The sequence below is a fragment of the Nicotiana attenuata genome, chromosome 1, assembly GCF_001879085.1.
Source record: "Nicotiana attenuata strain UT chromosome 1, NIATTr2, whole genome shotgun sequence".
Lineage (NCBI taxonomy): Eukaryota > Viridiplantae > Streptophyta > Magnoliopsida > Solanales > Solanaceae > Nicotiana > Nicotiana attenuata.
This window is the reverse complement of record NC_031989.1, coordinates 71,105,192-71,177,280: the sequence shown is the minus strand read 5'-3', so window position 1 is coordinate 71,177,280 and position 72,089 is coordinate 71,105,192.

Genomic DNA, 72,089 nt, shown 5'->3' with positions numbered 1-72,089 from the left:
GCATATATGTCATCCGAAGACCATACTGCTTGTTCATGTCTCCAATTATGTCATTAGGAGTGTATATTGTTTTTGGGTCTTTATACTTGTCTATCAGAAGACTGCCGATGAGTTTTGCAGTAGCTTGACGTTGTGCGTAAGATCTGTCTTTCAGGGGGCATGAGTGCACTTTGCTGAAATTTTTGACCTTGAAAACGTTTGCTTTTTTTAGGCTCGAAGACTTAAAATACCAATCACAGTTGTTGTTGATGCATACTAGGCAGTACCTACGACAAGGATATAAACTTTTCCATCAATAAGCAGAGCGACATGAAATACAATGATATATAGTGATACACACCGCCATCAACAATAGTAGATGAAAAAATACAACGACTGTACAGTACTAGACGGTGACAACCACAACTTAAAAGTGTACAGCCACATACTTACAAGCAAAAACTTATTTTCTGCATAATTATGCTTCTAACATCAACTACGATATACATTGAGATACATAATTATACAATAAATATTTTGATACCTGCTTTCACTTGATCTATGCACCTTAAACTGAAATTTTTCCTTTACTGCCAAGTGCCTCATGACTTTGATTATCGTTGCCTTGTCTTTATAAATTTGACCTTCTTCTACATCTATGTGTTGAGGGTTAGTTATTATTATATTTTCATCAGATTTTGTATCATTCCAGTCTTCTCCATCCCCAAACTCGATCATCTTAATTGTATCGCCATTGTATCTCTCCTCTACAACTGAGCTTTGTGCACATTCTGAGGAAATCACAGCAGAATTGAAATTATAGCAGATCATGTCCATATCCTTTTCACTCGATGTTATACAAAGGGGATACATTGTAAATTCTGAGCTTTTTTTCAGCTCAAGATATACACATACACCCATACTATTGTGTATCACTATTCGCAGAGAACCGTTTTGGACAGTGTATTTGATTTCAATATCATTCAATGAAGTATCTATCATAAGTTGTTTCGAAATCACGTCTACAAAATCTTCAAAACTTATATTTGGAGTAACTATTACAGGATCTACATTATAATCTACAAAGCTGTTGTCAATATTCCATCGGCCACCATACTGAATAAAAATTGGTAAATTTGCCATTGAAGTAGCTGAAATTAGGTCAAAACTCACTAATTCCTTGATTGATTTTGATTGCAGTTCGTAGTTCCTTCTACACAGAAATTGCAAAAGTTGTATCTACCCAGAAATTGCGAAGGTATATAGTGAAATTAATCGATTTTGAGTGAAATTTGGAGCTCCTTTTGAGAATTTTTTGAGAGAGAATGCCGTGATTTACAGAGGTAGAGAATGTCGTGATTTGTTAAATTGATACGCTTGAAAAAACAGGGAAGGAAGGAAGATCTTTAACGTGATTCTCGAACAGAAGAATCCTTCCTTACGCGTATCTCTAATTTTGGGCTACTTTTGGTAAGTGTCAAATTTTGAGCTAGAGGTTGGTAAGTTTGTATTTAAATTGGCTATTTCTGTACTTTTCCCAATTCTTTTTCTATGGACAACAGAGTACTATTGGATACTTACAATTAGAATACTATTAATAAACCTTAGCCACTGCATGTTGTAGTGATTGCCTGCTAGTCGAGCCGCTGATCAAACAATAGCTAATAAAGATATTGGTTTGGCGGGGAGAGTAAGGCCTCATTTATTGGATGTTTTAATCATAATCATTCAAATCTCAGACATTAAGTGCGTTTGTTTTTAAAATTTGAATCTTAATTATTCTGATCTTAATCATTAAGTGTGTTTGTTTTTTTTTAATTCAAAGATCTATAATAGAGACTTAATTTCATTAAGATGCTATCATCCATATTCATATTAACTGTCACCATCACCTACCATTATGAACTACCACCATGCTACCACCACATATTCAACCACCACCATACTCAACCACCAGCACCAGTACACCACCACCATCCTCAATCATAGCCGCCACAATTATCGACTATCACCGCCCACCATCCCCACCACTCCCACCACCATCATTCTCAACCACAATCAACACTCATCCATCTCAACTAGCACAACTAACCACCCTATCACTATCAACAACCACAGCCCGCAATGCCTATCATTATAACCTACCACGCATTCCTCAATCACAACTACAACCACCACCCGCCATTATTAACTATCACCTTCCACCACCGCCATCCTCAATCATAATCGCCATCACTACCAATCACCACTAGCTACTACCCTTAACCACTACCATCAATCAAAAGTACCACCAACCACCGCTCTAGTCGGCATTCACCCGTTAGCCATCACCACTAACAATTATCATATTTTAAAAAGCTATATACTTTATTGATAGAATATTAGATTAATTAGTATTTCATTTGAATATTATGTTTATTAATTTTTTAATAAAGATAAATTTTATACATTCAGATGTTAACAATCAAACAATCTTAATCTTTTAATATTCAGATCTTAATACGCATCTTAATATTCAGCTGTGTGTTCAGATTCAGATGTCTTAATTTTAATACACATCTTGATATTCAGATATGTATCTAGATTCAGACGTCTTAATCTTAAAAATAAATAAATGAGGCAATCATCTCCTGCATTATATAGCTATTGAGTATGGAGGCCAGACGAAACAAATTAAGCCCCAAAATTAATATATGTCGAAGGTGGAAAAAGACTCTAGCTTTACTTCATATATCTAGCTTGTTACAGACCAAAACAACAATTTAGACTTCTTTGTTTTTGCTTCTATTTTGTTAATACCCTATGACAGGCATCGGTTTATTGGAAGTACTGACATTTTTATCAGAAAATGATATAACTTTAAATTGTGTGTGCCTCTTAAGAAGTTCGGTTGGTGGCCTTGCAACTCAAGGTGCGTGATTATGGTCACCTGGCGTGACTCCGGCACCACGACCATCTTTGGTATATGCATAGTTCAAACAGAAAACAATGCGTTCAATTGAACCCATAATTCAATTTCTTTTGTTGGCTGCCTGCTAGGACGGATAGCATCTTGTAAGTTACGCTATAGTGAGGCAAGAAAAATAACAAGAGTTTAGTGCGCGTATATTATGCTACACGGTATTATATGGCAAATATTGTATTATATTATGCCATATAATATATTAGAAACCTTTGGCTTTATACAATAGCCATGACAGGGAACTGTACATCCAGCATATCGCTGACCTTATGTTTTAATATATATTTTATTATTATCAGAAATTATCACATTGACACAGTGGCAGAAGGGTAAGAACGATGTTTCACATTCTTTATCCTAAAAGGAGAAGAAGCATTGATAGTATTAAGGTATAAATTATTAATGAGAGGAGCATTTTAGATAACTAACAAGTACACGTGTGTGAGGCACGTGAGTGTTAGTTATATTTGGTAAATACTATTAGATGATATAACCGTGTAATTAGAAATAAAAATCCTCTTCTTCTTCTTCCTCTTGATTATATGATTCTTATAAATTCTTCTCATTCGATCTATGACAATGCATAAGATCTAGATTCTACCATAGTATTAGAGGGGGTAATTGAGAATTGTGACAAAATTCTGCAACATTTGAACAACAGACATTGTTGGAGCTCGAGTTCGATCAGCCATGTGGGAAACAATGAACCTTCAAATTGATCACAATCATCCTCTATTCTTAGCTGCTACAGACATGCCTGGAGTTGCACTGCATGACATTAATCTCACCAGACCTGAGAGTTATGGTTTATAGATTATATCGATACGCATGACACTTCTGGTGAAGAACAAGCTAGGGTTTATAGAAGGAACCTGCTTGAAAAGCTCTTACAAAGGAGAATTGACGAATCAATGGGAAAGGTGTAATGCAGTTGTTCTCTCATGGAGACGACGCACAGTTTCAATAGAATTATAACCTAGAATCATCTATGCTTCAAATGCAAAGACACTATGGAATAGATTCAAAGAGAGGTTTGACAAATCTAACCTCACACGATTCTATCTCCTATGGATACAAATTGGATCGTTAAAGCAAGGTACTGATTCTGTGACATCATACTATACAAAATTGAAAGGTCTTTGTGACGAAATTGATATGTTAGCACCAGCACTTGGTTGTAAATATGAGGATACTAGGCCTTTCATTGAGAAATTTATGAATTTACGACTTGTTGCAATTCTTTGTTGGTCTTAATGAGAGTTATAGTCAAGTAAGGAGTCAAATACTACTTAAGACTCTAGTATTGATAGTAAATCAAACTTATCATTGTTCATTCATGAGAAAAGTCAACGGGAGCTAGGTTTACTTGAAGTAAACAAAGATCCCTTGACTATGATGGCAGGATAGAATCAATGATATAAAGCTAAGAAAGTTGGGATAATCTGTAAACATTATGGATACAAAGGACACCTGAAAGAAAATTATTACAAAACTATAGGCTATCCTCTTGATTTCAAAAGCAAGAAGAAACAACAGAGACAAGGAAGCAAAACATATGCTAACATGATCTCAGGAGAGGCCACAAGTTCTTCTCACAAAACAACCACAAGGACACTTCTTCCTTCAGGAACATTATAAGCAGCTATTGAATCTCCTAAATAAAACACCTGCAGGTGATGTTCATACACTGCAGGATTTGATTGTAACCGGAGTATCCATCAAGAAAGCAATAAAAAGCACGTCCAGCCAACCTATCAAGCATTTGGTCAAGAAATGGAAGCGGGAAATGATCTTTCCCAGTGACTTTGTTGAGCTTCCAATAATCCATGCACACTCTCCACTCGACGACGTTCTTGTTGGGATAAATTCATTCTTGTCATTTTACCACAGTCATGCCCCATTTCTTTGGGACACATTACACCGGAGAAGTCCACGAGCTATCGGAAATGGGGTACACAACCCCGGCCTCCAACCACTTGATTATCTCTTTCTTCTCCACCTCTTGTATTGCTTCATTTAGCCTCCTTTGATGTTCAACGGAGGGTTTGGCACCCTCCTCCAAAATAATATTGTGTGTACAAAAGGCGGGTCTTATGCCCCGGATATCCACCAAAATCCAACCGATTGCTATTTTCCTCCTTTGTAGCACCTCCAATATGGACTCTACCTGCATGTTAGTTAAGCAAGAAGAAAGGATAACTGGTAAAGTAGAAGAAAGGCCAAGGAATTCATACTTGAGATGTGGAGACAATGGCTTTAACTCCAAAGTGGGAGGCTCCTCGATTGAGGGCTTTGTTGGAGGAGTCTTCTAGTTTTCAAGATCTAAAGATAGCTTGAGGGGCTGATAAGTGTACGACCCACGCCTTGCAATGCATTCACACACTCCATATAGCCTTCTTTCTCCTCAACATCATCAAGATTGAGCAAAACAGCTTCCAAACTATCCTCAACATTCATTGTGGCACTAGCATCATCAATAATCATGTCGGTGACCAAATGCACGAACGAACACACTTCATTACTATTCGGTTGCCTCATAGATTTGCACACATGGAAGACCACCTTTTCGTCACCCACCCAAAAAGTGAGCTCACCGGCTTCCACATCAACAAGAGCCTTCCCCGTAGCAAGGAAAGGTCTACCCAAAATAATAGGCACCTCATAGTCCACTTCACAGTCAAGAATCACAAAGTTCGCCAGGAGGATAAACTTGTCAAATCGAACCAACATATCATCAATAATACCCAAAGGCCTCTTCATTATTTGATCCGCCATTTGCAACCTCATGGATGTGGGTCTTGGTTGCCCAATTCCCAAAGTTTTAAACACCAAATAAGGCATCAAGTTGATACTCGCCCCAAGATCACATAATGCTTTGGCAAAGTCGGCACTCCCAATAGTGCAAGGGATTGTGAAAGCGCCCAGATCTTCCAATTTCGGAACCATTGAGCACTCACTTGATGAGTTATCTTGATGGTCTCACAATTCATTGATCTTTTCTTTGTTACCAAGTCTTTCATGAACTTGGCATATCCCGGCATTTGTTCTAAGGCATCAACCAACGGCACATTAATAGACAAACATTTCATCATATCAATAAACTATTTGAATTGGTTTTCACTATTTTGCTTTGGACCTTTGAGGCTATGGAGGAGGAGGACTTGGCATTGGTGCCTTAGCCTTTGGCACTACCGGTTCCGGCATGTCAATCATGTGTTCCCTAGACGGGTTCGCTTCTTCTTGTGTCTCCTCCACACTCTCATCAATATCAATTCTCACTTCTTCATTAGCTTGAACCACATTGCTTGGAGTTTCATCTTCTTGAACCAAAACATCATCATCTACAATTCTTCTTTGATTTGAAGTGGTTGCATCTCCACCTTTTCCACTTCTAGTAGTCATGGACATAGCATGTCCGGTATTATTCCCACCATTCGAGTTCACCACCGTATCACTAGGTAGTGCGCCTTTAGGACGAGTGTTCAAAGCTTGTAAGATTTGGCCTAATTGAACCTCCAAATTGCGAATAGAAGTGTTGTAAAAGGCTAATTGAGCATCGGAGTCGACATTCTTCTCCATCATCTGTTTAAACACATTCTTAATTCTACCCATTTTATTATTAGAGAGATCGGACCTTAAGAAGGATAGGGAGGTGGATTGCTTGGTGGTTGGAACATCGGGGGCTTTTGAAAACCCAGCCCCCGATTGTTGTTGTTGTTCTTCCACCCACCTTGGTTATTGGCTCCCCAATTGCTTTGATTATTGCCACCCCAATTGCCTTGATGATTACCTCCCCAATTGCCTTGGTTACCTTGATTATTCCAATTGCTTTGATTATTATTTCCACCACTCCAATTGCTTTGGTGGCCTTGGTTCTTCCAATTTCCTTGCTACCGCCAATGTTGTTGATTTTGTCCCTGAGCATTGTTTCTTTGGCCTTGATAATTGTTGACATATTGAACTTCTTCTTCTTGCTCATTGAATGAATCACCTTGATCATAACCACTATCATCTTGCATGAATTGTTCCGGACGGTTTTTCATTTATTAACCTTGTTACCGTCTCTTGTTCATCATCATCTACACCTTCCATCACATTCACTTGTTTCAGCCCTTGAACTTGTTGAAACTGAGCTTTGGCCAATTGGTTCATTGTAGTGTTCAACTCTGCAATAGCTTGCCCATGATCCTGTAGTTCCTTGTGTAGGTGAATAACATTAGGGTCACCTTGCGGAACATTGGCTCTACTTTGCCACATCAATGAGGTATCCGCCATCTCATCAAGAATTTCACAAGCTTCGGCATAAGGAGTGTTCATGAAGTTCCCCCCGACGAGTTGGTTAACCACACATTGATTTGTTGTGTTGATCCCCCTGTAGAAGGTTTGTTAGATCATGGCCTCGGTTATATCATTGTTCGGGCACTCTTTAACCATGGTACGATACCTTTCCTAAATCTCATGCAATGGCTCATTGGGTTCTTGCTTGAATGCAAGAATCTCATCCGGAAGTGTCATCATATGTCCCAGAGAGAAGAATTTGGCAATGAATTTTTCTGCCAACTCATCCTAAGTGTGGATGGAATGATTGGGCAATCTCTCTAACCAGTCCAATGCCTTTCCCCGTAGAGAAAAGGGAAATAGCCTCAACCGCAGCGCATCCTCGGAGACACTTGTTTGCTTGATCCCCCAACAAGTATCGACGAACCCCTTGAGATGCTTATAGGCGTTTTGACTCGGAGCTCCAGTGAAAAATCCCCGTTGCTCAAGTAGTGTAGGCATCGCATTGGTGATTTGGAAGTTGCTCGTCCTAATGCAAGGCAGGACTATAGCACTTGCATAACCCTTGTTCGGTAGTTGTCGATGAGCTGCTACTCTTGGTAGAGGTGGGGGATGGACGGGAACATTATGTTGAGGCGGGCGGCCTCGTCTATTTTCTTGAGGTTCAAGAGGAACCTCATCCATTTGGTCATCATCCACATCCTCCCCCATTGGCAAATTCCAAATGGGCTCGTTGTTGAGAGCCATTTTCGTACCTAAAAGCAATTCATAAACAAAATTAGTGACTCGGAAGGAAAATAAGACAAAGCACGCAAAAACCTAGATATATAGCTAAATCCGTTTAACTCCCCAGCAACAGCGCCAAAAATTGATATTGCCCAAACTAACACCACAAATATAGGTAGTGAGGCGGTCGAAGCAATAATAAAACCCAATACAAGTCGGTGTCGAATCTCAGGGAGTTAGAATTGGGATTAGGTATATATTTAGTGCAATTGTATAATGTGCCTCAAATTACACTTCCACATTCTTGTTTGTTGTTTTTACTTCTACTTTAAGCTATTGATTGCAAATATGAAACTAGGAGACAATATTTTTGGTTTTGGTTGTTTTTCAAATGATAAAAGATCTAGGGTTATGACTTCCACCTAGGTGGTTATCTGACGGGTTGTAAACTCTAGGGCAAGTTTGAATAGTCGAGGTTGTAATATAGCAATCACATGCAATTACCCACTCTATTCCTCTTGGTAGTTTGAGTGATTTTGCCCAATTTGGCTTTTTCAAGTCCAAATGGGTATCGCACAAAACAGGTGATATATGCTCAAGTCGGGTCTTACTATTTCTAGATTTGACGCTTTAATTGGGGCTATCAATTTCTTGAATTTGCCCCAATTTCTTGTTAGCCAAGTGTTCCTAGACTTAATCTCTCTTTCTCAAGTGGAGACTAAGTCAAATAGGCATGAATCAATGTTTGCAACCATTAATTCTTGAATTCAAGCACGAACTTGGCTAAATATCACTAACCAATCACAAACAAGCCCTAAATCAGACACCCATTAAATACCCACACTAGGGTTGAGACACAACCTTAGCTAGAAATTTAGCTACTCATGAAAAATGAAAAAATACAAGAAGAAATTAAGATAGAATGCATAATAATTGATTAGAGAAAAAAAATCAAATGTTTAGAAGTGAATATATTAAAAAATTAATCAACATATTAAAGAAAACGGCTCATTTGCTCTCCCCAAAACTCAACATAGCCTAAAAATGACAAAAAGTTCTATTTATACTAAGTTGGAAATATCTGACAAAAATGCCCCTGCGGAGGTTGTGCAGACCGCGTATTTCTGAGTGCGGCCGCACTCTTGCTTCTGCGGCCACACAATTATAGTGCGGTCTGAACTCCTTGAACTTGAGCTCTGGCTTTGCGGGACTTCTGCGGACCGCACAATTTTGAGTGCGGCCGCGCTCTTGATTATGCGGCCGCACAAAAGTGGATGCGGCCCGCATTTCTTCTTGTTTCAAAAGTCCCTTCTCTCTGATTCTTGTCTTCTGCGGACCGCATAATTTTGAGTGCGGCTGCACAATTATGGTGTGGTCCACATGCCTTAAGCCTTCCTAAAACCTCAGCTATCTGAATCTCCTTGTCTGAGGCCGCACAGTAATTGTGTGGTCCGCACTGTAGGCCTTTTTGCCGTGTTTTGGTTCTTGTTCACTTTTGACTCCTTTATGAGTTGATTTTGACTTCTTTGGCTCATTTCCCAATATCCTGGTACAAAAGCACATTTCATTAGTTCTCGGGAGTACCTTTAAGCATTTTTGAGCTTAAACGCAAGTAAAAGAGAGCAAATAAGCTGTTAAAAACCCTACTTATCATGGATCCTGAGATCTTACGAAGAAATTGTTCATTTCTTCTTCTTCTAGTGGTGGCCTCACCTTGGCGGCCTCTGATATCCAACATCTCAAACTTAGGAGGTTCGTAACACTCCGGCAATTCCACATTTGGCTGGATACATAAGTCTTCATAGTTCAAACATTCAACGCCCTTCCTGCCTTCAACACTCTACACTCTCCCTGTCAATTTCTTTAGTTCCTCCACCATGTTTCAGATGAGCAGGTCCTTATCGGTTGGTTCAGGTATGCATAGCTTTGCTGCGGGGTATGGGGTAAGGTTTCCATATATATCGAGTTACCTTGGTATATTCCTGGGACCTAGGTATATGGGTGATCATTGATCGAGGTTTGGGGGGATCGGGGGTAAGTTGTGGTGCATTTTAAGGGGTGTGATAAGTGGTGGTTTGCGGATACTGGGTTGGTTAATGATGGTATTATTGAGGGGTTTGCACTGCTGGGGGGTTAATGTTTTGAGGGGGTGCGGGATTGTGATATTCGTTGTGGGATGATTTTGTGGAGCCATGGGTGGTGGAATTAGGGTTTGGGTGTTTTACGATGGTGTTTGATTCTAAGTGGTGGTGTTCTGATGGTTAACAACGGGAAAATTTAGAGTAAGGGAGAGGTTTGCGAGATTTTGGACCTGCTCAAGCTCACCTTGTAGCTCAGAGATTTTCTGTTCCAACTGCAGGACCAACTCGTTCTGTCCTGGCGTACTTCATCCATCTAGGATTTCAGTATTTTATGCTATGATAGCATTGTCTTTTTGATTACCACTTAGATCATCCATCTTCCCTTTGCTTTTGCCTTTGCTTTTCGGGTCGCTAAGAGGTGGAGGCCCTCTGGATCTAGTGCGGCATTCTGATGATGCCAGAATGCATGAACCAACCATTAGGAATGGGAGTAATCAAAAGAAAGAAAACAAAAGGTAACCGAGTCGGTAAGACAAAGTAAAAGAGTGTTTGCAATATCTAAGTAGGTATCACATAAGGTCATGCAATAATTTGCATCCTAATTTGGGGACCTCATTGTGCCTGAGGTAGGCCTAAGTTACATACAGACTTAGAGAAAATTCATGCCAACGATGCCTCATTTTATTAATGTGAAAATAAGCCAAATCAATCTTTCACTATGTCGAAATAATAACTATAAAGTCACTAAGAACATTAAGCCTTATTACATCAAAATCTAACGAAATCCAATCTGGAAAGCAGTAAAGAACATTATCTCCTAGTCTACTTGGTCCCAGAAGGACCTTCTCCATGCTTGGCTCTTTTGACTCCATCAATCACATTTCCTAGATCGCGCATGTCGAGTAGCAAGTAACCATTGCCAGCTTCCCTCCTTTATCATAGTCTATGCCTTGCCAATCCCAAAGCCTCTTTCTCATCTTTCCTCTAGCTCCATCAATCCTTTCTCTAGATGTTTTAAACTCTCTGTAGATTTATTTGCAATCTCCTTCCATTCCCTGATCGCCTCCATATCCACCTTATATTGTTCCAGATGCTTAGCTTCAGATTCGAACACCCTGTTATGTAGCCTCTTGTACATCACATGTGCCTCAGCCACCTCATCTATGATCCTATCTTTCAGATTGACCCCCGGTTTGACGTCCCCAGCTATGTTGTCTTCCATCCATGAGAGATAGCAGTACATGTGACTGGCATGATACCTTTCTGGTTCAATGGTCTCTCCCTCCACGATGATTTTTTGATTCGACATGTGTTGGGCTTCAAATTCTTAACGGAACAACATCTCCTTTGAAATCTGCTTTATACTGGACCATGTTGGAAACCCGTGGTATGACTTATTTCCTCCCAGCTTGCCTCATTACCCTTATAGGAGCGTAAGGGTAGATGCTTCGCAGCGCGATCGGTACCAAGTGAGTGGTTCTATTGGACCTGATAATGAACTCACTACTAGTAAACCACTTAAACATCCAATGTACTTGCTTGTCTGTCAGATTAATGAAGAAACGCACCTAGCCTAAAACATTTTCAGGCTTTGCAAACCTGGCGATAATTTCCCCTCTGAAAGTGTTCTAGCAGCCAAACTTGTAGTAAGAGATTACAACCCTCGAAGTGTCAGAACCCATGCTTGCATCGATTCAAAGCATGGTACATCTCGACTAATATCATAGAGATGATAGTGTATTTCTACTCCCTGATACCTTCCATTAAGGTCTTGGCGACCATGGCTAAGCGATTGTGAATTATTCCCCCTTGCATTGGAAAGATCAACAAACCCAAGAAACAGACTACGAAGACATAGACCCGGTGGTGTACCCATCCCAAAGAGGTAATGGCTAACTCCTCATGATGTAAGTGATATGATTTGCTATGCCCATACCGCTCATAGAGAAATTCAAAGGGGAAGTATGATTCTTAGCATATTTTGATGGTATAAATCTGTTTTTGGTTAGATTTGAAGCACCCGGAGGCAGAGTCGAGAGGCAAAGGCATCGTGGGCTAGAGTTTGGATCGGATTGAGGTAATTAATGATTGTATATGCTGTCCTGAGGGTATGAAACCCCGGATTTCACATCGTTGTGCTACTTTAAGGTGACACACACACTAGATGACAAGCGTGGGGTCATGCAACATTGGGGATCGTGACTTAGTCCGTCCCGTATGACTGTTAAGTCGCGTATTTGATTGAAAAATGTTTGATATCATTGTGTTTTGGAAAGTATTATCGTGTTTTGGTCTGAATGCCATATTTGGGCCACGTGCCAACTGTTTTGGACCCTTAGGGGATTTTTACTACTGTTCCTCACTGTTTTGACTTCATATTTGTACTCAGTCATGCTATATTCTACTATTTTCATAACTCAGCCATATTTACTCCGTTTTGATATTTTAAATGATATTTTGGGCCGAGCATCATGTTTTACTATTGCCCGAGTGGCTTGAGAGATTTCTGACTGAGTGAGACCGAGGGCCTGTGTTGTGAAGATATTATGGGATCGGGCTGTGCACCGCAGCAGTGTTGTACTGATTCATGATTATGAGGCCGAGGGCCTGATTTGTTTCGCCATGAGGTGGCTTGTTATGAGGCCGAGGGCCAGTTTGGTTATGCCACGAGATGGCTTGTTATAGCGTTGGGCTGTAGGAGCCCCTCCGGAGTCTGCACACCCCAAGTGAGCGCGGGTACCTAGTGTGAGTGATGTGATGTAGCCCGAGGGGCTGTTGTTGTTTCATATTATTGCCCGAGGAGCTGTCCTTGATCCATGTTTCGCCCGAGGGGCAGTTCTTGATTCATGTTATGCCCGAGGGGCTGATTACGAGTGATTATGAGGTAGCCCGAGCGGCTGGTTCTATTGATATTTTGCCTGAGGGGCGGTGTATGGTACATGTGTTGCCCGAGGGGCTGTTTACGTTTCTATAATTTGTACTCACTGTTTAATCACTCGTTTGAAACTATTCAAAGTTGTTTTAAAAGGTTTTACTGAAACTGAGCTTGATTTACGAATTAAATGATTTTTGTACTGTTTTGGAAATGTATTGCATTTGCTATAGCATTATGATGTGGTTTACGCGTTTTCTTATTGCTTAGCTTTCACTTACTTTTATTACTTACTGAGTTGGCGTACTCACATTACTCCCTGCACCTTGTGTGCAGATTCAGGTATTTCTGAACCCGGTAGAGGGTGTTGATTGCTCAGTGGCAGAGCCATCGGAGTTAGCAAGGTAGCTGCCCGACGTTCGTAGCCCTGCTCTTCTCCCTCTTGTCTTCCTTAGATTGTTTTTAGTATATTTTCAGACTCTTCGTTGTATTCAGACCTTAGTAGATACTTGTGACTTGTGACACCCCGATGTTGGACTTGTGTATTTATTCTGCACTATTCATTTAGACTTACATTATGAGATATTTGATTAATTAAAGGCTTAAAAATGACTTTTATTGAATAATGGTTAATTTGGGAATTGTGTCGGCTGGCCTAGTTTCACGATAGGCCATCACGACCGGGTCGGTTTTAGAGTCGTGACAAGTTGGTATCAGAGCCTAGGTTACATAGGTCTCACGAGTCATGAGCAAGTTTAGTAGAGTCTCGCGGATCGGTACGGAGACGTCTGTACTTATCCTCGGGAGGCTGCAGAACCTTTAGGAAAAACTTCACATTCTTGAATTCTTATCTTGTGTCCTTTATTCAGCTTGAAATGTAACTCTTTGAATTCCTTCCACACATTCATATGCGCGCATGAGCGCTTGGTATCGGTTGTGCGTCGACGGCTTGTGATTCCCTGATCGAGTGACGAGATGTGATCTTTGTGTGTTGATGTTGGGCCAGTCTGGAGGACTTGAGGCCGGGCCTTGCCTGTAGCTTGAGCCCTGAGCTGTTGATTGTGCGAGCGCGTGTTCTGGATTTATATGTTCGATAGTGTCCCTATTAAGGGAAGTGGTGACTGGATAGTTACGTGATGAGTGTGATGTGACTGCGAGATGTGTTCATATGAATTGAATGAGACGAGAAGGGTCTGCTTGGGGGTAGCAAAAACTATCTGGTGCTTGATTTCCATCTTGATTTGATGTATAGCCCCAAGTTGTGGCTGTGTTGAAGATTAAGTGACTGCGTAATATTTATGACGGTGGAAGGATATAAAGAGATGTCAGTTTGAGGTGAAGCAGGTGGGTTATCTCCTGCGGAGTGTTATGAAGTTTGTGTGATCCTTATGTTGTTTGTTGGAAGATCTCTTTTACCAGTGAAATATATGTGTTACAATTTGAATTTAGGTCGCTTAAGAGAGTGGGCTTGACTGTTATGAGGGTGAATGCAAGATTTGCAGAAGATTTGAACTACTAGATGGTCTGTGTTGCACGAGCTTAAGAAGGATTGAGTTTAATCTCACTATGTTATTATGGCAGTAATAGAGTATATGCATTATGAGTTATTGTGTGTTTTGATCTATGGCTTTGAGCCAAGTGGGGGGAGTCTGCTATTGATTAGTTGATTGCACGGTTATGTGCTATGTTGGTTCTAGTTTGAGGCGTACTGGTGAATCAGTTATCGCTTATGGAGGTTGAGACTGAGGATGGCTCGAGTAAAGGAAATTTCAATAAAGGTTATGTTATCCTTTATGGGTGTATGAGAATCACGAAATGAGTTGAGTTGTTATTGGTAAAGGATGTACGGTGCATAGAACAGGAAGTTGCTTGGTTGTGTTAAGGTGAGGTTACATTCTGCAATGTCGAAATGCTAATGGAGCACATGTCGTCCGGTCAGTTTGATCGGTCTAATTGCGGTTTGAGTAGAGTGCATGACTCTCGAGACTGGTTCTAGTGGGTTCAAGATTTTATATGTAATAATTGGAGATTTTCAGGTTGTATATTTGGCTAAAAACTGAGGTTTGCATAGGAGGGTGTCAAGACTCGTGGTATTTCTATATCGTTATGGATTCTACACATCAGTATCAGGAAGGTGAAAGTAATGGCTTTAGATTTGCAGGAAGTCTCTTCAGGGAAATTATTTTGAATGTGGTGCTTTTGGGGATATTTGAGAGAGTAGTCAGCGGCTTATGAACCGTAGGACGGTGTGGCTTTATGCTTGGGACTCGTGTGGCGAGTCTGGGTCGAGGAATATGGTGTTATAGCGAGAAGAAGTATCAAGTTGAAGGTAAATCAGAAGAAACTTGCATAGATGGGATAGCTTGGTAGTAGGCCGGATTGGCATGGTAAGGATATGATTAGTTGTTTGGGTGCTTACAAGGACTCAGTCCTAATGGTTTAGTTTTGTGCAAATGGAATTCGGAGAGTTCTTGATGGTTTCTACCACGGTTTGAGATGTATATTTTCTACGAGCATGAGGAGCATGGGATGTATAGTGATTTTCTTCTAGATGGGATCAATGGAAAGTTCTTGGATAGTTGAGTACGTAGTTGCTTGTGGCTCGGAATGGATATGAAGTTCTCATGTTTATCCTAGGATGGTATGGTATATGCGGTATGTTGTGTAGGATTGAGATTTGCATGTGTAAGGTCATGGTTTAGTTTTGAAAGGAAGGCCACAAATTCTTAGGTAGCATGGACAGTTTCAGATGACTAGATAAATGAGATCACTGATTGGTGTGGCTTGATGAGGGTATACATTTTAGAAAGGGCGATGTGTTTGAGTTGAGGATACTTCATTAGTATTGCGGCACTTTCTTATTGGATCGACTGCTGATATTCGAGTTTGGTTGGTGGCACAGAAGAATTATAGGAGTACCTATCATGGGATGATTGGGTATTAGAGGTGTGTTGTATATTCGGATGGTGGAGTTGGGATCGGATATGGTGATTCGCGTGCTGTATGGATTTGGAGATTGGGAGTTCTCATAAACAGGGTAGGTCGTTGTTGTGGACCGCGTATATCGGTCTTGTGTGGTAACTATTGGAGGTTTGGAGACCCGAGTGGATCCTTGTTACTTAGTATGCTCTATTTGTGTGATATATTGGGTATGGAAAGGTTGTCTCCGTGTCGTGTTATTCTGGGTTGTTGCGCTAGGACGGCACGTTGGCTATGCCGGGAATGCCACAGATTGAGTAGCGAGGTTCGACGGATTATGTTCCCAGTAGGGTGGTTTGATTTTTGAAGACCCAGCGGATGGCTGGGAAGGGTTGTCTTTCTTATTTGGCCTTCGTGATGGATGTCAGTGCAGAGACTCCTACCATTGATTTAGTTCCGTTGGTGAGGGATTTTTTGGATGTGTTTCCTGTTGCCGGGCATGTCGCCGGACAGGGTTGTTGATTTCGGTATTGATTTGGTGCCGGGCACCGTATCGTATGGCACCGGCGGAGTTAAAGGAGTTGAAGTAGCAGCTTCAGGAACTCCTTGATAAGGGGTTCTTTGGTAGGCCAATATGGATGTGTGTTCTACATCGAGTCGGCTTGGTTCACTCCGAGTTGTATTGTTGAGGGATGTGCTGATTCGATTGTTATTGAGCTTATTAGTGATCTGGGGATATCTATGAGTTACCTTTCCGTGTTGCGAGGCGTTAGGATTTGTTGGTTATAGGCACATGTGGTGCGGTTTTATTGGGGTCTCTTAGTGGAATTCGAGCGGGTAGAGTATTGGGTATTGCTCGGCGGATGGCGTATCGGTTGTGTCCTTCGGGTTTGTGTAATGTTATGTCAATTGCTTCGTCGTGGTTATGATGATTTGCTTTGGTTCTAGACATCAAATTGCGCGTGGTTGTCGATTTTGAGCATAGTGACTTGAGGTGTTTCATGTGGGCCAGTGTTTGGATAGGGTCGCGCATTGCAGCGAAGTTATGTGGAGGTATGATCCTTCGGGTTAGATTCGTGTGTTCTATTTCTACGATGTGTGACGGGTTCTCAGCATTGTGTGTGGTGGTACTAGTGAGCTTGCGGTACAGCTCTCTCATTTGAGTCATTTTTCATGATTTGAGTACGTTCGGATTGTTGCTTATTGGTGCGCGGATTGCACGAGTTGTGACTTTAGATTGTATTGATGTGTCATGTCACCAAAGTAGTTGTGTTGGATTAGATGAGATCGTTGGGATCTAGAATGAATACAAACGGATTCGGTTTCAGCGTGTTGGAAGGATAATATCGATGTTCGGCTCAGAAATTTGCTATGGTCCTTGCCAAAGGAGAAGTAAGGAGAAGTGGCTTCACAAATGGTTGATCTGAGGAATGGTTATGACTTTCTACGTGTTTCATTTGTCATTGGCAGTATACGGAAGTGTTGGGATGAGGCTTTATTTGATAAGAGGTTTATTATCGATATTCGTTGTTCTAAACAACTGCTGTGATTAGAAGTTATCGCTACAAGAGTTTGAGCTATGTGGTATACCATGTAATTGCATCTGAGGCAAGTATGGTCTGTTACAGCTTGTTCAGGCTTATTCAGAGTATAGATGTGAGATTCTGATCTTGTAGACGATTTCAGAAGTGGAAATGTGGTTCTAACGTTTATGGGCTAGGTTGGATTGTGAAATTTCAGTTACATTGTATTATCGACCTATATGAGATAGGGTGACGTGGGATCACCCCCGGGTATGTACATGGTAAGGTTACACAACGATTTGATGGTCTTCGGAACAACTTTGGGCACGTTCGAGGACGTACGTATGTTTAAGTGGGGGAGGATGTAACGACCCGACCGGTCGTTTTGAGCTTTTGCACTTTGCTCGCTAGTTCTAGGGCATGACTAGCCCCGTGTTATGTATATGACTTTTGTAAATCGTCGGTTTTGGTTTTCACGGTAATCCGAATGGATTTGGAAGAACAGTTCTCAGTTTGAAGCTTATAATTTGAAAGGTTTGACCAAGTTTTGACTTTTTATTATTTGATCTCGGATTTGGATTTTTATGATTTGGTTAGCTCCGTTAGGTAATTTTAGACTTAGCAACGTGATCGGAATGTGTTTTGGAGGTCCGGGGTTGATTTAGATTTGAATTGGCGAAATTGGAATTTTGGCGTTTTTCGATTGGTAGTGGAAATTTTGATATCGGGGTCGGAATGGAATTCCAGAAATTGGAGTAGGTCTGTTGTGTCATTTGGGATGTGTGTGCAAAATTTCAGGTCATTCAGTCGAGTTTTGATAGACTTTTTGATCGAATTCGGAATTCGGAAGTTTTTGGAATTCTCAGGCTTGAATCCGTTGATGATTTGATGTTTTGATGTTTTTTTGAGCGTTCCAAAGATTGGAACAAGTTTGAATGATGTTATGGGATATGTTGTCATGTTTGGTTGAGGTCCCAAGGGCCTCGGGTGAGTTTCGGGTGGTTAAACGGATCAAATTCTTGTTTTGAGAGTTGCGGATTTTCCTTCAGTTCTGTTGCAGAAGTTTCTTCTTTGTGATCGCATGAGGAGGCTCGCGATCGCGTAGGGCATTTGTAGAGGCAGTCCAGGTTGTTTTTCGCGTTCGCGTAATTAGAGCTGCGATCGGGAGGATTGTTGAGGTAAAGCATCGCGAACGCGTGGGTTAAGTCGCGTTCGCGTAAGGTTGAGTGGACTAGAGTTTGACCGCGTGTTTGTTCATCGCAAACGCGGTCCCTAGTTCGCGATCGTGTAGCAGTAGGGCTGAGCGACGCGTTCGCGTAGGGTAATTTCTGGGTCAGCAAAGTTTGTTCTACGCGATCGCGATTAAGGAAAATTTATCTGGGCAGAATAATTAAAAGTGGTTTTCGCGATTTTTGGTCTATTTCCTCCATTGTTGAGCGATTTTGGAGCTTTTTGAGAAGGATTGAAGAGGTAATCAAAGGGAAACACATGGAGGTAAGATTTTTAAACTAAATACTCGATCCTATGTTGATTCTTACTTGTTTAAACATGAAATTAGTGGGATTTAAAGCCAAAAATTGGGGAATTAGGGCTTGAAATTTGGAGAGTGTAAATTGGGGATTTGAAGGGCCATTTGAGGTCTGATTTTGATGTTCTTGGTATGTATGGACTCGTGGGAGGATAAGGATTCTATTCATGTAATTTTTATCGGATTCCAAGACGTGGGCCCAGGGGTCGGGTTTGACCAATTTCGGAATTTTTTATGTAAATTGGTTATTTTCGAGTGGGCTTTGTTCCCTTAGCATATTTTGATGGTATAAATCTGTTTTTGGTTAGATTTGGAGCATTCGAAGGCCGAGTCGAGAGGGAAATGCATCGCGAGCTAGAGTTTGGACCGGATTGAGGTAAGTAATGATTGTAAATGTTGTCCTGAGGGTATGAAACCCCAGATTTCACATCGTTGTGCTACTTTGAGGTGATGCACACGCTAGATGACGAGCGTGGGGTCGTGCACCATTGGGGATCGTGTCTTAGTCCATCCCGTATGACTGTTAAGTTGCGTATTTGATTGAAAACTGTTTGATGTCATTGTGTTTTGCAAAGTATTATCGTGTTTTGGGCTGAATGCCATAATTGGCCCTCGTGCCAACTGTTTTGGACCCTTAGGGGATTTTTACTACTATTCCTCACTGTTTTGACTCATATTTGTACTCAGTCATGCTGTATTTTACGGTTTTCCTAACTCAGCCATATTTACTCCTTTTTGATATTTTAAATGATATTTTGGGTTGAGAATCATGTTTTACTGTTGCCTGAGTGGCTTGAGAGATTTCTGACTGAGTGTGGCCGAGGGCCTGTATTGTGAGGATATTATGGGATCGGGTTGCGCGCCGCAGCAGTGTTGTACTGATTCATGATTATGAGGCCGAGGGCCTGATTTGTTACGCCACGAGGTGACTTGTTATGAGGCCGAGGGCCAGTTTAATTATGCCACGAGATGGCTTGTTATTGCGCTTGGGCTGTAGGAGACCCTCCGGAGTCCGCACACCCCCAGTGAGCTCGGGTACCCAGTGTGAGTGATGTGATGTAGCCCGAGGGGCTGTTGTTGTTTCATATTGTTTCCCGAGGGGATGTCCTTGATCCATGTTTTTTACGATGGGCAGTTCTTGATTCATGTTATGCCCGAGGGGCTGATTACGAGTGATTGTGAGGTAGCCCGAGGGGCTGGTTATATTGATATTTTGCCTGAGGGGCGGTGTATGATGTGTTGCCCGAGGGGCTGTTTACGTTTCTATCATTTTTACTCACTGTTTTATCACTCGTTTGAAACTATTGAAAGTTGTTTTAAAAGGTTTTATTGAAACTGAGCTTGATTTACGAAGTAAATGATTTCTATACTGTTTTGGAAATGTACTGCATTTGTTGTAGCGTTATGACATGGTTTACGTGTTTTCTTACCGCTCAACTTTCATTTACTTTTATTACTTACTGAGTTGGCGTACTCACATTACTCCTTGCACCCTGTGTGCAAATTCAGGCATTTCTGAACCCGTTAGCGGGTATTGATTGCTTAGCGGCAGAGTCATCGGAGTTAGCAAGGTAGCTGCCCGACGTTCGCAGCCCTGCTCTTCTCCGTCTTGTCTTCCTTAGATTGTTTTTAGTATATTTTCAGACTCTTCGTTGTATTCAGACCTTGGTAGATGCTCGTGACTTGTGACACCCCATTGTCGGGCTTGTGTATTTATTCTGCACTGTTCATGTAGACTTACATTATGAGATATTTAATTAATTAAAGGCTTAAAAATGACTTTTATTGAATAATGGTTAATTCGGGAATTATGTCGGCTAGCTTAGTTTCACGATAGGCGCCATCACGACCGGGTCAGCTTTAGGGTCGTGACACTAGCATCTTTAAAAAACTGTGTGGCATGAAATTTTCTAGTACCAGTAGACACGGACTATCCCACGGTAACTTGGCGAAGCCCCTTATTTATTCCAGAAGAGGATTCATTTCTATATTGCCAAATTAGAAAACAACTCTCTTCTAATCCCAGAACATGGTGGTTGTCTCAATTAATTCCCTGTTGGGTTGAATATTCAGCAAAGATGGCAAGTTACCTAGTACTCTCCTCACGTGATTTCTTTCACATGGTGCAAGGTGGTTCCACCAGTCAATTAGCAGAGGCGGGATATTCTGGACCATACCAAACCTGGGGATTTTGTGCTTCATTTTCTACAAACAAATAAAAGTTAGCCCTTTCCCTCTCCAAATTCGACTCTTTATGCAGTAATGATCAACATATTGGCCATATTTTCTCTAAGCAATGCACATAATATGATGGTGTCCTTTGGGATTATGGAAATCCCTTTGGACTACTAACAAGTTTTACCTAAGCGGGTTGATACGTCAATGACATTTCAATCCATACTAGGTTTAGCATGACGTATGTACATTTCAAATCACAGTGTGGTTTCTAGAAGGGTCTAGACCGGTACTCCCAAGTGGACAACTTCAGATGGAAAGGCACGAGACCATCGACTGCACCACTGATCGACTAGTATGTTGCTAATAAGCCTTTCCGGTTTAAAATGGTGTTTTTAGGAAAGCTCGGACACTCATCAGGTGCCTCTATGTTGATAATAATCACAAGTGAGGTATGATGTTGAAAGCATGCTTTATGCAAAAATAGTAACACATTGCTAGATATTTGCATAATGAAAGTACACAAAAACAGTAAGTAATATGGTGAAGATGAACAGGAGAAAGAAAAGAAAAAAAAAGGAAAGAAAAAAGAGAGAAGTTAGTTTAACTCATGAGAATGTGCGAGAACGTAATTAAAAAAAGCAATTAGGGAGATAGGGATGGGAGATACATGATATAGCAGACTTAAACAACATAAAGGAAATAGGGAGGGGACATACATGTCATAGCAGTTTAAGCAAATAAGGGAAATAGGAAGGGGATGTACATGATATATCAATTTTAAGAAAATAAAGGAAATAGGGAAGGGATGTACATGTGATCCAATAATCCATTAATCCACAAAATCGAAACTTCATTATGGTAAGAGCCTAAGTATATCCCCAGCTGAGTCGCCATGTTGTAGGGCCCTTTTTTCTCTCGAAAGCGGGTTTCTACATGTGACAATTATTTTAAATAGGTATTAAAATAGAAGAGTTGCCACCTGACATTTTGAGGTGTGTTAGGGCACCTATTTGCAAATAACTCTAATTTGACTAGTCTATGTCAACAAAGACCGGGTAAGGGCTCAAATTACCTCGAAGAAAAGGTGTTAGGCACTCTTCGAGGTCCACAACTGTGGGTCCCGGCCGAAATTCATGCTATGTATATTATTGGATTGTCTTATGGGTATCATGTAAGTGAAGGAAGACACGGAATTTAAAAGTTCAACTATGATGTATACAAGTGTAAAGAAATCGCACATGTGAAGGAATTAAATTATAAAATACAAGTCTTAAGAGGTTACATGATACAACCTAATTATTCTATGTTCAAATAAACAAAGAGCGAACAATAAACATATAAAGGAGGGGGTCCTAAGTTTTTTAGCCAAAAGGATCACCTCGTGCAACATAAATAATACTTTGTAACTCCCTTAGGGTAGGGGTTGCTCATATTATTCACCGAGCACATACTATCATCTCCTGCTACCCAATTACTATTTTAAAGTTGTTTACCTAAAGCGCTCTAATTCAATTCTAAAATGTGTCCTATGCGTGCACTACCAGTCCCATGCCTATGATCCAGGAGGCTTTAGACCTACTATTTGAATGGTTCTATACATTACTTAGGGTGCTAAAAATGATAAAACTAGGCGCACATTCAAAACATGTAGGACTACACACAAAGATAATAAACGGCTCAAGTTAGCCTCCACACATAAGCAACAAATGCAAGCAGGCAGATTTTGCACTTGGCAGTAGACAATTTTAGAACTAAGACATGTTAGAGTCGTTAAGTCCTATAGACATGGCTTCTATATGATTCTAATTTCAAGCATCCTACAGGCAGGGCTGCTGTTTCAGACTATCGAATTTGCAAATTACAGGTATTATAAAACCTATAGAAATGATCTCGAAGTTGTTTGCGCAATGGGGCAATAAAACGGTTTGAAAATTCAGAATTATCAGCATTTGATTTTATAGGCATGCTGGGAAGGTTCTCTAATAGTTGGTATTTGAACTCAATTTTATCATACTTATTCCTATAGGATTGTTATCTAGGTGGAAGTGTAATAAAACAACAGAAGTAATCAATTAAAGACCTATAGACATGGTATCTAGATGAGCAAAGACATGTATTAGTGTTATCCTATAGGCATGTCGTCTAATAGCGCATAGAAGTAGACATGGAAGCAGGTAAAGCATTTACTCAAACAAACATGCTTTTTGGATAGTGTACGGGTATTAGACAAGTTAAGTGAAGTGAGTGACTTTCTATAGGCATGATTTCTATTAGTGTATAGAATTAAAGCATATCAAACAATTAGCAGACGAAGAAAATAAATCCTATGGACAGGTTTTCTACCCATTTAGGCGGAAATTAAAGTATACCCGCTTCCCCATTTCAGTAAATCCCAATTGTTTGTTTACAAATTCTTACTGGCCAAGATAATGAGTACAAGTACAAATTTTACACAAGGAACAACTGCGGGCCCAAGAACATGCCCAAATGAAAATAACCCAGTATTGCCTGGGCCTTCAACAGGCTCTCTTTCACACGAATAGCAGGCCCCAGATCCAAATGCATCTCAAACAGGAGAGTATGTCCATTTGCACAGCCCAAGGACATACATGAACTCATACCAAGCCCAACAATTTCAGATTGACCAGTTAACCAAATAAGTTAATGGACCACACATGGAAATCAACTAAACAGCCTAGAAGCAATACCTCATAGACACAAGGTTGTATGACATTTAGCATGATGTATAAACACATTGACATTTCAGAAGCAAGAGTAACATGATTGATTAAGCAAAGAATAGGAGACTAGGAGAATCAATAGGATTAATTTCAACATGGAAAACTAACAACATAGGTTAAGTCATTAAGCAGGTGATAGCATGCTAAAGATAGACATAACATTAGGAGGGCTGAGGAGACATGCCACTTAGATTTAACAGGGTAAGCATACCAAATACATACAAGATGCACATGTTAAGCGTTCTAGTGTGAGTCTAGGGTAGAGCATGGTTTAGAATTAGTCCAAAAGGGATTTTAAAGCTGTGAATCTAAGTCAGGAATGTCTAATAGAGTCATTATCAGAGGATGAAATAGTAAACAAGGAAATAGGCATGATCTATAGCACCCAATAAGAATCTTAATCATGTTGAGTGTAACACAAAGGTTCCCAAGTTCAAAGATATCATAGTAGGAAGACAGATGTCGTGATGGCACCTAGTCTCTAAGACTAGTTAAGCCTAGCATACATCAATATTTAACAAAAATGATGATTTAAATATCAACTTAAACTAGTAATCTATCTTAGTAAAACCAAATAGATACAACTATCAATAACTCCCAAACCCTGTTGGAAACCGAATCATAAGCTCTATAGAGAGTGCAGTAGTAACCTAGAAATACGATACTTATTTTGAACAAGAAATAAACAGTTATGACACTAAAAGTAGAAGGTGACTTCGAGGCCTACGAACGTCGAGCAGGTGTACCTTGAAGTCTCCGATAATAACTGATCAATCACTGGTGTCCGGCACGACCGGACGTACCTGGATCTGCACAACAATGTACAGAAGCGTAGCATGAGTACACCATAATGGTACCCAGTAAGTATCAAGCCTAACCTCAGTAGAGTAGTGACGAGGCCAGGTCAAGACACCTACTAGGACAAGAAAGTTGAATAGAGTATAATATAGACTAATAAGGGAAAGCGAGAAATGAATAATAACAAAGCATTACAAAAATGTAGGCTAACGATGGAATTTAAGGAAATAAAGGCAATAAGGAATGAACACACGACAAGAACAACAAGAAATCAAATACGGAGGTTGGTCACCACTATATCCTCTAAAATCTCGAAGCCTCTTGGCCTCTCTGTCCTCCCTCTCTCAGCCCCGCATACCCTCTAACCTCCATACGATCTTTACCACTTGCTGAAATGGAGTATCCATCTCCAACCCTCGAGCCATGCTGAAACTAAGACCATAACTGAGCCCCTCGATGAATCTGCATACACACTGTCCAACTGTAGAAACCAACATAGGTGCATGTCGAGACAATTCACTGAATCTGATAGCATACTCTAACACCGACATAGTCCCCTGACGCAGTGCGCCATGCATCCCGAAGGGTTTGGGGAACAAACTCTCTCAAAAATAAAAATAACAACAACAACATCATACCCAGTAGTATCCCACACTGTGGGGTCTGGGGAGGGTAGTGTGTATGCAGACCTTAGCCTTACCTTGTGAGGATAGAGAGGTTGTTTCCAATAGACCCTCGGCTCAGGAAAGTATAAGCACTACATTAATAAAAATATAGACAAGAAGGGACAGTACCAAAAAGCCATATAAAAGAAGAATAAAAACAACCAGATAGTAAGGTGATCAACAATGAAAGGAACAACGGTTAGTCATAAAAACCTACTACCAACAGAGAGCGAGAGTGCGTGCCAATACTAATGCTATGAACACTCTAGACTACCTACTCTACTACCCTAATCATCGACCTCCATAACTTCCTATCAAGGGTCATGTCTTCGGTCAGCTGAAGTTGTGCCATGTCTTGCCTAATCACCTCTCCCCACCTCTTCTTTGGCCTACCTCTACCTCTCCGTAGGACCTCCAATGCCAACCTCTCACACCTCCTCATCGGGGCATCTGTGCTCCTCCTCCTCACATGAACAAACCACCAAAGTCGTGCTTCCCGCATCTTGTCCTCAATAGAAGCCACACCCACCTTGTCGCGAATAACCTCATTTCTAATCCTATCTAACCTGGTGTGCTCGCACATCCATCTCAAAATCCTCATCTCTGCTACCTTCACGTTCTAGACATGAGTGATCTTGACTGGCCAACACTCTCTCAAAAATATCTCTGAAAATTGAGGCCAAGTGAATGGGGCTGCATCAGTTGGCCTACCCTCCTCTAAGCTTGCCACCATCTATACATTGCTCCTAACTGCTAAAATAGAGTGAAAGCAACTCCGCTCACCTTAACAATACCCATGGTGCAGAGAATACAATGGCATTTCTCTAGAAAACCCTGTGCATCCTCAGTAGATGTGCCACTAAAAGTAGGTGGATCATACTTCTTGAGCCTCTCAAGTCTCCTCTACTCCTCTTCAGATGCCTTTGGCCTGACCTCAGGCTGAACCGAAATAACAGACTGTGCTGTAATGACACCCAAAACTTGATCAAGGTGGACCCATTACTCTAGGATACGGGCTGCAAGAGTCTATGATCCTCCCCAAAGGGGAATCAATTCCGCCTGAGCTAGAGTGTCGAACATGCTCAAAAATTGTGCTAGGGTCTCCTGAAGTCTAGGGGCAACGACAGGTTCCTCATGTACATGTCCGCTAATCGGAGCTGTTGGTGGCTCTACAGACTCCGCTCCGGCAGGTGCTCTGATTGTAGCACATGCCCCTCCTTGGCCTTTACCCTGGCCCTAAACTCTTGCGGCTCTAGCAGAGGGCGCTGGTGTCTGATCATCTGATCCAGCAATGCGTGTCCTCAGTATCTATGAAAGAATAGTAAGATAAAGACTCAGATTCAAAATTCAACAAATTCGCATGATAAGGACTCAAAGAAGTGGAATTTTTCTAATTGTTTCGTAGCCTCTCGAAGATAAGTACAGACGTCTCTGTACCGATCCGCAAGACTCTACTAAACTTGCTTTTGATTCTTAACACCTACGAGCCTAGAGCTCTAATACCAACTTGTCATGACCCCAATTCCCACCTTAGGATGTCGTGATGACACCTAGTCTCTAAGACTAGGTAAGCCTAACATACATCATGATTTTAGAAAAATGACAATTTGAATATCAACTTAAACTGGTAATCTATCATAGTAAAACCAAATAGATACAACTATCAATAACTCCCAAAACCCGGTGAAAGTCGAATCACAAGCTCTACAGAGAATGTGCTAGTAACCTCGAATTACAATACTATTTTGAACATGAAATAAATACTTATACAACTAAAAGAAGAAGGTGACTTCGAGGCCTACGAACATCGGGTAGGTATACCTTGAAGTCTTCGATAATAACTGATGAATCACTAATGTCCGGCACGACCGGGCGTACCTAGATCCGCAGAATAATGTGCATAAGTGTAGCATGAGTACACCACAATGGTACCCAGTAAGTATCAGACCTAACTTCAGTAGAGTAGTGATGAGGTCAGGTCAAGACACCTACTAGGACAAGAAAATTGAACAAAGTATAACATAGACTAATAACGGAAAGCGAGAAATGAATGATAATAAAGTATTACAATAATGTAGGCTAACAATGGAATTTAAGAAAATAAAGGCAATAAGGAGTGAACACATGACAAGAAGAACAAGAAATCAAATACAGACAAGTACATTTCAGACAAATAAGAAAATAACCGAAATCGTTCAACCAATAAGTCTTTCAACAAAGAATGTACAACAAGAATCACAACCGAGGTACCACACCTCACAATCTCATTACACAAGTCACAATCACAATCTACCTTATATCACATCGTGAGCCCTGTATTTATTTTAAGAATAATTTTTTTCGAAATAGCTACATGCATTTTAGGCCCCTTATCTCACTGCATGGTTTCAAGTAATTCCCTTACTAGAAACACGCGTATCAATCCCACCTTATCTCACCGCATGCGCATCAACCCCTATCCTTATACTATCGCATGCGTATTAATATTACAACACAACAATTCACCACACGTGCCCATAAGCCACAATAATTGCCAAAAATTAGCAATACCAATGTTACCGCAACATATAGCCCACGACTTAACCAACAATGTCAACAAGAATCTCAATAATAACAAAATGAATAAGGAATCCCAAGTAGAAAATACTTACCCCAATCTATGTGGTGAAAATCGCCTCCAAAATTGCCCAAATCCGAGCTCCATATCTGAAAATATGATAAAATGACCAAGACCTTCGAAATAGGGTACTTTAAACACTACTCCAGAGGCACCATTCGCGATCGCGAGCACGATTCAAAAATATTCCAGCACATATTTTATGCTTCCGGATCGCGGCCATTTCCCTGCGATCGTGATGAACAAATTTTCATTACCCTTCCCAACTCTTCTCAGACAGCATGTAGTGTATCAGCCATAACTTTTTTGTACAAAACTCCAAATGACAAAGGGTTTGATTTTCTGAAAACTAGACACAAAAGGCTACAACTTTCATTTTTAGATCATCTCCAAATTGCTAGATTGCAATATATAAGCTTCCAAGGCCGAGTTAGTGACAACAGAATTTTCTTCTACGTGATCGCGAAAAGGCTTCAGCCATCGCGATTCACAGTGCCCAAAACAGCAATTTTCTCTTTACGAATGCGACCCAAAGTTCGCGATCGTGATGCACACCCATATAGCAAAAAACCAGCAACTAGAAATGGTCTGAAACCATCTCAAAACTCATTCGAGCTCCTCGGGACCCATATGAACAAACCAACAAGTCCCAAATCATATTATGGACCTACTCGAGGCCTCAAATCACACATAATAACATCAAAACCACGAGTCATCGATCAAGATCAATCTCTTAATGTAACGACCTGATTGATCGTTTTGAGCTTCAGTATTCCATTCAGTAGTTTGAGACTTTGAGTAGCTTTATATTATCTATTATGACTTGTGTGTATGGTTGGTTTCGGTTTTCGAGCATCTCAGGATTAATTTGCAAGAATAATTCTCGTTTTAGAAGCTTTAAGTTGGAAGAGTTGACCAAGGTTTGACTTTTGGGTAAACAAACTCGGAATCGGGCTTTAGTTATTTCAATAAGATTGTATGATTATTTTGTACATATCCACAAAGTTTGGTTAAATTCTGATGAGTTTCGGATAAGTTTGGGTTGTATGGTGATTGTTTTTGGTTTCGACGTTGATATGAGCATAAAGGTTACCATATTGAGCAAACGATCTATGATTCGTATTTTGACTAAACCATTATATCAGTATCGTAATTTTGGAATCATCAAGTTTCGACATCGTATGAGGAATTTATGGTCATTTTAGTAAGAATTGGGTTGCTAGATTTTTTCAAATTAATTACGAAAATGCCACTGAATTTGTATTTAAAATTTTGCACTATTTCCAAATATTGAAACCAATATATCTCCTTCATTTAGAGTGATTCAAAAGCCTAACTTGACTGTAATTTCATGATAAATCCATTGGAGGCACCAAAAGTGAGTTTCACAATCGTTTGGCATAAGGAATGAGGCAGAACACGAGGGCAGAAACAAATATAATATCGAGGGTTTGTTCATTTAGTCATATTTAGAGTTGGGAAGCTAGGATTTGGGCGATTTTGGAGGCGATTTTTACCACATGGATTGGGGTAAGTGTTCTATACTCCATTTTTTATTATATTTGGTGAATCCATCTTCATTTTTGGTATATGATTGATGATTTCAAAGTGAAATTTGGGGGGTTTGTCAAAAATTTCGTAAAGTAAATTTTTGAGTTTTGAACATTGATTCGGAGTTGGAATTTAGTGACACTAGTATGGTTGTACTCGTAATTGAATGGGTTGTCACATTTTGATTAAGGATTCCACCTTTATCAATTGTGCTTTTTTCCTTTGGCATTATTTTGATGTTCTTGAGTTGCTTTTGGCTAGTTTCTATCTATTGAGAGGTCGGTACGTGCGGGGGTGGCATTACTAGAGTATTGTTTGGCTTGTTGGGTATTGGATTCGGTTTGTTCGAGGTAAGTAACTTGTCTAAACTTGGATTTGATGGTATTTAACCCTGGAAATTGTGTTATAAGAGATGTATTGAGGTGACGCACATGCTAAGTGACGAGCGTGTGGGCGTACACCTTACTTTTTTTTTTAAAGTTATATCTTGTTACATCCATGTTCTCCCTACTTGTTTGATTGTATGAGTTGTGAATCATGTTAGAAATCATGTTTAGGATATATGCTTATTCTGTTGTGACCCACTGAGGATGTCTCTGTTGTTGATTTATTTGCTTAAATTGCAATTATATACTCAGTCATATTCATTCATTTTCATATAATATCTCTATCTCTGTTTTCATTGTTGTCACATCATATTATCATTGTTTGGGCTGATTGGCATGAAATTTGTGAGCACGAGAGACTGGAGAGATAGATGACTGACTTGGGGCATGAGGGCTAGATTGTGAGTGAGATTCATGATGGGACCGGGCTGCACGCCGGAACAAGTTTTACTGATTTATGATGGGATCAAGTTGCACGTCGCAAAAAGTTTTACTGATTCATGATGGGATCGAGCTGCACGCTTTATTGATTGATGATGGGATCGGGCTGCACACCACAGCAGGTTATATTGATTCGTGATAGGATCGAGCTGCACGTCACAGCAGGCCATGTTGGCTTATATCAGCGATTGGGCAGGATCCGCCCCTTCGGAGTCTGACATACCAGTAGTGAGCATAGGTATCGTACAGTGCTGAGCGACTGAGTGTGCTGAGTGATTGAGCGTGATGAGTTGGAGTACGAGACAGTGAGATTGAGTACTCTAAGAGTGTGAGTACGTGAGTTCATCACTATGATGCGTTACATTTGACATGCATATTTGGCATATAGGCATAAGATGCATTTCCTCATGCTAAATGGTATTGTGACATTCATGGCTTCACATGCACATTGACATGTATGCATAGAAGTGAACTTTCCTTATGCTATCCCGAAAAGGAATATTTTATCTGTTGTTGAAAGTTTTTGCGAAAAATCATAGTTCTGACATACTCATATTTTTGTAATTTCGGTGAAATATTTGGGTTTTACTGTTATACCTGAAAAGCATGCCTATATTCCGTAACTGGTAATGAGCTGAGCATCATATCTTTGAGTTATTACTCCTATTTTTATTATATTGTTACGAGTTGTTCTTGACTATTGGTGTTGGACTCTGACCATTTTCCAAGCACGTCATTACTTTCAACCTTAGGTTAGGTTTATTACTTAATGAGCACATGAGGTCGGTTGTACTCATACTACACTTCTACACCTTGTGTGCAGATGTTGGAGCTGATGTTGCTGCATGTGGCGGGAGGTGGCCTTGAAGATGTACGTGAGTTCTGGTTACATCTACCTCTTGTTCTTGGTAGCTTTAGATTTATAAATCTGTTTATGTACATTAGAACAAATGATGTATTTATTTCATATACCAGCTTTGTAAACTCTAAGTCTTAGAAGCCCGTTATTTGTACTACTAATCCTTGGGATTTTTGAATAAAAGTTCAGTTATTTCATCACTCATTTTCTCAGTAAATCTCATTTGAATTGGATTATTGTTAATTGTCTTACCTAGCGGGTTGGGTTAGGTGCCATCACGACTAGTTGGAGTTTGGGTCGTGACAAGTTGGTATTAGAGTTCTAGGCTCATAGGTTCTACGGCTATGAGCAAGTGCCTAGAAGAGTCTTGCGGATTGGTATGATGATGTCCATACCTATCTTCGAGAGGCTACAGGGCATTAAGGATAAACTTCCCATCTTTCTTTCCTTATCGTGTAGCATTGATTCAGCTTGAAGCGTATCTCTTTGAATTCTTTACACTTACTCGTATATGCAAGTGAGCACTCGGTATCAGGTGTATATCAACGGCTTGTGGATTCCATGGATAAGGTGTCATAGGTGTTTTTTGTGTTTTGGTGATGGGCCAGTCTAGAGGACTTGAGGCATAGTTTGGACCGCAACTTAGGCTCGGTATTTCAGTTGTGTGAGCATGTACTTTTGGACTTCTACGTCCAGTGGTGTCCCTATAAGTGGGACTGGTGGTTCTGTGAGTAGTTGGATGGCTATATGATGAGTATGATATCACTGCAGGATGTGTTCAGATGGTTTGAATGTGACAGGAAGGGTTTTCTTGAGATGTGAAAAGGACTATTGGATGCTAGATTTCTGTGGATGTGTCATACAATCTTGAGTTATGAAGGTTTTTGAGAGACTCTTTCGTGTTATTTCATTTGTGGAAAGAAGTAGATTTTCATGTCTTGTTGATGAGTACAGACTCAAGAAGATTAAGTGATGGCATAGTAGTTGTGGTTGTGAAAGGGTATGGAGAGATGTTAGCTTGAGGCTAAGCAGGTGGGTTATCACCTGCGGGATAATCTACGGATGTGTGATTCGTATGATATTGTGTTGATGCTTTCTTTTCTACCAATGGGTATAGGTGTTGCAATTTGATTTTGGATTGGTTGAGAAAGTTGACATGGCCGTCACGAGGATGAATGCGAGCTTAGTGGATGATTTGAGGAATTATATGGTTTGTGTTACATGAGCTTGTGAAGGATGTAGTTGAATCTCACTGCGGTATTATGACAGTAATAGAGTAGGGGCATTGTGAGTTATCGAGTGTTTTGATCTATGTCTTTAAGCCAAGTGGGGGAGTCTGCTATCGGCGATTTGATTGCATGGTTATGTATTGTATTGGTTTCAGTCTGAGGCACATTTGTGGATCGGTTATGACTTGCAGATGATGGTTTTGAGGATAACTTAAGCAAGGAAATTTCTGAATGCATAGTATATTACACTTTAGGGGTATATGGGAATCTTGGAATGATTAAGTTGTTATTCGTGAAGAATGTAGTGCGCATGGAGTAGGAATTATCTCGGTTGTGTTAAGGCGGGGTTACTTCTTTGGGTGTTGTCCTGCTAATGGGGCACATGTCGTTCGGCTCGTTTGGGCGGTGCAATATAGATTTGAGTAGAGCGGATGACTCTCGAGAAGGATCTAATGGATTCAAGATTTATATGTGTCAATTAAGAATTTTTCGGATTTGTATATGGCTAGAATCTGAGATTTACATTAGATGGTGTCGAGACTCGCGCATTTCTATATCATGATGGATTCTACATTTTAGTATCATGAAGGTGAATGAAATGATTAGATCCACAGAATGTCTCTTCAGAGTGTGTGTCTCGATTATGGTACTGGGTGCTTACGAGGGAATACAGTGGCTTACGGGCCTTAGGGCGGTGTGATTTTATGCTAGGATCTCTTGTGGTGAGCTTTGGGTAAGGATCATGGTGTTCTGGCAAGGAGAAGTGTCAACTTAAGGGTAATTTGGAAGGAAGACTAAGTAATAGGACAGCTTGGTAGTAGGTTAGATCAGCACGGTAATGGATATGATGGGTTCTTTGGGTACTTATGATGTGGTGAGTCTCTACAGGTGTTTTGTGGCAATACTCTTGGGTTTGGCTACCTGTGTGGCTTGGTGGAGTTAGAGAGATTCAGTTCTGATGGCTTGGTTATATGCAAATGGGTTTTGAAGAGTTCTCGATGGTTCTACCACAGTTTGAGATGGATATTTCCTACCAGCATGAGAAGCATGTTGCGTATTGTGATTTTCTCCTAGATAGGATCAAGTGGAAGGTTTCTGACTGATTGGGTATGTATTTTGTTGGTGACTTGATTCCGAGATTCTCGTAATTTTCATATGATGGCATGATAGTCGCGGTGTGTAGCGTGGGATTGAGATTTGCATGCACAAGGTCACAGTTCAGTTTTAAAGGAAAGGTCATGAATTCTCAGAAAACATGGATGGTTTCAGATGACTAGATGGATGCTATTACTACTTGGTATTGCTTGAGAAAAGTGCACATTTCAAAAAGCGCATTGTGTTTTGACTTACAGATGCTTTATTGGTATTGCGGTACTCGCCTGGTACTGCTGATGTTCAGATTTTTCTATGTGGCATGGAAGAATTATAGAAATATTTCTCGTGGGGATGATTATGTATAGTAGATGTGTTAGTCATTCGAGTGGTGGAGTTGGGATCAACTATGGTGATTCATGTGTTCTATGGATTTGGAGACTGGGAGTTCTCAGAAGCAGATTGTTTTGGGGTTGCGAACTGTGAAGATGTGGACAAAGTTAGTTAGATGGTAGTACGTGCTATGTTTAGGTCATTGTGGACTTTTGGAAGGCCATTTATACATTCGGGATGACCGGAGATGATTTGGGGGCCCATTGGTAGGCCCAAAAGGATGTGTATTCTACACCGGGTCAGATTTCTTGACTCAGCACCGTTATTTCTATAAAGTGTGTCATTCGGCTAGAGTTGAGCTTGTTCGTATTCTGATATGTTCTATGTGTTACACTTCTATGCTACGAGGGGTTGTGATTTGTTGGTTATATGCACACCCGATGCGGTTCTGATTAGGCCTTATGGCAGAATTCGAGTGAAATGGTTATTGGGGTGTTGAATGGTTGATTATGCCTTAGTTATGGTTATTTTGGGTTGTGGTATATTGTGTTATTTTCTTCTCCATGGTTATGGTCGTTCACTTCACGTATTTGATGTCGAATTGGGTGTGGTTGTTGATTTTGAGCATTGTGGCTTGAGGTATTTCATAAGGACTAGTGTTTGGATTGGGTCATGCATCACAACGGCGTTATGCTAGGATATGATCCTTTGTGCTTATTTCGTGTGTCATGTTTCCCCTTGTGTGATTGATAGCATTGCGCTTCGTGGTCGTGTCTGTTGAGCTGGCGGGATGGTTTCTTCATTTCCATTCTCTTTCTATCATTGGGTATATTTGAGTTATTATTTGTTGGTGCACTGATTGCATGGTATCTGGCTCTAAGTAGGATTTGTGTGACAGGTCGGTTGAGTAGCTTGTACTGGATCAGGTGAGCTTATTGTGCCTAAAATGAGTGCCATTGGATTTGATTAAAGTATGCTTGCTAGAATTGTGTGACTAGTCGGCTTCAATGTTAGCTATGGTACTTATCGGGAAAGAGAGCTCCACGACTTGTCAATCTGATGGGTGGTTATGAGTTTCTGTATGTTTCTTTCATCATTGGCAATGTACGAATGTTCAGAATAATATTTTAGTTGATATGAGGTTTGTTGCCGGTGTCGGGTTGGTTATCGAGCAGTTATTGCGGTCGAAAGTTATTGCTATGAGTATTTGAGTTATGTGGTATATCATGAGATTATGTCTTGACATATGGTTATTGATTGATACAGCTTGTTCAGAGTTATACGGTGCATACATGTAAGAATCGGGTCATATAATGAGTTCCGGATGTTGGGGAATTGGGTTTTAATGTTTATGGACCAAGGTTGAAGTAAGGATCCTCTGTTAAGTGGTGTTGTCGGGCTTATATAGATTGGGTGACGTGGGATCACCCATGGTTATGTGTATGTTGAGGGTATATGGCGATTTGATGGCTTTGGAATGACTCTTGGCACGTTCAAGGACGAATGTATGTTTAAGTGGGGGAGAATGTAACGACCCAACCGGTCGTTTTGAGCTTTAGTATTCCATTCGGTGGTTTGAGACTTTGAGTAGCTTTATATTATTTATTATGACCTACGTGTATGGTTGGTTTCGGTTTTCGAGCGGTTTGGGATTAATTTGGAAGAATGATTCTCGTTTTAGAAGCTTTAAGTTGGAAGAGTTGACCAAGGTTTGACTTTTGTGTAAACAGACTCGGAACGGGCTTTAATTATTTTAATAATTTTGTATGATGATTTTGGATATGTCCACAAAGTTTGATTTAATTCTGATGAGTTTCGGATAAGTTTGGGTTGTATGGTGATTGTTTTAGGTTTCGACGTCGATTTGAGCATAAAGGTTATCATATTGAGCAAACGATGTTTGATTCGTATTCTGACTAAACCATTATATCAGTATCGTAAATTTGGAACCATAGTAATTGGAATCATCAAGTTTCGACATCGTATGAAGAATTTATGGTCATTTTACTAATAATTGAGTTGCTAGATTTTTTTCAGATTAATTATGAAAATGCCACTGAATTCGTATTTAAAATATGCACTATTTTCAAATATTAAAACCAATGTATCTCCTTTATTATAAGTTCAAATGGAGTGATTCAAAAGCCTAAATTGACTGAAAATTCATGAGAAATCCATTGGAGGCATCAAAATCGAGTTTCGGGATCATTTGGCACAAGAGACGATTCAAAACAGCTGGGCAGAAGAATATAATATTGAGGGTTTGTTCATTTGGTCATACTTTGAGTTGGAGCTTAGATTTGGGCGATTTTGGAGGCGAACTTCACCACATGGATTGGGATAAATGTTCTATATTCGGTTTTGGTTATATTTTATGAATCCATCTACATTTTTGGCATTTGATTGATGATTCCAAAGTGAAATTTGGGGAAATTTTGTCTAAAATTTCATAAACTGATTGATTCGGAGTCGGATTTGATTGAAACTAGTATGGTTGGACTCGTAATTGAATGGGTTATCAGATTTTGTAAGTTTTGTCGGATTCCAAGGTGCGGACCCGAGTTTGATTTTTTGGTTGACTTTGGGCTTTTTGATTTAAAATTCCATCTTTATCGATTGAGTTTGTTTCCTTTGGCATTATTTAATGTTCTTGAGTTGCTTTTGGCTAGTTTCTAGTTGTTCGGAGGCCAGTATTCGCGGGATGGCATTTCTAGAGTATTGTTTGGCTTGAAAGGTATTGGACTCGGCTTGTTCGAGGTAAGTAACTTGTCTAAACTTGGATTTGAGGGTATTTAACTCTGGAAACTGTGTTATAAAAAGATGTATTGAGGTGACGCACATGCTAGATGACGAGCGTGTGGGCGTACGCTGAGGAAATTATTATTTTAGCCGACTATTAGACTATGACCGAACTTGTTTTGTTTAACTGTTATATCTTGGTACATCCATTTTCTACCTACTCGTTTGATCATATGAGTTGTGAATAATGTTAGAAATTATGCTTAGGCTATGTTCTTATTCTATTGGGACCCACTGAGGTCGTCTCTATTATTGAGTTATTTGCTTAAATTGCAATTACATACTCCGTCATATTCATTCATTTGCACATCATATCTCAGTCTTTGTTTTCATTATCGTCACATCATACTATTATTGTTTGGGCTGATTGGCATGAGATTTGTGAGCCCGAGAGACTGGAGAGATTGGTGACTGTTTTTGGTCTTGAGGGCCAGATTGTGAGCGAGATTCAAGATGGAATCGGGCTGCACACCGCAACAAGTTTTACTGATTCATGATGGGATCGGGCTACATGCCGAAACAGGTTTTACTGATTCATGATGGGATCGGGCTACATGCCGAAACAGGTTTTACTGATTCATGATGGGATCGGGCTGCTCGCCGCAGCAGGTTTTATTGATTCATGATGGATCGGGTTACACGCCGCAGCAGGCCATGTTCGCTTATATTAGCGCTTGGACAGAATCTGTCCCCCCCCCCCCCGGAGTCTGACATACCAGTAGTGAGCGCAGGTACTATACAGTGCTGAGTGACTGAGTGTGCTAAGTGATTGAGCGTGATGAGTGAGAGTGCGAAACAGTGAGATTGAGTACTCTGAGAGTGTGAGTACATGAGTTCATCATTGTGATGCATTACATTTGACATACATACTTGGCATATAGGCATAGAGATGCATATCCTCATGCTAAATGGTATTGTGACATTCATGGTTTCACATGCACATTGACATGTCGGCATAAAGGTGTACTTTCCTCGTGCTATATGAGAATGGAATATCTTATCTGTTGTTGAATGTGTTTGGAAAAAATCACAGTTTTCACATACTCATATTTTGGTGATTTCGGTGAAAGATTTCGGTTTTACTGTTATACCTAAAAAGCATGCCTATTTTCTGTAACTGCGAACAAGCTGAGCATCATATCTTTGAGTTATTACTTTTCATGTCTTTATTATACTGTTACGTGTTGTTCTTGTCTATTGGTGTTGGACTCTGACCATTTTTCAAGCTCGTCATTACTTTCAACATAAGGTTAGGTTTGTTACTTATTGAGTACATGGGGTCGGTTATACTAATATTACACTTCTGCACCTTGCGTGCAGATGTTAGAGCTGATATTGCTGCATGTGGCGGGAGCTGGCTTTGAAGATGTACCTGCGTTTCGGTTACAACTACCTCTTATTCTTGGTAGCTTTAGATTTATAAATTTGTTCATGTACATTTCGAACAGATGATGTATTTATTTCATACCAGCTTTGTAAGCTCTAAGTCTTAGAAGCTCATGATTTGTACTACCACTCCCTGAGGTTTGTGTATTAAAGTTCAGTTATTTCATCACTTATTTTCTCAGTAAATCTCATTTGAATTGAATTATTGTTAATTGGCTTACCTAGCGGGTTGGGTTAGGTGCCATCGCGACTAGTTGGATTTTGGGTCGTGACACTTAAGTTCATAAACTTCAAACTTCAAACCAAGCGTCCGATTCGACCTAACCAATCTGGAATGAATCTAAATTTTGCATACAAGTTCCAATTGACATATTGAATCTATTCTAACTCCCGGAACAATAATCCGAACTCGATAACATCGAAGTCAACTCCCGATCAAACTTATGAACATTCCAAACTTTCAAATTTCCAACTTTTGCCAAATAGTGCCGAAACCTTCTAGAAACACCCAAATGTAAATTCGGGCATACACCCAAGTCCAATTCGCCATCCGGACCTAATGGAACCATCAAAACTCCGTTTCGGGATCAAATACACAAAAGTCAAACTTGGTCAACTCTTCCAACTTAAAGCTTCAAACATGAAATTCATTCCTCCAAACTAATTTTGAATCACCCGAAAACCGAAACCGACGATACACACAAGTCATAATACATCATACGGAGCTACTCATGCCATCAAACCACCGAGCGAAATGCAAATGCTCAAAACGACCGGTCGAGTCGTTACATCAATCCTTCTCATCTTCTGCCCGCCATTTGATCCCTTTCTAAGCAATGGATAAATTGACTTGTCTGGGCCCTTCTCAGAATCATTTGGGCCTTTTATCACCCCCAGCATCATAGCACAACTGAGTAATCATTGATGGAAAGAATAGACTCTTAGACCTTCTATTACATGCTTCCTCAATCTCGCACACCATATGTTGGCCCACGTTCACCGGTAAGTCAACCATTATAGTGGTAATCATCAATGCCTTTCCAGACGTCACCTCGGACTCATGTCTAGATGGCATGATTTTGGCACAAATAATGGACAGCCAAGTCTTTGCTTTAGTTGTGAATTTAGAAGATGCAACCTCTTTGTGCAATCTTTCCCCAGTCAGGATTACCCCATAGTGAAGCTTTTCCACAAACCACTAGCTTCCTCTCTCCTTGGCTCTGGCTTTGTATATCTCATTGTTAGCATTAGGAAGGCCAAATGGTGCATTGACTATCTTCTTACCAAAGTCGACTTGCTTACCCCTGCCAATGGTATATACTCGAAAGTCGGTCCTTAGAGCATTGGCATAAAATTCTCTGACTACTATGTGATTAACTCTGATTGGTTGTGGAGCAAAACAAATCCATCCATTGCCAGTCGATCTTCTGAAAAAATCTGGTATCTCAGCTTCAAGTTTTTCCATATAGATGCCCCTTTCCTTGATGATGCTCTTTGATATGAGTCTGTCATAGTTTCTTTAACATTTAGCGGATATGAATCTATTCTGATCAAAATACTCTTCTTTCACAGCTTGGAGAACAGGTGATTGCATAATTTCATCATTTTTCGAGGCAATTTTATTCTCATTTACCTACAAAAGTAGACCATATGTTAAAAGCTGGTATGGGAACTTAATGCATTGTATTATGATGTGTTTAAGCCCAAAAAAGGACTAAAAAGCATCAGGATTAAAATATGCAAGGCTACTGTTTTGTTGCCCGGAGGCTAAAGAACCGCGATCGCAGAAATGGGCACCGCAATCTTCGAAATAGGCATCAAGATCTCGAAGGTCTTCTTCCTCGCCCACAAATAGTTCATTCAGACATTTGATCAAACACAAAGAGGGCAGCCGATTTTCTTAGCCGTTTCATAACGTTCAAGCTTGTTCCTTCCCCACAATTTTTCACAGAATTAAACTCAATCACTCAACCAACAGCAAGCAAGCATGTAAAGCACACAAAATTCTCACATCAAAAATTAAAACTTAATCCCAAAAACCTTGAGAACAAGGCTACTTTTCAATTATTTCACAACAAGAACGGGAAGAAGTGAGAGGCAAGGGAGAAAGTTACATACCTTGAGAATGACGAGTGAATATTGTAATGCAATTGAAGCGAAAGGAGAATTGGATATGATTTTGGGGTTACGAGAGTAGGGATAATGGCTTCTAATTTTTGGGCAGAAGTGTTCTCCTCTTATTTTAAGCATTTTAACATTGGGGCACTTACCTGGGAGGATGCGATTGCGACTGATGTCTGTGTTCGCGAAGAACTAATATTTCCCAAAGACGCCCAACCACTTTTCTACCATCACGATCGCGAAGTATTAGGGAAATTACATGTTCTTCGCGAACGTGTGACTATGTCCGCGAAAGCGATAGACTACAGTTTTTTGCAATTTCGGCAGCTACTGGTTTGGGGATGTCCGGACCACCTAACCTACTCAAATCAACTTCAAAAATGTGAAATTTATAGATTAGTCAAAAAATAATATACTAAGCTATTCAAAAAAAATTTTAAAAATGACTTAAAATTTTAAAAATGATGGGTTGCCACCCATCAAGCGCCGCATTTAGTGTCGTAGCATGACAACAACCAACTTCACAATTTTTTTCTCTTGGAGGATATGAATTGGACACCTAACTTGGACTCAAGTTTGTGACCACGAGTAATGGGGGTGGTATGTAGATGAAAAAGTCGAACGTCATTAGCTTCATTTTGCATTTCTTGGCTTTTATTTTAGGAATATCATTTTGTCATCTCGAACTTTCAAATTGCAAGATGTATGGCTCTTGTCTTTCTTCTTTTCACTCCCACATACATTCACATGGCTCAATTCCCATATCACCATAAAATTTCGAAGTTAAAAAATGCTTGGAATGAGACATCAACCTCCCTTATATATTCTAATTTATTATAGTAGTATTTCTTAGTTCAGATCAAAATAGGCAGTGAAAAAATAATTTATTGAAGATACGAGTAAATTGGGTTTTCTGAAATGATTTTGGTTAGCATGAGTGGCAGAATTCTTTGTGAAACCGACTTCCAAAATTGTCAGATGGAACTGATGCAAATATGTCAATTGTGGAAGGGGCTAAGAGAGATGCCAATACAATTCCCTGTATCATAGGTGCTAAAAGAAGGGATTTGCTTATTAATAATATTTTTTTCTTCAAAAAAAAAGTAATAGCCTCCCCTGGGTTAGCAAAAGTGGGTGGAGGGTTGAAGGACTAGAAAATTGAAATTTGTACCAACAATATCAAAGTTGCTGTTAAAAATATCTTATGCACCGCAAAAAACTCCAGTGTCTAAATCTGTGAAGCCAAATTCCAAAACCTCATTTTGTAATATGAAAAATAGAAGCCTCCACTGAGATTTTATTTTCAAAAGTTATAATAATAACATCTTCAATACATATTTAAAAAATTAAAAATAAAAAAGATCAGCACAAAGTGATTATAAGGTCAATGACGAGACTTTGTTTGGTAGAGGATTTGATGCATCATTTCCTTCTTTTGCTTGGCAGAATACACCCAAACTAAATATAGTATTCAAAATTGATTAAATTTAATGATGAAGAGTATATATCAGTCCATTTAACACGTGATGACACTAAATGATTTGAGCAAAAGAAAAAATTATGAAATATTGCACTTGAAATAATATTACACTTATATAATATGAGTCATACATCCTTTTGTCAAAATTACAAAAAACATACATATATAGAAAAAGAACTTATCTAGCCAATAATTAAGGCATAATGCCACTGTAATCCCGATGACAATCGGAACATTGAAATATCTATCCACCCCACGCTAATATACATTGTTGATGGTATACGTGATTACAGGGCAAGATTTTCGGGCACAATCTCATTTTCCTCAAAATCAGTCAAGCAAATGTAGCATTCAGGATGACCAAAATTTAATTATGTCACCTGATGCCCAAGTACTATAGACAAGAAAATGATTCAACCACTCTTGGGACAAAGATTTAAACTCTAAGATGTGATTTTTTTTTTTAAAAGAATTACTAAATAATATAAGATGCACGTGCGACGCACGGGAAATGCGATGCACGTAGAAACTAATTTTATTAAATATACTTAAAATAACTTATTAAGGTTTGATTTACACCAACAATTACATTGAGCCGCCTCTGCAAATAATCTAATACAGTATCGTATCACCCGAGGAAGTAAGAAGAGTAAAAATTTAATAAGTAGCTACTAAGACACAATGTCGTTGTAATACCAGCAACAATTGGGACAACTCAACCATCCAGGCTAATAGACATTCTTGATGATATACGTTATTACAAGGTAAGACTCGTACATATTCATTTTCTTCAAAATCAGTCAAGCAAATATGGCATTCCCCATCCCCAAAAAATATGTCACTTGATGACGAGTATTGAAGTCTGGAAAATGATCCAGACACTCTAAGGACGATGCGCCAAGCTCTAAAAGTGACAAAAGCGTCTAATGCGGTAGCGTATAACCCAAGGAAGTAAGACAAGTATAGGCTGAAACCTGTGAGTGCTCACAACATAATTGTAACAGTTGGATGGAACATAATGCATCAAATAATCCTTTTGAGGTAATAGGACAAACAAAGGAAAAGGCGGAAAGAAACTATCTCCAGAAAAAAGAACGAAGAAAGTTAGGACTTAAAATAATATATGAACATATACGAAAGCTGATGAGCTACATTCATAGTGTTACTAGATATTTTATTTTTTCAAAGTTGGATTATGAATGCTACATCATCATCCCTTTATGTAATTTCTGTTAGTCAATTAATAGAGTAAATTTGTTTATGGCAAAAAAATTCTATTGGGTCCCATTTATCAAGTAAATACAAAAATGTCAAAGTTTTCTATCACCCAATTTTCTCTCGGGTTATAAATTGCACACCCAACTAATTCTCAATTTCACCAAATAATACTTATTTATTTTTTATTACTTAAAAATAATTAAAATCTATTAGCACTTAAAAATTATTCTGACTCAAATCCCAAAAAAAATCTATTAGAAATTTGACATGACTTAGGTTTGACCCTAAACCCTAAACTTTTGTCACTTAATGCAAGTACTAAAGGCGGAGGGAATGACCCAATCACTCTAGGGACGACGCTTCGAGCTCTAATAGTAACATAGCTTCTAATACAGTAACAAATTGCCCAAGGACGTAAGATGTAATATGCAGTAGACTGTAAACACTCCCAGCATAATTTTACTAATTGACTGGATTCTAGTGAGGTCAAATCCTCCTTTTGAGGTGACAGGAGGAATAAAGAAAAGGCCGCAAGAAACTATCTACAGAAATAAAAGAAGACAGTGAGTTACAAATTGAATCAACTTCTGTTAAAATATTGAATTAATATATGTATAAATATTGGAAGGAGATGAGTTTTTCTAATTATGCAAGTATTATAGTGTACACATATTTTTAGGACTTGGAATTTTAGCACATAGTCGCTTAAACAGGATTATCACCTTTTATCATTTTGAACTTGCAATTTTTTCTTTTTATTTTGTTTTATATCCCATACACAACTTTTAACATTATATATGCGATTTTAATTTTTTACTAATTAATAATGGATGCACATATGATGCACATGTGACGCACAAAGTGCACGCTAGATACGCCTCTGGTGGGGTGGAGCTACATCTGCCTAATTATGGATGGATATATACAGTTAAAAGGAGAATGGACAGATCGAGAACTATATGAGTATTATATATACAACAAATTTATAACTTATACATATTCAATGAATTTCTTAAAACAAATACATGATTTGTATCAAAGTGTCGAACCCATATCTCCTACTCTCCCTCGGCCCCTGGATAGATGGACAGACAAACATATGTATATTATAGAGGATGACTCAATATTCTTCCAAGATAAACACTCCATGTCTTCCAAAATTAATATATGTCGAAGATGGAAAAAGACTCTAGCTTTACTTCATATATCTAGCTTGTTAGTTGTTACAGACCAAAGCAGCAATTTAGACTGTTTTGTTTTTGCTTCTATTTTGTTGATACCCTATGACAGGCATCGGTTTATTGGAAGTACTGACATTTTTAACAGAAAATGAGGTAACTTTACATTGTGTGTGCCTCTTGAAAAGCTAATAATAGGCCTATTCAAAAGTTTAGAGGTTTTAATTAGATTTCTTGAAAGCTTTAAAAAATATAAAAAAAGAAATAACCAAAAGGTGCACGCCAATAGATGAATTAGTGTTAACAAATTTATGAATAAATAGAAAGAAATGGGCCATAAACCTCAATTTTCCTTTCCTTTCTCATCCTTTTTACTCCCTCAAATAGAAGTCTACTGATTTGAAATATTTGCATCTTCCTCATACTCAAATCCTAAAACCAGAGCTACACTTCAGGCCAAACTCCATAACCAACTCTTAAAGGCATAATTCGAAAAATCAACAGAAAGGCAGTTTCTTTCCTCATGATTGTACATTTCTTATGTAAGATTTATTCAGATTGTTCTCACGTGAGATTTTTCGAGTCCATTACTCCCAAATGGTCACTCAACTATTCGAAATTATCTGCTTAAGTCATTTTTCTTTCGTTTGTAATAACAAAGTTACTTAACTATGCCTATAACATTCAGAAGGTCACTGATCAACTAGATTTCTCAATCTTTTGATTGCCAAATACCTATTTTGTCCTTAAAATTAGCATCTTTTGTATTTTTTTTTTACTTTTTAATTATGTGCATTTTTCTCTTTTTGATTTAAAATTATGGACTTCCTTAAAGAATAAATAAATTTTATTTATAAAATAAAAAATAAAATAGCATTTAAGAATATATAATGTTGGAGTAAATGTAATAACATATTGAGCATAGTAAATAGTTTAATTACAACAATTTGTTCGTAATAACAATTTTGATGTTAACAACAAAAACTCAAAAATTTATCTAGACAATTGAGAATGAAAGAAAATAAAAGTTTTTAAAATATATATATCTATGCACATAATATAAAAATAATTATTTAAAATAAAAGTATTTTTATAATATATATTATATATTCTTGAATTATGCTCAATTATTTTATTATTATGATATTATATATGCTAAAATATTAATTTTTTAATTTTAAATAAAATTTATTTTCTCTATAGGTAAGTCCATAATGTAGCTTAAAAAGAGAGAAAATAATAATATTACAAAAATTAAAAAAAGACAAAAGTTGATAATTTCGAGGGCAAAATAGGTATTTGATAATTAAAAGTTTAAGAAATCTGGGCGGGTGACCTTCTGAGTGCTATGTGCATAGTTAAGTGATTTTTTTGTATAAACAAAATAAAGATGACTTTACTAGATAATTTCAGATAATTAAATGACCATTTAAGTAATGGACTCGAGATTTTTCATGTGAGTCCTATAAATTCAGTGATTATTCTTATTGTTGGTTTCGTCTATGGCTGTAATTATACTTAGCTTCTCAAAAATTTGCTGCAATTATTTCAATTGTATATCTGCAACTGAGAGCAGACTACTACTAGTAGTACACAACAATTGTCAATTGGTCATAACGGATCAGTTAGAGGAACATCTTCGAGATTTTTGAACTTTTCCCTTATGGGTCTATGATGAATTGTAAGAAAATTAGGGGAAAAAAAACATGTGGGTTCCTCAAGATTTGTGATAAAAAGTTCAAATATGATGCTTTATACCAGAAATATGAGCTATGAGGGTAATTTGGGGCATTTGCATCTATACTCACTTTTTGGGTCACGTTTTAACTTGTATCCGCTTTGCAAAAAAAATTACAAGCTTACCCACTTTTTCGCGTAACTTCAGCATACGGGCCTGAAGTAGCAAAGGCAATCACGCAAACTTCAGCATTCTAGTAGACGGGCCTGAAATAGCAAAAATTGCTGAACCAAGTGTGTTGATGTTTTTGTTTGTAATTGCTGAACTTAAGCATTCTAGTGCTGAAGTTTTGTTCTCTATTTGCTGAAGTTTTTATTTGTAATTGCTGAACTTAAGCATTCTAGTAGCTGAAGTTTTGTGATGCTGAAGTTACTTAGTTCATTTGTAAAAACTTCACCACTAAATAAGCTGAAGTTTTTTTGTTCTGGATTCATTAGTTTTGTAATTAAGCTTTTTCAAAAACTTCAGCAGAAGATGCTGAAGTTATTTAGTTCATTTGTAAAAACTTCAGCACTAAATAAGCTGAAGTTTTTTTGTTCTAGATTCATTAGTTTTGTCATTAAGCTTTTTCAAAAACTTTAGCAGAAGATGCTGAAGTTATTTAGTTCATTTGTAAAATTTTCAGCACTAAATAAGCTGAAGTTTTTTTGTTCTGGATTCATTAGTTTTGTCATTAAGCTTTTTCAAAAATTTTAGCAGAAGATGCTGAAGTTATTTAGTTCATTTGTAAAAACTTCAGCACTAAATAAGCTGAAATTTTTTTTGTCCTGGATTCATTAGTTTTGTCATAAAGCTTTTTCAAAAACTTCAGCAGAAGATGCTGAATTTATTTAGTTCATTTGTAAAAATTTCAGCACTAAATAAGCTGAAGTTTTTTTGTCTTGGATTCATTAGTTTTGTCATAATCAGACTACTATAAAATAATCAGATTGCCAACAGTATCTAAATCATAAAATTTTGGAAAAAATAAACGTGAAAAGAACATAATTATCATGAAAAGAACCACTAAGTGTGACCTTAAACTTCCCGTACGTGGAAATATTCACAAATTATTGTCTACTAACTTACGTAATTATTTATAATTCATTTTAAATAATCTGATAAACATACTTATGGCAATCATCCCATGAACTGAAGTTTCATAGCAGCACCAACAGCAGCAGAAAAAAGAAGAAGAAGAAGAAGAAGAAGAAGAAGAAGAAGAAGAAGAAGAAGAAGAAGAAAACGAAGGAGGAGAAAGGGGACTGAAGTTGTTTAAAAAGTGGGTACAAGTTAAAACTTTTTTAAAAAATGGGTATAGGTTAAATGGGGCGACCAAATAGGGCGCCCCGTGCAATTTTTACGGGTAATTTAACAACACTTACTAACACTCCAATAAGCATGGATAACTAGTAATTTAAATTATTTACCAAATGATAGGGTTAATTTTGATTCTTTTCTGTGTAATATTTTTATTTTATTTCAAGTCTATAATATTTCTTTAGATTTAAACTTGACATTATTGTAGAATCAAATATATAGAAACGCCCTTTTTGATTGGTGACAGTAAAATTGCACTTATCTTTTTATGCTCTTAATACCGTACTGAATTATGTAATAAGATCATTTATATTTTCTAAGACAATCCACACAATTCATGCAGCTTTCTCTTAAAACCTCTCTTTGACACAAATTTTGTTGCTTGATTTAACCTTTTTTCCTTTTTTTTCTTTTTTTTTTCCTTCTTTGTGTGAAGCTCAATGAAACTTCAGGAGCTTATGGTGTCAATACAGTGGAAACTTGATACAAATTAAGGAACTTTAACTTTAAATATGCTGTATGAACTTTTATGTTTCTAGTGATGCCATAAGTTATTCTTGATTGATGGTAATCCAGACTGAAAACTTATTCGATGTATTCCGGAAAAATTTTCTAGCCCAACTTGATCAGTGGGCTCTAAGCAGTTCTTCTGAAGGCCATGCATGACTAAGTCCATACTGTTTTTCACATTGACACAAATTACATTATGTGAAAGTTTGAGTTGGTTTTCTGGGCTTTTGAACTATATTTGTACCTTCTCCGTTTCATCAATATATGTACTATTGGACCTAAAAGTTCTTATTGTAATCTCTAGCATATATCTGCTAGGTGTGTAATCTGTAACAATTGAAGACTGCACATTTTTAGATATTTTCTTACTGAGAAATTGGTCCGGAGGATTTCTCTGACCTCAACGATTTCCAGGATGAGGAATAGGGAAAAGACAGTTTTTATGTTCCAATTTTGAAAAGAAATGCACTTCCCCTGTTTCATTGTAGGCCTCTACTGCCTAAGACTTGTTGAATGCCATGGCTAACTACACAAGTTCAGTTGGTGGCGTTGCGACCCAAGGTGCGTGATTATGGTCAGTTGGTCACCTGGCGTGACTCCGGCACCACCGCCATCTTTGTTATATGCATAATTCAAACAGAAAATATTGCGTTCAATTGAACCCATAATTTAATTTCCTCTGTCGGCTGCCTGCTAGGACGGATAGCATGTTGTACGTTACGCTATAGTGAGGCAAAGTAAAAAGAGTTTAGTGTGCGTATATTATGCTACACAGTATTATATGACAAGTATTATATTATATTATGCCATATAATATAGTATTAGAAACCTTTGGCTTTATACAATAGCCATGATAGGGAACTGTACATCCAGCATATCGCTGACCTTAAGTTCTAATATATATTTTATTATTAGAATTAATCACATTGACACAGTGGCAGAAGGGTAAAAAAAAGTTGTTTCACATTCTTGATCCTAAAAGGATGAAGAAGCATGGATAGTATTGAGGAATAGAGTTATTAACGAGGCAATAAAATATTATCCAATCACTAACAATGAGGCAGAGTATGAAGCTATGATTGCAGGCTTGGAATTGGCACGAGAACTTGGTATCGAACAAATTGTGATTAAAAGTGACTCACAGTTGGTGGTTAATAAAATGCAGGGGACTTGAGTGGCAAGAGAGCCGCGAATGCAGCAATACCTCGAAAAGGTACGAGAGTTACTTAGACAATTTCAAACATGGAAAGCCATGCAGATACCCAAGGAGGAAAATGCTGAAGCAGATGCGTTGGCGAATCTCGCATTTGTAGCAGATGCAACAAATGCAGAAAATGCCATTGTAATACATCTATTTCATTCAGCACTCGATCAAACCAAGAGTAAGATAAATTTTAATAATTTAACTTGGGATTGGAAAAACGAATTTGTGAACTTTTTGCAGTATGGTATCTTGCCTGAAGATAAGAAGAAATCCAATTGTTACGGCTGAAAGCTGCCTGGTATTGCTTAATTCGTCGAAATTTGTATCGTAAAATGCTTGGTGGACCTTTAGCACAGTGCCTTGGACCATCACAAACGGAGTACGTAATGAGAGAAGTACATTAGGGGCATTACGGCAATCATGCTGGGGGAAGATTGCTGGTGAAAACATTAATAAGGGCAGGATATTACTGGACAAAAATGGAAGAAGAAGCTGAGAATCATGTAGCCAGGTGTGATAAATGTCAACGATATGCCAATAACATGCATAGACTAGCGGAGCAGTTGCATTCAATTATTTCGCCTTAGCGCTTCATGAAATGGGGCATGGACATCATAGGGTCGTTGCCTCAAGCTAAAGGAAGGGTACAATTTCTGTTAGTTTTAACATATTATTTCTCAAAATGGGTAGAAGCAGATGCTTTTAAACAGGTGCAAGAAAAAGAAGTTATGGATTTTATTTGGCGAAATATTATATGCCGATTTGGAGTTCCAAAGGATATTGTATGTGACAATGGCCCACAATTCATAGGCGCGAAAGTCATAAAATTCTTCCAAAGTTGGCAAATTAAACGAATTACTTCTGCACCTTATCCCCCTACGGCCAACGGACAAGCCGAATTGACGAATAAAGTTATAATCAATAACTTAAAGAAAAGATTGAAAGAATCAAAAGGCAAATTGGCAGAAGTATTACCAGGGGTGCTATGGGCTTACCGAAAAATAGCAAAAACTAGTATGGGTGAGACTCCATTAACTTGTATACGGAGCAGAAGCTTTGATTCTGGTGGAGATAAGTGAACCAAGTATGAGGTACACACATGCCACTGAAGCGGGAAATGAGGAAGAGCTGCAGACAAATTTGGATTCTTGTATATGGAGCAGAAGCTTTGATTCTGTTGGAGATAGGTGAACCAAGTATGAGGTACATGCATGCCACTGAAGCAGCAAATGAGGAAGATCTGCGGACAAATTTGGATTTGTCAGAAGAAAGGAGGGAAGCAGCATTAATTCGAATGGCGGCTCAAAAGCAGATGATTGAACGGTATTATAACAGGAAAGCCAATTTGAGGTATTTTAAGATTGGAGAATTCGTCCTTAAGAAGGTGTTCCGGTCAACAAGAGCTGCAAATGCAGGAAAATTGAGTCCATATTGGGAAGGCCCATATAGGGTTAGAGGCGTCACTGGAAAAGGAGCATGCGAGTTGGAGACTATGGATGGAATGGTATTATCGTCGAACTGGAATGCAGTACATTTGAAGAAATACTACTTCTAAACGAGGATAATATCCACGGTCAGGTATCACGCAAGTTCGCTTTTATTTTGTTCTTTTGAATTTTACTAACTATTTTAGATGATAGGCAAAAATCTGGCCCGTATCAAATGATGATATTAGACTCGAAAGACACGTGAAATACTGAATTATTCCTGGTCTAGGTTACAACTTTTCTGATGGAAAAAGGGTTATGCTGTTATCATCTACAAAAAATTATCTCCGAGTCCCGTTGGTATTTTCCTATTACAAGGTAATGACCAAAAGATAGGAGTTGAGCCAGTTTTTGAGATTTCATACTTCAATGCTCCAATACGGGGGGGGGGGGGGGGACTATGCATATAGAAGGTTACACATAGGAAGAAAAATGTATACCAAGGGCATAGTTCAGCCTGGATCAAAACCTTGAAGAGACCCTTGAGAAGTTTTCAAAGGAGTTCAAACTCGCAAAAAGGATGCAAGATATTCTCACGAGCTTCTAGGTTAAGGCCATAAATTTAGTCGCAGGAAAATAGACCCGAATTTGTAAACCTACTACAATGAAAGCAGTTATGAAAGTGTTGTACGAACAGTTATGAAAATGATGTACATAATTTATTCATTTGAGAATTTATAAAATAAAACTTCCTCAAAATATTTTCTTTTCATGTCTACTTCATCTTTCATATATTTTCACCAATATGAAGATGAGATATCATCTTCATCAGTGTCGTTAATATAAAAGGGCCCTCTTTTATAAAAACCCGTGTAGATCGAAGACACGGTCTACTAAAGCATTTTAAGTGTAAAAGTAAGCTCAAATATCAAAAGAGCAGAAAGCATAATATGCGACAAAAACAATAAAGATATTATATCATGACCCCCAACGAACAGGGGCGGTAATTATATCTTAACCCCAAAAGAGACAAGGGCAGCATAATCTTCCAAAAGTTGTCCAAACATAAACACAAGGGACTTCCAAATAAAAACCAACAAACAAATGCTCTTAAATAAAAATTATAGAAAAAAGGAAAAGCTAAGGAGCATCAACGGGGGAAGAAGGATCAACTTAGGGAGAAAGGGGTTGAACATCAGCTTCGCCTGCAACCTTCGTCTTCAGGTGTGGAAAATGTTTGACGTTGCTGAGTTTGTTCAATTGTTCTTTTGGCCTTAGCAATCTTAATGCTAAGGTCAAAACCTTCATGGTTGGATTCAGTTAAGGTCTCGAGGCGAGTATTCAAAATAGCCCAACTAACATCCAGCGATGACTTATCCTCGAGGGTTTCATAGTCCTTCTCCCACTGATCAATTTCAGCTCTCATCTCTTATTTTTCTGCTTCCGAGGCTTCATAAGATGTCTTCAAAGGAGCAATAGAACTTTCTAGGAACTTAATTTTGTCTATAGAGGTGCAGAGATCTTCCTGAGCTTGGGTAAGCATTGGAACCAATTTACCCGCTGTCACGACCCGGATTTCCCACCCTCGGGGGTCGTGATGGCGCCTACTAATGGAAGCTAGGCAAGCTAATTGTTCCAATTACTTAAACTTTTTCTTATGTTTTAATCCTTCGACAATGGTGAACAACATCATATAAACAGCGGAATTAAATAAGCGGAAGAAAAGAAATGTAACGATTTAAATATTACCAACACAATTCCATAACTAAAAGCTACCCAGAACTAGTGTCACAATTTCACAGACTATCTAAGAGTACTACAAATAAAGGTCCGAAAAATAAATACAAACTGTTTCAGAAATTCATAGAAGAAACATTAGAGAAAGATAAAGGAGACGCCAAGGCCTGCGGATGCCTATAGGACAACCTCGGGTCGCCTGAATGGACTGAAGACAGCACCCTCACTGCAGTCCAAACGCTCCGGTATCAGTATCTGCACACAGTGTAGAGTGTAGTATTAGCACAACCGACCTCATGTGCTGGTAAGTGCCTAGCCTAACCTCGGCGAAGTAGTGACGAGGCTAGGACCAGACTACCAAATAAACCTGTGCAGTTAAATCATCTACAGCAGAAAATAAAAGCAGATATTCACAGTTAAAGATGGGGAGGGGAAGACATGCTACGGGGAGTATCGGATAACAACCAAATACCAAAGAGGAATATAAAGAACCCATAATTTAGTTGCCAACAATAATGAGGAAAACAAACACAGTATTGACTTTCATTTCTTTCTTGTTGCAGGCGTGCAACCCACTCCCATTTTATATATCTCGTTGCAGGCGTGCAACCCGCTCCCATTTCATATATCTCGTTGCAGGCGTGCAACCTGTCTCCCATTTCATATATCTCGTTGCAGGCGTGCAACCCGCTCCCATTTCATATATCTCGTTGCAGGCGTGCAACCCGCTCCCATTTTATATATTACCGTTGCAGGCGTGCAACCCGCTCCCATTTCATATATCAACACCAATCATAGAAGAATCCCGGCAAGGGAACAATAATACAACAACAACATCCCGGCAAGGGAACAATAATATAACAACAACATCCCGGCAAGGAAAAAATAACATAACAACAACATCCCGGAAAGGGAACCATAATATAACAACAACATCCCGGCAAGGGAACCATAATATAACAACAACATCCCGGCAAGGGAACCAATATATAATAACAACATCCTGGCAAGGGAACAATAATACAATTCATCATATTAAGCATGAATAAACCACGACGGAGTCACAACAATTACAATACAAGACTCACGGGCATACTTGACATTGACGTATAGATACTCGTCACCATGCCTATACGTCGTACTCCACAGTTAACACATAGCAAATAAGACACAACTCCTAATCCCTCAAGCTAAGGTTAGATCAAACACTTACCTCGATGCCAAGAACACAATTCAAGCCCCAACTACCGCTTTACCTCTTGATTCCACCACCAATTCGCTCGTATCTAGCCACAAATTACTTAACTATATCAATAAATGCTAAATGAATCAATTCTAATGCATGAAAATAGATTTTCTAGAGTTTTTCCCAAAAAGTCAAAAATCGACCCCGGGCCCACATGTTCAAAACCCGAGGTTCGAACCAAAACCCGATTACCCATTCACCCACGAACTGAAATATATAATTTGTTTTGACATCAAACCTTAAATCGAGGTCCAAATCCCCAAAATTTGAAAAACCTAAGTTCTACCCAAAACACCCAATTTCCCCCATGAAAACCTTTGATTCTGAGTTGAAATCATGAGAAAAGATGTTAAAGATTAATAAAAACGAGTTAGAAATGACTTACAATCGATTTGGAAGAGTACTTGTGTTTGAAAAATCGCCCAAAGGTGTTTAGGTTTTGAAAGGGTTTGAAAAATGAAAGATTTTCGGCTAAGTTATGAATTTGCAGGTCGCAGATGTCGCAATTGCGACCAGGGTTGGCAATTGCGAACCCTTCAAAGACTGCAATCTTCGTATCTGCGAAGATTTTTATCGCATTTGCGACCACCCCATATTTCTGAGGGGTTCGCATTTGCGAGGCAGAGGCAGACGTCGCATTTGCGACCCAAATGATCGCATTTGCGATCAGGCCTGCCGAGGCCTTCTTCGCATTTGCGATGCTTTGTTCACATTTGCGATCTCGCTTTCACGAGCCGGGCTTCGATTTTTGCGAAGCCTGCAGACCTGCAACATACCAGCAATTTCCTAAGTGTAAATTTCACTCTGTGGCCTATCCAAAACTCACCCGAGCCCTCGGGGCTCTAAACCAAACATGGACACCAACCTAAAACCATTATGCGGACTTGCTCGTGCAATCAAATCATCAAAATAACATCAACAACTATGAATTGAACCCCAAATTCATGAAATCATCCAAGAACACCCAAATTCCAATTTCTCAACTTTAAGTCCGTTTTATAACAAACCAATCCCGATCTTTACCAAATTTTGCAGATTCAACCAAATTATTATTTCAAACTTGTACCGGGCTTCGGAACCTAAATACGGGCCCGATACCATCAAATTCAAACATATTTCATTTCCAAAAACTCATATATATTCTAGAATTTTCTTTAAAAATTCATTTCTCGGGCTTGGGACCTCGGAATTTGATTTCGGACATACGCCCAAGTCCCATATTTTCCTACGGACCCTCCGAGACCGTCAAATCATGGGTCCGGGTCCGTTTACCCAAAATGTTGACCTAAGTCAACCTAAATTCATTTTAAAGGCAAAATTTATTATTTTTCACAGATTTTCACATAATGGCTTTCCGGATACACGCCCCGATTGCGCACGCAAATCGAGGTGAATTAAAAAGGAGGTTTTAAGGCCCCGAAACCCAGAATTTACTTACAAAATGAGTGATGACATTTTGGGTCATCACATCCTCCACCTCTAAAACAACCGTTCATCCTCGAACGGACATAGAAAAGAATTACCTGAGTTAGAGAAAAGATGGGGATATCGGCTCCGCATATCGGACTCGGACTCCCAGGTCGATGCCTCAGCAGGCTGACCTCTCCACTGAACACGAACAGAAGGGAAACTCTTCGATCTCAACTTACGAACCTGCCGGTCTAGAATAGCTACCGGCTCCTCCTCATAGGACAAGTCCTTGTCTAGCTGGACAGTGCTGAAATCTAACACGTGGGATGGATCGCCGTGATACTTCCGAAGCATGGACACATAAAACACCGAATGCACGGTTGATAAACTCGGAGGCAATGCAAGTCTGTAAGCCACCTTTCCCACTCGCTCAAGAATCTCAAACGGGCCAATGAACCTAGGGCTAAGCTTGCCCTTCTTTCCAAATCTCATCACGCCCTTCATAGGCGACACCCGAAGCAACACTCGCTCGCCGACCATGAATGCCACATCACGAACCTTACGGTCGGCATAACTCTTTTGCCTGGACTGAGCTGTACAAAGCCTATCCTGAATGATCCTGACCTTGTCCAAGGCATCCTGTACTAGATCCGTACCCAACAGCCGAGCCTCTCCCGGCTCAAACCACCCAACCGGTGACCGACACTGCCTACCATATAAAGCCTCATAAGGAGCTATCTGAATGCTCAACTGGTAACTGTTGTTGTAGGCAAACTACGCTAAAGGTAAAAACTGATCCCACGAGCCTCCAAAGTCAATAACACAAGCTCGAAGAATATCCTCCAAAATCTGAATAGTATGCTCGGACTGCCCGTCCGTCTGAGGATGAAATGATGTGCTCAACTCGACCCGTGTGCCCAACTCATGCTGAACTACTCTCCAGAAATGCGAGGTAAACTGCGTACCTCGATCAGAAATGATAGACACGGGCACACCATGAAGATGAACAATCTTCCGGATATAGATCTCAGCTAACCTCTCAGAAAAATTGGAGACTGCCACAAGAATGAAATGCGCTGGCTTGGTCAGCCTATCAACAATAACCCATACTGCGTCGAACTTCCTCTGAGTCCGTGGGAGTCCAACAACAAAGTCCATAGTGATACGCTCCCACTTCCACTCGGGAAGCTCAATCCTCTGAAACAAACTACTAGGTCTATGATGCTCATACTTTACCTGCTGACAATTCAAACACCAAGCCACGTACGCAATAATGTCCTTCTTCATCCTCCTCCACCAATAATGCTGCCGCAAATCTTGATACATCTTAGTAGCGCCCAGATGAATAGAGTGCCGGGAACTATGGGCCTCCTCTAGAATCAACTCTCGAAGTCCATCCACATTAGGCACACAAATACGACCCTGCATCCTCAAAACTCCATCATCTCCCACTGTGACCTGATTGGCACCACCGTGCTGCACCATGTCCTTTAGGACACACAAATGGAGTTCATCATACTGCCGATCTCGAATGCTCTTCAATAATGAAGAACAGGCGACTGTGCAAGCTAACACACGGCTGGGCTCAGAGACATCCAACCTCACGAACTGATTGGACAAAGCCTGAACATCCAAAGCAAGCGGCCTCTCACCGACCGAAATATATGCAAGACTACCCATACTGGCTGACTTTCTACTCAAAGCATCGGCCACCACATTGGCATTCCCCGGGTGATACAAGATGGTGATATCATAGTCTTTCAGTAGCTCCAACCACCTTCTCTGAGTCAAGTTTAGCTCCTTCTGCTTGAATAAGTATTGCAAACTCTTGTGATCCGTGAACAACTCACATGACACGCCATATAAATAGTGCCTCCAAATCTTCAATGCGTGAACAATGGCTGCTAACTCCAAATCATGGACCAGATAGTTCTTCTCATGAATCTTCAACTGACGCGAAGCATAAGCAATGACCTTGCCATCCTGCATTAACACCTCACCTAGTCCAATACGAGATGCATCACAATAAACTGTATATGGCCCTAAACCTGTGGGCAAAACCAACACCGGCATCGTAGTCAAAGCTTTCTTGAGCTTCTAAAAGCTCGCCTCACACTCTTCCTACCACTTGAACTCGGCACCCTTCTGGGTCAACCTAGTCATCGGGGCTGCAATAGATGAAAACCCCTCCACAAACCGACGGTAATAGCCTGCCAAACCTAAGAAACTCTAGATCTCTGTAGCTGATATGGGTCGAGGCCAGTTCTTGACTGCCTTTATCTTCTTCGGGTCCACCTGAATACCCTTTGCTGAGACAACATGACCCAAGAATGCAACTGAACTCAACCAGAACTCACACTTCAAAAACTTGGCATGCAACTGACTATGTTTCAAAGTCTGAAGAACCACTCTCAAATGCTGCTCATGCTCCTCCCGGCTGCGGGAATAAATCAAAATATCATTAATGAAGACGATCACGAAGGAATCCAAATAAGGTCTGAACACTCGGTTCATCAAATCCATGAAAGCTGCTGGGGCATTTGTCAATCCGAATGACATCACCAAGAACTCATAATGCCCGTACCGAGTGCGGAAAGCTGTGTTAGGGACATCGGATGCCCTAATCCTCAACTGATGGTAGCCAGATCTCAAGTCGATCTTAGAAAATACTTGGGCACCCTGAAGCTGGTCAAACAAATCATCAATCCGTGGCAATGGGTACTTATTCTTGATTGTGACCTTGTTCAATTGCCGGTAATCGATACACATTCTCATCGATCCGTCCTTCTTCTTAACAAACAACACCGGTGCACCCCAAGGCGAGACACTAGGCCTAATAAAGCCCTTATCAAGCAAGTCTTGCAACTGCTCCTTCAACTCTTTCAACTCAGGCGGGGCCATACGATACGGTGGAATAGAAATGGGCTGAGTGCCCGGAGCCAAATCAATGCGTCAATATCCCAGTCGGGTGGTATAGCCGGCAGGTCTGAAGGGAAAACCTCAGGAAACTTACGAACAACAGGCACAGAATCCATAGAAGGAACCTCCGCACTAGAATCACGAACATATGCCAAATAGGCCAAACACCCCTTCTCGACCATACGCCGAGCCTTCATATATGAGATAACACTACGGGTAGAATGACCAGGAGTCCCTCTCCACTCAAGACGAGGTAAACCCGGTAAGGCTAGGGTCACAGTCTTGGCATGACAGTCCAAGATAGCGTGGTAAGGTCATAACCAGTCCACCCCAATATGACATCAAAATCAACCATATCCAACAGTAACTAATCTACTCGGGTCTCAAGACCCCCAATCATAACTACGCAAGAACAATGAACACGATCTACCACAATAGAATCACCCACCGGTGTAGACATATAAATAGGAGCACTCAAAGAATAGGCATGATCAAATACGGTGAAAAATAAGATGACACATAGGAGTATGTAGACCCTGGATCAAATAGCACTGAAGCATCCCTACTACAAACTAGAACAGTACATGTGATGACTGCATCGGAAGCCTCAGCCTCAGGCCTGGCTGGAAGAGCATAACATCGGGGCTGGGCCCCACCACTCTGAATCACATCTCTGGGACGGCCTCCTGCTGGCTGGCCTCCACCTCTAGCGCCCCTACCTCCACCTCTAATACCTTTACCTCCACCTCTAGCACCCCTACCTTCGCCTCTAGCTGGCTGAGCGGGTGGTGGAACACTCGGTGCCTGAACCATGGCACGGGAACCCTGGTACTGAGAATTTCTCGATGCTCGAGGGCAAAATCTAGCAATATGCCTCGTGTCACCACAAGTAAAACAAGCCCTCGACTGCTGGGGCTGACGACCCTGAAAACTCTGAAGTGGAGGTGTACTGATAGGAGCTGGCGATGCACTATAGGACTGCTGATCAAAATACTGCATATGAGAACCACGGCCACCTGGAGCACCGTGAGAAGCCTGAAGTGCTGACTGAAAAGGCCTAGGAGGATGGCCTCTACCAAAATAATCTCTGCCACCAGATGAGGCACCACTGAATCTGCGCGAATGACGAGGCCTCTTGTCAGACCCCTGACCACCTCCCTGTGATAAAACCATCTCAACCCTCCTGGCCACATTGGCCGCATCCTGAAAGGAAATCTCACTCCCCGTCTCCTTGGCCATCTAAAGTCGAATAGGCTAAATGAGTTCCTCAATGAACCTCCTCACTCTCTCTCTCTCGGTGGGAAGTATAAGGAGAGCATGACGGGCCAAATCAATAAACCTGGTCTCCTACTGGCTAACAGTTATAGAACCCTGCTGGAGACACTCAAACTGCCTCCGGTAGTTCTCCCTCTAAGTGATAGGAAGAAACTTCTCCAAGAATAGCTGAGAAAACTGATCCCAAGTCAGAGTTGGTAACCCAGCTGGCCTAGCCAAACAATAATCTCTCCACCAAGTCTTGGCAGATCCAGACAGTCGAAAAGCAGCAAAGTCGACCCCATTGGTCTCCACTATCCCCATGTTCCTGAGAACCACATAATAGCTGTCTAGATAATCTTAGGGATCCTCAGAAGATGCACCGCTGAAAGTGGTAGCGAAGAGCTTGGCGAACCTGTCCAATCTCCACAAGGCAACAACAGACATAACTGCTCTATCACCGGTCTGAGCTACCACACCCGGCTGAACTGCTCCAACAGGCTGAGCTGCTGGAGTTTGAAACTGGGGAGCCATCTGCTCCGGAGTACGGGTAGCAGGAGTCTGGTCTCCTCCTCCAGACTGAGAGACGGCTGGTGCCACAGGAAGCAAGCCTGCCCGTATGACACTCTCCATAAGGCCCACTAGACGGACCAGAGCATCCTGGAGTACTAGGATAGCAATGAACCCCTCTGAGACCTGAGCTGGTCCTACAGGAACCGCCCGGGCCGAAACCTCCTCGTCAAACTCAACCTGAGGCTCCGCCACTAGTGCTGCAGCTCTGGGCTGAGCTCTGCCCTTGCCTCGGCCCCTAGCACGGCCTCGGCCTCGCCCTTTGCCCCTCGTGGGAGCTGCTGCTGGGGGCTCGGGTTGCTGATCAGTGGATCAGTAAGCGCGTGTTCTCAGCATCTGCGAATGAACAGAGTAGAAATTCAATTAGCATTGAGAAACCAAACCGCACGACAGGAAAGAATAGATGTGAAGTTTTTCCTAATTCTATAGCCTACGGGGGATAAATACAGACGTCTCCGTACCGATCCCTCAGACTCTACTAAGTTTGTCCGTGAATTGTGAGACCTAAGTAACCTAGAGTTCTGATACCAACTTGTCACGACCCGGATTTTCCACCCTCGGGGGTCGTGATGGCACCTACTAATGGAATCTAGGCAAGCTAATTGTTCCAATTACTTAACCTTTTTCTTTTGTTTTAATCCTTCGACAATGGTGAACAACATCATATAAACAAAGGAATTAAATAAGCGGAAGAAAAGAAATGTAACGATTTAAATAATACCAACACAATTCCATAACTAAAAGCTACCCAGATCTGGTGTCACAATTTCACACACTGTCTAAGAGTACTACAAATAAAGGTCCGAAAAATAAATACCAAATATTTCAGAAATTCATAGAAGAAAGAGTAGAGAAAGATAAAAGGAGACGCCAAGGCCTGCGGACGCCTACAGGACAACCTCGGGTCGCCTGAATGGACTAAAGACAGCACCCTCACTGTGGTCCAAATGCTCTGGTATCAGTATCTGCACACAGTGTAGAGTGTAGTATCAGCACAACCGACCCCATGTGCTGGTAAGTGCCTAGCCTAACCTCGGCGAAGTAGTGATGAGGCTAGGACCAGACTACCAAATAAACCTGTGCAGTTAAATCATCTACAACGGAAAATAAAAGCAGATATTCACAGTTAAAGATGGGGAGGTGAAGACATGCTACGGGGAGTATCGGATAACAACAAAATACCAAAGAGGAATGTAAAGAACCCATAATTTAGTTGCCAACAATAATGAGGAAAACAAACACAGTATTCACTTTCATTTCTTTCTTGTTGTAGGCGTGCAACCCGCTCCCATTTCATATATCTCGTTGCAGGCGTGCAACCCACTCCCATTTCATATATCTCGTTGCAGGCGTGCAACCTGATCCCATTTCATATATCTCATTGCAGGCGTGCAACCCGCTCCCATTTCATATATCTCGTTGCAGGCGTGCAACCCGCTCCTATTTTATATATTACCGTTGCAGGCGTGCAACCCGCTCCCATTTCATATATTACCGTTGCAGGCGTGCAACCCGCTCCCATTTCGTATATCAACACCAATCATAGAAGAATCCCGGCAAGGGAAAAATAATACAACAACAACATCCCGGCAAGGGAACAATAATATAACAACAACATCCCGGAAAGGGAACAATAATATAACAACAACATCCCGGCAAGGAAAAAATAACATAACAACAACATCCCGGAAAGGGAACCATAATATAACAACAACATCCCGGCAAGGGAACCATAATATAACAACAACATCCCGGCAAGGGAACAATAATACAATTCATCATATTAAGCATGAATAAACCACGACGGAGTCACAACAATTACAATACAAGACTCACGGGTATGCTTGACACCGACGTATAGATACTTGTCACCATGCCTATACGTCGTACTCCACAGTTAACACATAGCAAATAAGACACAACTCCTAATCCCTCAAGCTAAGGTTAGAGCAAACACTTACCTCGATGCCACGAACACAATTCAAGCCTCAACTACAGCTTTACCTCTTAATTCCACAACCAAATCGCTCGTATCTAGCCACAAGTTACTTAACTATATCAATAAATGCTAAATGAATCAATTCTAATGCATGAAAATAGATTTGCTAGAATTTTTCCCAAAAAGTCAAAAATCGACCCCGGGCCCACATGGTCAAAACTCGAGGTTCGAACCAAAACCCGATTACCCATTCACCCACGAACTCAAATATATAATTTGTTTTGAAATCGGACCTCAAATCGAGGTCCGAATCCCCAAAATTTGAAAAACCTAAGTTCTACCCAAAACACCCAATTTCCCCATGAAAACCTCTGATTTTGAGTTGAAATCATGAGAAAAGATGTTAAAGATTAATAAAAACGAGTTAGAAATGACTTACAATCGATTTGGAAAGTACTTGTCTTTGAAAAATCGCCCAAAGGTGTTTAGGTTTTGAAAGGGTTTAAAAAATGAAAGATTTTCGGCTAAGTTATGAATTTGCAGGTCGCAGATGTCGCAATTGCGACCAGGGTTCGCAATTGCGAACCCTTCAGAAGACTGCAATCTTCGCATTTGCGAAGATTTTTATCACATTTGCGACCACCCCATATTTCTGAGGGGTTCGCATTTACGAGGCAGAAGTCGCATTTGCGACTAGGGTCCCCCGCATTTGCGACTCAAGTGATCGCATTTGCGATCAGGTCTGCCCAGGCCTTCTTTCGCATTTGCGATGCTTTATTCGCATTCGCGAGCGAAGCCTGCAGACCTGCAACACACCAGCAATTTCCTAAGTGTAAATTTCACTACGTGGCCTATCCAAAACTCACCCAAGCCCTCAGGGCTCCAAACCAAACATGCACACCAACCTAAAAATATCATACGGACTTGCTCCTGCAATCAAATCATCAATATAACATCAACAACTATGAATTGAACCCCAAATTCATGAAATCATCCAAGAACACCCAAAATTCCAATTTCTCAACTGTAAGTCCGTTTTATATCAAACCAATCCCGATCTTTACCAAATTTTACAGATTCAATCAAATTATTATTTCAAACTTGTACCGGGCTCCGAAGGCAAAATACGGGACCAATACAATCAAATTCAAACATATTTCATTTCCAAAAACTCATATATGTTCCAGAAAATAATTTTCTTTAAAAATTCATTTCTCGGGCTTGGGACCTCGGAATTCGATTTCGGGCATACGCCCAAGTCCCATATTTCCTACGGACCCTCCGGGACCGTCAAATCACGGCTCTGGGTCCGTTTATCCAAAATATTAACCAAAGTCAACCTAAATTCATTTTAAAGGCAAAATTCATTATTTTTCACAGATTTTCACATAATAGCCTTTGGGATACATGCCCGGACTGCACATGCAAATCGAGGTGAATCAAAAAAGGAGGTTTTAAGGCCTCAGGACACAGAATTTACTTTCAAAACGAGTGATGACCTTTTAGGTCAGCACACCCGCGCAAACCTCTTTTTGATTAAGGAGCTCTTTCAAACCCCTTATCTCTTTAGTAGCCTTGGAAAATGTTTCAACAAAAGAGGATCCAGTCTATCCTTATCCTTCTCAACTTGACTAGAAGAAGCTTTCAGAACCGCTAATTCAGCGGATAGCATTATCATTTGTTGTTCTAAAGCTTCTTTCTCTTATGCAAGAATGTCCTTTTCCAACTGAAGACCTTCAAATTGTTCTCTCCAGATATCAGCCTCGGTACGCAATTCAATTAGTTGTTGATCAGTCCAAGAGATCCTTTTTATAATCTCTGTGCCTATCAAATTAATCTACAAAAAAAAGGAGAGTTACAAATGAGGAAAAGGAAGGAAGGGAATGTAAGTAAATTTATACCTTAAGAGAAGAATGAACAATGTCATTCATTAAGGTCAAGGAATTGTGACCCTCTAACTTTTTATTCTCTACGGGTCCTAATAATGGCTTCAACCACACTTTATCTTGTCCAGACTTCCTCAATAAACTTCCGCCCTCGGGGACTTCAATCATAACCTTTTTTATTTCCCGCCTGCTACTAGAAGGCTCAGCTTCTACATGAGAAGCAGCAGCGGGAGCAACTACTGGAGTAATACCAGGAAAAGAAACAAGGGATTAACAGTGGATAAAACTGGAAGGGAAGCAAGTGACAATTCTTCAGAAACAGGCCCGAGGCCTTCTTCACCCTCAAAGCCATGGGCGAATAACCTTTCAACAGGACTTGATGGGGGATCAGCTAGGTTAACAGCATCTTGATTAGAAAATTCTAAAGGAGCAGTCTCTGGCTCATCAATGAGTTTGAAGGGAATCAAATTTGATGGGAGATCCTTGGAAATAGGGGTTTCATCATCAAAAACCACGCATCTTCTAACACGCGGTTTTCTCCCCAAGGAACCCTCTTCAGCATCCTCTTCGTCAGACTCACAGGCTATTGTAGCTTTTCTCTTTGAGGAAGAAATACTCAAAATCTTCTCTTGTGCAGAACTCAAAGAAAGTCTAATTGAAGGAATGACTGCGGGACTGATGCCACAAATGGAAAACCCTAATAATAAAGGGATGGTAAAAAAAATTACACATGAATAAGTAAAGAAGAAAAGAAACCACGAGAACGAAAAAACATTACCGTAAGTTTTCACTTTCCAACCAAATTTCTATGAAAGAAATTTCCAAGATCTACTGTGCATTGGAGGAGCAGTCAACATTCTTTCTACCGAAGCACGGAAGTTAGGAATTTCTTCGAAGACTTCCATGGTTGCTGAAAACGTAAACATACGATTATGAAGAAGAACTCAAAATATTCCCAAAAAAAATTACGTGCAAAGTTCCATTTTTTTGGAAAACGCATGTTTTCTTCACCCACTAACCTTCTAGTGGGGGCAGCAATAAAATGGGCATACCAGCCACGGTCACGGTCGTCCTCAGGGCCAATTAAAACCCTTTTTCTTCTAGCTACGAGTGAAAAGACCCCTTCACAAAACAGCTTGGGAGAGCAAAGATGAAGTAAGTGACGGAAGGTAAAAGGAGCGGAAACCAAATCCGACAAATAGCAAAGGCATGCTATATCCCTCCACACAATGGGACCGATCTCGCCAAGGCAAACATTAATATAGCGACAAAATTGGATGATCACTGGGTCAATGAGAGGCTTAAACCCAAAAGTGAAAGGGTAGGTATAGACAAAAGAAAAACTAGTGTGGTAAGAGGTGATTCTTTGGTTGGCACCAGGAATTAAAATTGGGAAGTCTGGTTTCCAATGACATTCTCGTCGAACTAAAGAAAGAAGCCCGGGAGTGATTAAACTTGGGTAAAGTTCAGTAGGGTTAAGGGAAGCTATAGAAAAAACTTGATTCTTCATGGTTTCACGATCTGATACAAAAGAAAACTCTTGAGGAACGATCTCAGAAACCGTAGGCTCATGCATAGGTTCATTCAGGTCCCTATTTTTATAAGAAGATCTAGGGGTCAAAGGAGCACTAGGTCTAGAATAAGATGAAGAAGATGGCCTGGCGGAACTACTTTGAGAAGTCGGACTACAAGCAGATAACGAACCAAGGCTGCGAAGACTACCACCTCTCCTACTCCTAGTAGAGGCAGTAGAAGTAGCAAGCTCATCGACGATCAAAACTTTGCGAGGGTCTGGTGTCAAAGAAGACATCTTCAACAAAGAAAATACAGAAGAAAGGTACAGAGAAGAAGGAAGAAGGTTTCAAGAAATCAAAAAGGATGAAGTATTTTATAAGGAGATAAAACCGTCGTAAAAATTGATCATTATGAAGTGTCATAATGGAACCGTCACTTGGTGACTGACGCAGCCGCAGAAAAAAACCCTAAAAAGCGCTAAGAAACTACATAACCATTCATAAGAAGCCATGTGGCATGGGCATTAAATGAATGTGACATACGTTACATGGCGAAAAGGCTTCCTGGCCACTTATACTTGCATCAGTTTGTAAAGCCGATATATGAACTCTTGGGTTTCCCATTTGAACACCTTTACTTGAAAAAAGGCTACTAATAAACACTTACAATGGTGCGTGTTTCTCAGTTGCTGCTGACATGGATTTTACTAAACATTTTGTATAGCCACATCATCCATTCATTCACATTTTGTTGACACTTGTATGTTCAAGGTTATCTAAGAATCTAATGGAGCGAGTCAATTTCATCTAATCGGTTTATAGGCTACACCTGATTGTTCATTGTCACACCCCTTTTTTAAACCTCATTAAACCCTCTTAAATTAATAAAAAGATTTGTAAAGTTCCAACGGGTTTTCAAAATTGAAAAGTGACAAAAACTGTGTTCAAAAGGATTTTTCAGAGTCGCCATCTAGCATTTGATTTCGGTGTGTCAAGTCACCGTTTTTAAAATAATAATTTTCCTTCAAAACACATTTGACTCTTAAACCAGTTTGCACTAGAGATTCAAGGTAAGGGGGTTCATTTGACTCGGGGAGAAGGTGTTAGGCATTCCCCGAGTCCCGTAACTAGTACGGTTGCGCACATGATCAAGTTGGCATTTAAAATGTTCAATTGAGGTTAAAACACAAAAAAGGAAAGCAAACACAAAAGAGGCTCGAGATCGTCCCGACCTAATAAAATAAAAATAAGAATACTACGAGTTCTACTTTCGGCCTCCAAGTACACGTACTACGAGGCATACCCCGGATAAAAATATATACAAAGTCTACGGGACATTTCCCTGAATATGAACTACAGGGAACGACCTTTCGCCTCAAATAAAAGGAAGAAAACCTAAAGTTTGCCTACCCGAATGATGACGGCCTAAGCATGCTCCTACTCGAAAGTAACTAAAACAAGAATAAAAGAACAATGTTACTATCTTGAACCTAAATTTTCTTTTAATTTTTACCCAGCAACCCAATTTATACACTGTGAGAAAATCATGTTCAATTATAACCAATTCGAGTAAACACGAGCAGATAACTAAGCGAACAAATTCAAAATTATGGAGAACAATTACACAAACAACGAAATCATATCACCAAACAAACAATTAACATGAAGCTTGAATAAAACGAGTAGAGGATGAAAGAATTGGACCTCAATAAAGCCGGAAAATTTATTGTTCACTATTTTGAACTATAGAAATGTGACGAACTGCGGACGCGAACTCAAAACGGCACCGGAAAGCTCCGACAAGAACAGTGAACTATTTTTTCACTGGTATTTTTCGAAACGAATAGTGAACAGTGAATTTTTCTGCCCGTTTTTTTGTTTTTTTATTTATTTTATTTTCAGATTTGTGTTTGCAGCTGTGTGTGTGTAAGTGTGGTGGTCGCTGGTTCTGTTGGTGGCGGCGTCGCCGCTCGCCGGTGACCAATTCCGGCGAGTTCAAGACGAAAGAGGGATGTGGGTGCGCGACAATAACAGAGAAAGGGGAGTGGGAGAAACGAGGGGGAGAGAGACAGCAGCAGCGCTGGTGGCTGCTAACTCGCCGGATTCTGGCGTTTGGTGGTAAGGGAGCAGCGGCTGAGGCTTGGCGTGGTGGCTGTTTTTTCGTGGGGTGGAGGTTTGGCCGGCGACGGCTGGAGATCTTAGGGTTTTTGGGGTTCTTCTTCTATCTCTAGGGTTCCTAGGGCTTTTTGGCTTTGGGTGTGTAGGAGAAGAAGAGATGAGGGAGGTGCTATAATGGTGGTTATGGAGTTCCGGCGGTGGCGGCAGTGAGGAGACGGGGCGGCAGCAGCTTCTTTAGGTGGGTTTTTTTTTGTCTTGGTTGAAGAAAAAGAGGGGATGGCTGGGAAGGGTTCTAGGGTGTTAAGGGGTCTGTTTTCTTATCTGTATTAAGGTGAAGAAGAAGAAGTGCTGAAGGTTCCTTTAGGGTTCTTGAAGGGTAAGGGAGGTTGGGCTTTGGGGTTAATGGGCTAAGGAAATTAGTTTAATTGGGATAAAAGCAAGATAAAAAATTAGTCCAAAAACTAATTCTATTCCTTCCCCCTTTTTTTATATGTAAAAATAATATAGCAAACAAGACAAACTATTAAAAATACTTATTAATCTTACTCAAGAAAATAAATTATAAAAATAGAATTAAATATTAAAATGAAGCTACTGTTTTTGTATTTTTTAGAAGATTATACTAAAATAGGAATGCGAACTTAAGATAATACCACTATAAAAATACTAATGAACTTAAATAAATAAAATAAAAATTAAATGTCAATTAGCCAAATAAAAAAAATATTTTTTGTAATTTTCATTTTTTATGACAAAATAAAGTAAAAGAGTCAAAACTAGTTGAAATAACGATATTAGGCCTAAACTAAATATTTAAATGCTAAAATATATAAAATCTTGGGGAGGGTAAAAAATTACATGTCTACAGCTGCCCCTCTTTGACTGGAAACACGAAGAGTTTTCAGACAAAGAACGACGAGACAGGTTTTTTGACCCGACCCTTATTTAGAGAGAGTAAAAACTAAAAGAAAGGAGAATGTGACCTAGCCCTGGTATCTGAGCTACCTACATATCCTTGGCTATAAAGGAATCAGGCCACGTGTAGTTCAGAATTAGAAAAAGTGATGGAGTATACCGAGGTGGAGAGCCGATTGAGGTGCCGTCGAGGTTCCGGTCCGCGGTCCTGTTATTACATCAAAATCAAAAAATGAAAAAGACTAAATAAGCATGTCAGCTATGAGTTACAAGATTCATATCTGTAAGTCTTCTGAAGCTTGATCTTGAGTCTTGAATGGTTCTTCATGCAGACTTTAGATTTGAACCTTGACGCTTGCTAGCTGCAGGTACTAGTTCATTTTTCTTCAGCTTTTTGGATCACGACGAGACATGCAAAGCTCGTGACTCAGTCATGTCTTGAGCAATTTATATCTTGTCTCTGCTTCTGCATTTCGGATACTTCTTCTCTTTTTTTTTCTTCTATTATTCTGGATTGAGACTACTTCTGTTAGTCTTCTCGGACTGTTGACTCACATTCTTGAGGCGAGCTTCTGCTACTTCTAACCTGAATTGAATGAAATGACTTCCCTTGTTCTCCAGGTGGGCGTCTGCTACTGACTTGAAACTTGAAATAATTCTGAAATGAACTCTGAAATGTCTTCCCTCGTTCTTCAGCTGGGCACTTGCTACTGACTTGAAATTTGAAGTGACTCTGAAAAGAACTCCCTCGTTCTCCAGGTGGGTGCCTGCATTCAAAACAACAAAACAAACAAAATTTTCTGCCCCATCTTGCACTATGAAGATATGTGAGTTGTTAGCAAAACTGTAAACCACTTATGCTATTGATGCAATGATGAGAGTAAACTAAAGACTCGACTAGGATGTGCATCTCATGTGAGTAAAACCAAGAAACTTTGACTAGCAAATGCGTCTGCTAATAAAAAAACCTGAATGAACCAAACTAGGAAGTGTGTCTCCTAGGGATGAAACTTGAATGAACCAAAACTAGGAAGTGCGTCTCCTAGGGGTAAAATCTCAATTTAGGAAGTGCGTCTCCTAAAACAAATATAACTTGAAAAACCTAGACTAGGAAGTGCGTCTCCTCGAGGTGAAACTTCAATGACTCAAACTAGGAAGTGTTTCTCCTAGGAATGAACTTAAATGACCCAAACTAGGAAGTGCGTCTCCTAGGGGTAAAACCTCAATTTAGGAAGTGTGTCTCCTAAAACAAAAATATGACCTGAAAGACCCAGACTAGGAAGTGCGTCTCCTAGGGGTGAAACTTGAATGAACCAAACTAGGAAGTGCGTCTCCTAGGAATGAACTTAAATAACCCAAACTAGGAAGTGCATCTCCTAGGGGTAAAATCTCAATTTAGGAAGTGCGCCTCCTAAAACGAAAATATAACCTGAAAGACCAAAACTAGGATGTGCATCTCCTAAGGGTGCTTCAATGACTCAAACTAGGAAGTGCGTCTCCTAGGAATGAATTTAAATGACCAAAGCTAGGAAGTGCGTCTCCTAACAAGTATAATCTGAAAGACCCCTACTAGGAAGTGCGTCTCCTAATGGGTAAACCTTCAATGACTCCAACTAGGACGTGCGTCTCCTAGGGATGAATTTAAATGACCAAAATTAGGAAGTGTGTCTCCTAAAATAAAAATATAACTTGAAATACCCAGACTAGGAAGTGCGTCTCCTAGGGGTAAAATCTTAATTTAGGAAGTGCGTCTCCTAAAACAAAATATAAATTAAAAGACCCAGACTAGGAAGTGCTTCTCCTAGGGGTGATGTGTGATCTTCTCAATAGCCTTTGCGTAAGAAGAATTGGGGCATTACACCTGAAAAATTCAAGCTTTGTTAGGAACATAACCTTCATCCATGTTTCAAACAAAGAAAACTTGTGAGTTTAAAACACGGTGGTTAGTTTGTGGTCTTGACCTTGAAGGCAGCTGCTTCTGCACTTGCCAAGATAACTTTGATTTCAACTTGGAAGACCTTGCCTGTTATCGACTACCCATTTTCTTTCAACCCTTATCACAGAAAACACCTCCGCTCTATTCGATCCTACTATCTGTTGCATTTTGCTCATGAATTTACATTTACCGAACCTTTGCATTTCACATGACTCCCAAAGCATGTTGATTGTTACCAACTCAGTGCGCACACTATTTTTTCCTGACTTATGCCACTTTGATGTGCCAGCCAAATCCATTTTGTGCAATTGGAATGTTGGTAGCAAATTTTGAAGTCATTTCTCACTTGTTCTGACCAAACAGACTCAAGAAGGGACTCAAACAAAACAAGAGGAACAAATAAGGAGAAAAACGAGAAGAGATGGTATCTAACAAGAAAATATTTATACCCAGGAAAAAGAACAAAGTAGAAACTAGTCTGATTTGAAGGCCATCTCCACTGTCCATGACATGCATTTTGGATTAAGCGGCCTGATCTTATGCCTCTAAGTTGTGAAACTGGGCTTCAGCGCTCCAATTGTCCTATTTGATCCACAATCCTCAGTCGACTTGTAGTGCCCTAAAGGGTTTTCACCATTAAGCCTCTCTCATTTTGCTCTTTTTCTTAACTCACCGTCGCCTTACGGTGCCCATGAGGGTTTTCACTGATAAGGCTCTCTCATTTTATCATTTTCTCTCTTTGTGCTGAGAACAAGGTATTACCCTGATACAAGAGATCATACTTTGACCATGCACTTGATTTGACATCCTCAAAGATCGGTCGGAAGGTCTTTCTTTGGACCGTAATGTAGGATTTTGGACAGGGTTGGAAAGAAAGGGTGGCATGAAGGCTCAAATAATTTAAGATGAAAGGGTTAAAAATTACAACTTTTGGAATCAGAGCTTTTGGCATAATTAAAACTTTTGCCCCTGTTTTTTGGAGTTTGGGGATTTTTCTTGGATTTTTTTTATGGGATTTCTAAGAAAATCTTCCCCACTCTTGACTTCGGGGGATTATGAAATATTTTATTTGGTGTGACCGAACCGTAAGGCTGCCTACATATCTTGAGGTGACAAGAATCAGGTCAAACGTAGTTCCCACACAAAGTTTTCTTTTATTTTTGTTTTGCTTTTCCTTTTCTTTCTTTTTTTTTCCTTTTTTTCTTTTTTCTTTTTCTTCTTTTTCTCTTTTTCTTTTCTTTTCTAGTTCCTAACTCTATTTCTGATTCCAAAAGAGGGGTATAAACAAAAAATTAGGGCTCAAAAAAGGATAGCAAAGAATAAAAGTGTTTGGGTAGCAGAATAAAGTGACTTCGTCATACCAAACTTTAAAAATGCCTAGTGCGAACATGCAATTGTGGATAAGCAAAGAAATCATACATAGTATCTATTGATGACATCAACACAAACAAAAACTGCCAATGGGCAATATCTTTATCCCAATGAATGACCCTTGCCAGTCCGAAGCGACTTGACTCAACCTTATCTCGATGTGGAATAATGCATTTCACCACTGACTGATTTACCTCAAAATTGCTTGAGAGACATTTCCTTGTTGTATGCTCTCATCAGCCTCTTTATTTTCCAAACTAACTGCCTCAGTTTCACTCAACTCAAACTTCAGGTTATCTCAGAATGCGTGAATCTTTACTTGTTTCCTCAAATGCATCCTTTTTATCATATTCAGAATTGTGCCATTGCTTCATGATTAGACTAACTTTCAAGACCAGACTGAGAATTGTATGCATGTCATGTCACTATAGTCAGCATGAAAATAACTATAAAAGGAAAAGTAACCTAAACAAAATCTGACCAGAACTAACAGAAAACAGGAGATTGCATTAGAGAGATGGTGAAAAGGGTTTGAACAAAACAAGCAAAATAGACATGGGTTACAACCATGGAACAATCCTAGATAACACTGGACGAGTTACTACAAATAAACGAACTAGGAAAAATAAGAAGAAGAAGGGTTTGAGCCACAAAACAATATCCGAATTACAACCCTGAATTAACCCGGACAAGAGAATTACAACAAAATATACCACCAAAACTCCTCCCTGGCTAGCCAAGAAAGGAGTGTCTTTCCAATTACCAAGCTCGACATCTTTGCCACTGGGTTGTCCATCAAAATTACTAGGACCTTCACTAATTTCCATCACGTTGACCTTAGCAAATAGCTTTTGGGTCCCTTTTGCCAACTCGTCCTTAAGATCAACCTCTGGAATCGAGACTGATAGCGTTGAAAACTTTGCGGTAAGTGGCCCACCAAGGGATTCAGGACAGTTCTCATATTCCTTTTCCACACAAATCATGTCCACCATATGCGTCTCATTATGAACAAGCAATGGACTTTGGCTAGTATCTGCTGCATTTGGATTTTGCACGGTAATGTCACCTGCATCAATAAGCTTCTGGACTGCTCTTTTCAGATGCCAACACTTTTCTATGTCGTGCCCCGGGGAACTAGAGCAATATGCACACCTTT